The sequence below is a fragment of the Pollicipes pollicipes genome, unplaced genomic scaffold, assembly GCF_011947565.3.
Source record: "Pollicipes pollicipes isolate AB1234 unplaced genomic scaffold, Ppol_2.1 Scaffold_4881;HRSCAF=5763_pilon_pilon_pilon, whole genome shotgun sequence".
In the NCBI taxonomy this organism is placed as follows: Eukaryota; Metazoa; Arthropoda; class Thecostraca; order Pollicipedomorpha; family Pollicipedidae; genus Pollicipes; species Pollicipes pollicipes.
The window spans coordinates 11,637,891-11,709,979 of record NW_023596576.1 but is presented as its reverse complement, the minus strand read 5'-3'; the positions used below and the strand labels follow the sequence as shown (position 1 = coordinate 11,709,979).

Genomic DNA, 72,089 nt, shown 5'->3' with positions numbered 1-72,089 from the left:
CAGATGGCTGCCGATGGACAAACACCACCTGCCGCAGACTGCTGGGCGCCCAAGTCGACATTCTCCCATCACGGTACAACCCAAGCCAGTCTATAGCGCAACCGGCTGACCCGGGCCTCCCACTCTGACCTCTCGTTGTAGCACGGCATCCAAGACGTTGGGCAGTTCAGCAAGGAGCACTGCCGTATTGTGGGAAATCCAAATCCTGGAGATTTTCCAGCTGTGGATCCGTCGTGCGCTCACACTGGGGGTGGTCACGTTGAGCTTCGGACCACACCTCCAGCACTACGATGTGATCTCTGTTGCCAGCTGTGCCGAGAAGGCTAACTGCCAGCTGGACACGACGAGACGACAGCCGCGGACCACTTCCTTTAGTGTTATGGAGTGACAGATTTTCACGCTTGCCGTGGATCGCGATTTTCTTCAATACATGCTTACAACAAAGCGATATCTGCGCCCCAGGATCCAACAGTGTCACGCTCCACACTTCATTTGACGCTCCATTGTCTAGTTGGTGTCTCCTACTCTGCAGCCGGTCTGGGTGGGTGTATCTCACTCTGCAGCCGGTCTGGGTCGGTGTCTCCCAATCTGCAAGTGGCCTGGGTGGGCGTCTCCCACTCTGCAGCCGGTCTGGGTCGGTGTCTCCCAATCTGCAAGTGGCCTGGGTGGGCGTCTCTCACTCTGCAGCCGGTCTGGGTCGGTGTCTCCCACTCTGCAGCCGGTCTGGGTCGGTGTCTCCCACTCTGCAGCCGGTCTGGATCGGTGCCTCCCACTCTGCAAGTGGTCTGGGTGGGTGTCTCCCACTCTGCAGCCGGTCTGGGTTGGTGTCCCCCACTCTGCAGCCTGTCTGGGTGGGTGTTTCTCACTCTGCAGCCGGTCTGGGTCGGTGTCTCCCATTCTGCATCCGGTCTGGGTGGGTGTCTCTCACTCTACAGCCGGTCTGGTTTGGCATCTCAAACTCTGCAGCCGGTCTGGTTCGGTGTCTCCCACTCTGCAGCCGGTCTGGGTCGGTGTCTCCCACTCTGCAGCCGGTCTGGGTGAGTGTCTCTCACTCTACAGCCGGTCTGGGTCGGTGTCTCCCACTCTGCAGACGGTCTCGCCTATGGTCGCCGCTGCTCTCACCCAGCCTGCGCAATGACGCGGGCAGCTTCTGGTCAGCATCATCCAGGTCGACGGCCGTCGTTCTGCATCGAGCTGAAGAGACAAGGCGGGCTCGCCTTCTTATTCCCTCCTCCTCTTATATTCCACCCCTTCGTACAAATTGAGGTCGTATCTAATGGTTGTCATCTTTGTTTAACGATAGAGCCGTATAATGGACAGCTACGCGGCGGGGGGGGGGGGGGGGGGGGGACGTAACGGACGCCACCTACTGTGAGACTGTGCCCGAGCGCGACGCGAGCGCCACCTGCAAAGTGAAGAGCGCCTGCATGCCAGCATTACCAGCAGAAGGCTGCTTACCGAACTGTTTTAATATCGTAAGACCAAAGACGTGGGAACCGTTGGACGGTGGGGTCAGCTCAGCTATATATATATAAATATATAACTATATAACTATATATATACATATATATATATATATATATATATATACTATTTATGTGTGGGTGTGCTTCGGCCACTGCCTGTTTGCGTTGATAAATTCACCTTTCAGAAGGACAAGAGTAGCAAGCTCAGCTTAAACCTCGGTTGTACGCAAATAGTTAGCGTATGTTGGTCATCATGCACTGGTCTCTACGACCGTGAACCTTTCACTATCCGACGCCTCTCAGTTAAGGACACCGCGTCAGTGTTATATATATATATATATATACATATACTTTTATATATACACACATATATGTATGCATGTAGATGTACATTTGATTAAAAATTACTGTGGACTGAGCATTGACGGACTTTTTATGGAGCGGTCTAATTTCCGAGCGTTTGACTTAACATTATCGCTTAGATTAAAGATAGCTCGCACAAAATCACTTCTATATTCGTCGCTCTTTACATTCTTACGTTTCGAGATTTTGTCTCATCGTCAGAGAAGACTGAGTGACACAACAAATAAGTTTGAGCTTTAAAGGATGAAAATTGTGCACTATTATTAGAAAAGATCTTTGGTAACCAGTGTTCTCCGCACCAAAATATATTTTCCCGATAGCATGCATATGTATATATATATATATATATATATATATATATATATATTTATACATATATATCCTGTTTTTTTTGCTTTGGTATATATAAAATACACTCATGAAGGGAGAACTACAAAAGCACAAGCAAATTGCGCAATCATATTAATAGTGTCACCACCCACCACCTAATAATTCAAGGGCTGTACAATAATTTCTTTGTCTGCTTAGGGGTAGAGAGAGCTTGTTTATGAATAGTCTTTTGCAAATTTGAAGGCGTTCTCTGTCATTGCACGTCCGTAAAATATCAGTGTTGTCTGTGAGTTGTTGCCGTGTCAATGTCATGTCGTCTTCGCGTCGCATGTGGTCCAGAGGTGTCCCGCCCTGTAAGTGCATTGTCAGACGTCGTGGGAGTGTCGTTGTCACACCATTGTAGTCTATGGAGCAAAGTTGACAGTCTTGGACGTTGCATTTGAATTGATGCACTGCATTGGTGCATTTTAGTTTGTCGGGTTTGTCTGGGCTGTTTCCTATAAGAAAGTTAAAAGCTTTCTTATCGCGACGATAAGTGACAATGTCGATTTTGTGTTTGTTCTTGCCCTTTACGTGCCGAGGGCGTTCTTGCTTTTGCCATTTCTCCTAGAGCTTTTTCGTCTTGTTTGCGGGCAGATGCCATTTGATTTTGATAATACAGTTTGACGGTTGTTTGGTTGTTTTGTCTTGGTTTGCTTTCAAAGTGTCTTGTCGTATGACGTTTTATTTCGTTTTCAACGTCAGAATTTGAAACACCACTGTTCACCAAGATCTGTTTGATTCTTACCAATTTCGAATGCGGTCCCGTCCAATCAGAGCAGTGTGAGTTGTCTGTGAGTTGTCTGTCTGTCTGTGTGAGACACGTCTTATGAATGACCTTATGACGCTGATTTTGTAGCGTTGAGGACGCTCACTGTCAACATTTAAGCACCGTCCGTTGTAAGTCTGCTTTCGGTATGCAGTCGTTTTGAAACGCTGTCCTTGTCCATCAACAGTCACGTCAAGAAAGGGTATTATGTTTTGCACACTTAGTTCTTTTGTGAATTTTAAACCAGACTGCTCTTCGAATGTGTTTTTGAGACGTTCTAGTTTGCTAATGTCCTTAGTTTCCGCAAAGATATCATCTACCTAGCGGCAGGAAATGTCCGGTCTTATATCATCATTTTGTAGTGTGTCGGCTTCTACATGTCCCATAAATAAATTAGAGAATAAAGATCCTAAAGGTGAGCACAACGCAACACCCTTAATTTGGCAATGCATTCGCTCATCGGGCCCGCGGAAAGGAATTTCCAGCGTGCAGGCTTTAAGTAATTGTTTAAGAAGGCGCTTTTATATTTTGAGATGAGAAATTTCAAGACGATTATAAACACGGCCAAGAATGATGCGTATGGTTCTCTCAATGGGCTCGTCTGTAAATGTATTTTAAACATCTAGAGAGGCTAGTGAACCCTTAGGTTGACGAGATCGCACTATATCAATAAACTCATCCGTTGATGATAAACTGTAGGACATCGGAAGATATGGGGGCAAAAGACCAGTAAGACGTTGTACAATTCTATAGATTGGTGAAGGGATGTGTGAAATTATTGGACGAAGGGGATTGCTATTTTTGTGAACTTTTACAGGCCCATGAACGTAACCAGGCGCAAATTCAGCCGTTGTCTTAGAAAAGTGTATGCTTGAATGCTCCATGGTGGACACATGGCATTACCTGAAACTGCAGACGGTTACATCAATTTATCTCACCATGATCTTACTGAACAACAATAAGAGGCGATCAATCTTGGACTCGATTGCCATATTTTGTTGAAATATGATGAACTGAAGAACCGGCGAATGCGACTGCCGGCGGCCGGAGTGCAGGACACCGGCGAATGCTTGAGCCGGATCGCTGCCGTTGGCGGGGTGGACGTCCCCCGACGAGTTAGACATATCCTGCAAAACTGGGATTCGCCTCACGACATCCCCCGACATGCCCCAGATGCCAGACGAACACACAGAACACCAGAACACCAGAACACCAACAGAACAACAGCTTGAAGAGATTCATTGATCCAACGAGTCTCGGTCGTTGTCCGAGCCTTACGCACCTCACGAGACCAAGAAGCGCGGCACGACCCAAAGCCGCGGGTGCGAAGAACCCTGGTGCTGTTGTCAGTAGAACCAGCGTCTTCATGTACACTTGAAGGGCAGTATCTTATCGACATTTTGAGGTGGAGCTTGCATTTTACCTACGTTGACTTTGTTTGTTTGTTTTAATTTGTCTTCGTATTGCATCCCTCTCCCTGTCAGTAACCCCGTGCTCGATTGCAACAAGAACGTTGCCTGCAAGCCAGAACAGCCAGTGATGCTGCAACATGCTGAGCAAGGCGTCTGCGCGCACACCCTGGTGCACAGGAACCCCTCGGAGCATAATATCCCGTCGGGGGCGTCAGGTAACATTCCCAAACAAAATCATCCGGTGGAACAAGAATCCCCGAGCAAAGCTTGAAGCGGGACATCAAAGTGAAGCAGCGTTCAACGCCGCTCACGCTCCCACGCCGCTCGTGGGCAGGGGACGGCCAGCGGGCGGATCAGGAAACGAAGCCAGCCCAGGCCAAGGTAGGTCAAGAGCGGAGGAAAGAATATCTGCGCGGGACATGCCGTTGAAGTGGAAGCCTGGACGGTGTCTGCACACGTTAGAGCCCGGATTAATCAGCAGTAGCAAGAGCCGCCACGTGGCAAAACCCCATGCCGAGCTTCGCCCCAGGGTACGTAAAACGATTCCACAGTTCACGTGACCCTGGAAAGGCCACCGATTGATCCGTGCTAGCAGGACTGCCGAGACAACGGGTTCGAGGACTGGAGCCGTCGGAAGAGGCAGACACTTCTTGAGCACAGGGAGAAACTGCTGGGGGACAGACAGGGAAGCCGGCGCTCGAGGGAGGCTGCCTCCCGATGCTCTGGAGGAAGGCCGCCTCCCGACACGGGCGGAAGGCCTGGCTCAGGAGCTCAGCTCCGGATGAGGGGCCCTCGGTGGCCGTCTCCGGTCGGATTCTGTCTCCCAGCACTTGGACTTTGGTGCTCTCAGTGGTCGGAGACACGACTGCCAGCATGCACTCGACAACCGAAGTAGGTTGTGGAACCGAACCCGACAAACTAGGTGTGGAAACGGTGTCATGTAATTATCCGCTTTAAGGCGTCTAACCAGGTGGGGCGAATTAGCCACGACTGGATGGGGTTGAGCAAACGCGCCGGGGTCGCGCATCAGGCCACGCGCTTGGAAGGCCACTTTACAGAGGGGAAACAAGGTCAGGTGTTGTGTGTGTGATAGTTAAATGTCTATGTGATTTAAACGCATAGGAGAATGGCCCACATAATAAAGGCAACGAACAATTTAACTCGTGATAGGGCGCCGCAAGCAACAAAGAAACTGACAGGCATGACTTCTCCTTTTGGAGAACATAGCTGTGAAATATATCATATTTGCTTGACGTCATCGATACAAATATTCCTAACTGATACGTCACGTCTCCGCAGCTTTATTCAGCAAGAGTACGGCAGTTTCCAAGGCGCCTGATTGCTATATCAGGCCAGGCATGCATCCGTAGATCGCCAGCTTCCTGTCGAGGTTGGTAACGTCAAGCGGCTGCTTAACGCATCAGCTGCCCGCTGTCGTGGCACAACTGACTGTCACTGGGTTCGGGTGTGCACTGGATCCAGAGGACGGAGATCCAGGAGAAAGAGGGGGCATTGCGCCCCCTCAAGCGAAAAAAAAACTATTTGGTAGTCACTCCTTACTGTCAGCAGCAATGCCAGTGTTTCTTATGATAAAGAAAGACACTACTTTACATTATTACGGTTGAAAGATTCTTCGGAAACGTGGTTCATGTTCATGTCACAGCATGTTCGTAAGCCTTCAAAAGGACGTCATTGCGATTGCTGGGATTTGTGTTCATTGCGTCGGGGGAAGGGGGGAGGGGTCGTAATTGGCACCCAAATGCGCGCCACGTGACGCGTGTATGCACCCGTGACGTAAAAGACAGCACAAATGCTTCTTAAGTTAGCACAGTCCAACTGGAAGATTTCGGGATGCCTGGAAATGTTAATGCAAAGTGTTATACCACAATGCATGGAAACGAAGCCGATCGTCACGTGTCGAAGCAGAGCCCAAACCTCAAACAACGACAAAGGAGAAGCCGAAGCCAAAGCCGAAGCCAGTGGGTTTGAATGCTGGAAACTGTAAAGCTGAAGCCCGAGCCAGCGGCTTCAAATGCTTTGAATGTGGGGTTGAATCCGAAGCCCATAGCTTCGAACATGACACACAGGAAGCCGAAACCAAAGACAGCGGCTTTGAACTCAGGAAGTGGGAAGGCAAAATGAACTCATCTTAAAATCAAAAGGCCGGAGCTGAAGTCAAACCTGCTGTAAAAGGTTGCTGTGCGAAACTTTAACTACCTTGGGAATGTTGTTGCCAGGCGATTGAGACGAGGTGGTGATTACGGCTGCAATATTTTTTTCGAACTATCGTCCCCGTCTTTTGTGTTGGAACGTGCACGACCATTCATACATTCAGTGTCCCGGCCTTCGTCAAGGATAATTACTCAACAGATCGGCCGGTTAGTTTCCAGCATTCGGCCATGCATGCGTTGCAAGCTTGAAAAGCTGCTTTAAAATTAATTGGAGTGACAGCACGGGCAGGGCGCTTTTGTGAAGTAAAATAGAGACTAAAAATATGCCGTGGCAAAGTTGAAGCTAGTAGCACATCGCCATATGGCGCAGACGACCGACTCTTAGTTCAAAAACTGTTGGACGTCTAAAGAGAAGTGAAGTGAGTTTTGAACCTGACACAAACCGACAGCTGGAGACAGAGTCAGCCATTTAAAAAATCACCAAGCCTGAGCAGAAGTCAACCGCGAAAATGGCCCAAAGTTGAAGCCGAGTCGGAATCCATTGCAGAAAAACAGCGGCTTCGCGATGCCGAGGATGTATCCTAACCCTGCTGTGTCTCCGTGCCTTCATGCCGTACAAGTATAAATGAGATTAGTTATGAACCCTTTGTCTGCTAATTGCGACCTCCCAGCGGATTTGCCCTCAGCGCAGATCAAATTGTATACCTGTGCACAACAGCGCGGAAGTCGTCCACATCTTTTTGATCTTTGCGAACAGTTTGCGTGAATATGGCAAACAGAAGTATTTTTTCAAAAATGTGTACCTAGAACCCCGTGTATGTGACTCAACCTTATTGCCAGCAAGGTTAAGAGGGCTTAAGCAATTAAGGGAACGTTTGCTGTTTAAGGACATGTCGGGAATAACTTATGTTTAAGAAAATGGAACGTTCAGCCTACGTTCATTCTTGCCGTGCGGGCACCGCACAAGAATGACACTTTTGGTTGCAATTCGGTTTTCAAACAGATACCCCGAAAATATGTGGTTAGGTTGCAAAAATGGATGTGGACCAAATTAGTCAGTAGGGCGCCAGACACCCACGTCCCCCCAACCTTCCGCAGATTCAGCACTAACAAGAGGCGCACCAGGATTTCCTTCAGGACAGGGGGCGGAACTCGGTGAGAACACATCTCGCCGATCTTGAACTGGCTGTCGGGAGCCATCTATAGAGAAAAAACTAGACAAAAATCCGGGCCTGTGTAAGATGGGTGCCCCCTCCCCCCCCCTCCCCCCTTGCTGCCTCCCTGGCGCTGAGCATAGTAGGTGGTGCGCTTGTGTTCACATGCGCATGTGTGTTTAGTTGAATGGGATATAAAAAACGTGTGATCCACGATATGTGGTCTTCTCAGGGGCAAATTTAGAGGGGGACCACGGGGTCATGGCCCTCTTAGGCTCTAAAGTGGTCCATACTCGGCCGGAAATAGTTTTTAAAACCAAAACGGAACAAATTAGTCGTCTTTGGGCTTCTGGGAGACCAGGAACAGTCGCAAGTGAAAGTGAAGGTTTCGCGAGAAGAAACAAATGACCCTTCATTTACCGCGAGGTTGGTTGTTTGGAGACTTTAAGGCTCATTACGCTGTGTACGAGTGCCCCATATGTCCAGTTGCTGGGTCAATCCCATTGCGAGTGGGTCCGCCCCGATGGCTCAGTCGTTTGGAGCGCCGGGGGCGCGACCCCATCTGTTACGCTGTTCGAGCACACGGACCATTCCAGGGCCTTCCACAATGTGTATCTGGTGTTTATTATCTGAATAGATGGCCCTGCGCTCTTATCGGGGCCCGTTTGCTTAGCTGTTCGGGCCAGTGGCGGATCCAGGGAGCATCCAGTCATGCTCCAACGGATCCAGTCATGTCTCTCTTCTGCGTCCCGAAATAACCCATTTACTCCTTTAAGGTATTAATTAGTAAACTTAAAGGTCGTTTTGCCATGTTTTTCCGATATATTAAGCCTCAAAATGGCAGGATCCACCATGATCTGAAGAAAATGAGCACGCTCCATGCATGTGTATACGTAGTACGCCCACTGTTCTGGGGCTGCGTGCGATAAGATAGGTTCCCACACTAAAAAAGTATGTAATATACGAATATTAAAAGTTTATGACTGGAATAGGAGGATTTTTGGGGGCACAAACTCTGGGGGCCCACAATGCTGCGTACTCCCCTTTGAAAAAAATCCCGGGTACGCTCTGGGCCTTTGAACTTCAGTTTTGTTTTTCTTCAATGTGACTGGAAAATCATGTCTAGCACTGATGCATTGCTACGTTTCATCGGAAAACTTTCTTAGCGTGCCACAGGAAAGGAACAACATGCCTCGCGGCTGGCAGACCGGAAGCGCGCCGTTTCCGGTCCGGCCGGCGCTGACCCCACCTTAGCGCCCCGCTGCTCCCGGCGACCGGCTGCCGTTGTCGACCAGCTCGACTGCGGCCGCTGCATATGGTGGTGATCGGTAGACCCCAAGAGATGGCGATGGAGGGATGTGAGCTAGGGGCGCTGGCAAGCTGTGCTTTTATTTCATGCGTTTGGGTATCGTTTCTGGAGCACAGGTCGGCTTTGTGTGAATAGGATCAAATGCATGCAAACCATGTTTCTCTCACCTTTCCCAGGACCTAGCGAGAGATCTTTTACGTTGGATGGGTCTGCTACATGTTATCTGGCTCTAGTAAGTCTCCCTATCAATCTCAATAAAAGATTTGTTTTGACAAATACCTGAGACGGCGTCAATGTGATGTCAAATTCCGTGGCTTTCGCATGAAGTCATCAGTAACACGCTTTACTTAATGCAGCAACCTGTGCACATGCATTCACAATATCATGCAACTGCTACTTTGTTCACGCGTGTTGGAGAAGCATGGTTGCAGTTTCGCAGGGTGACTTTGGGGCAGGTTGAATAATGTTTTAATGTTTATCATAATATAATGTAATAACATGAGCTTGGAAGCTGGAGCCCTTATTGTGGGGGAGGCTGGAGCCCTCTCAACTAATTAGGAATCTGCACCCTTGTGGAGCAGGCTGGCTAGCGGCCTGCTTCTGCAGCATCTGTTGTCCGACTCATTTGTCCTCCAACCACTCGATGCCACCTATCGGCAAAATCAAAAGTTGAACTTACGTGAAGCACGCACGGCCCCTGAATGGCAATTGAACAGGACTTCGGAGCCCTAGCGGCTAAATAATGAACTAGTAGTGATAACGAGGCCACTAGACGCCGTCAGGAGGTTCAGCACAAAAGGCTAGAGCGGGCTAAACACCGAATATTCCGCTGTGCTCCGAATATCCGGCCAACACTGCATAGCGATTCGTCTCTGTGCCCCCTGACATTTTGAAAGAATGCGCATGCACTACGCTGCTGCATTAATGCTCGCGCTTTTCCGAGAAAGAAAACTGAATCAGCAGCAATCGGCAGTACGCGCCGCACGGACAGTCATCACTAAATGTCCGCTTTGTGGCTTTTGTTGGATCTATTTGATGGCTGTAGATCCAAATGATGTCAGTTCAACTCTGGTGGTACCTGGAGGATGTGGGATGGAAAAATATCAGGCTCTTTAGCATGGAGGATGAGCCAAAAAATAGTGGGCATCGAAACACCGCCATTTCACTATTGGCAGTTAATACCTACCCTACGAAGAAATGCGTCTGAAAAGGAGTTTGCGTCTACTCTGTCGCATCGGGATACGGCTCTCTGTATAGACAAATGAGTCAGTACCAGATGAGGTATGGGGGGGGGGGGGGCGTTCAAAATAAGTCAGTTAACTGACCGATCCAGTCCGGGTTCGGCCCCTGAATCACGCCCAATGCCATACCCCTCATGATAAAGCAATGCTGACCTCAACAGATAAACCTCGAATATACCTAGAATTTATTACTTCACAGTGAAACAAACAAGAACTAAACACAAAGATGCTCATACAAAGCCGCATGTTCTTGCCGCTTACACCAACCGCTCGCCGATTGCACTGAACACCTCATATTCTTAAGCTCACAAAATATCACTTAATCAGTTTTGCTCAAGCCAGCTCAGATTCGGGTTCAAAAGCCAGTCGAGGTTTACCTACCACAAATCTGAACGTGACAGAGCTGACGCTTGATCGTGAATGCTCAGACGGCCATGCCACAGTTCTGGGCATTGGCTGTTTGTCCAACAGAAGCTGGACGCTACGGGAGCATCCAGCGTTGGTTGTTTTTCCAGGGGGAGTTGTGCCTGAACTTACTGGGAACTTACATGACTTACCTTAGTTTTCGATTTCACCTCTTGGCTTGCTCCTGAACCTTAAAATGTCAGAAAATCGAACGATATGCATCAACACGTAGCCATGCTTCATTATATATATATATATATATATATATATATATATATATATATCAAAAATAGCCGTTGATTCCGCAATAACAAGCTTTTTCATGCGTCGTCCGAGGTACCGTACCTACTACTCACCACCTAACAGCTTCAAGAATTGTGCAAGAATTTGCGTGTTTAGGTCTGGAGGGAGTTCGTCAATAAATATGCTTTCCCCAAGTTTAAGGCGTTTTCTGTCATTGCACTTCTAAGGAACGCTACTTTTGTTCTACAGTTACTATCGTGTCAATGTCCCGCCATGTTCGTGTCGCATGTGCTACAGAGGTGCCACGTCGCGTAAATACCGGACACCCCCTCCTCTCTCTCTCTCTCTCTCTCTCTCTCTCTCTCTCTCTCTCTCTCTCTCTCTCTCTCTCTCTCTGTCTCTGTCTCTCTCTCTCTCTCTCTTATATATATATATATATATATATATATATATATATATATATATATATATATATATTGAGAACACCTCATATAGAAAGGAAGAGAGAGAAAGAGGGAGAGAAAGGGAGAGGGTGGAGAGGGGGGGAGGGAGGGGGAGTCATCCAGCTCTACCCAGTTATCTAAATACCGGTATTCTGCAGCAACACATTTCAGTTTTATTTGGACCAGCATCAGTCTAAACAAGCAATTCATTCCAATTCCCAACATAAAATATGATGATCAACACATAATAATTGGTTGTAATGCAAATACCCGCCTACGACATTGGTTTAACACATATTGTACGCTAGATTTTAGTTTTACGTTGAATTATCTTCGAAGGTGCGATGTTCTTAGCATGTTAATCCACCTCCTCGCTTTGATTTTCCTATACATCATATTTATAGATGAATATGTATATTTATTTAGACCTATTGTATCTGATTTTTGGGTTGATTTGTATTATATAATTAAACCGCTCTATTTTTGAGCTACACGCCTGTGAAGATTTCCAGATTTTTTCTGGGAAACTTTTAGTTCAAGGCTACCCTGACATCCATGATGCCATAATAACATCATTCAAATCCAAACATTCCATTGGTCAGGCAGGAATCAAAGCCAAGACAAAATATGATTGTCGAGTCGTTAATACCTGGCATTTGTGAGCAAGAGTTCCATACATAACGGCCATCAATTGGCTGTAAATCAATGTCGTGCAAGGTACGATGACGTAATCAAACAATGGCGTATTGTGGAGCATATTCGCGTAACAGATAACTAAGCTAAACAGTGCTGTCTAGAGCAGCCTTTTCGACTTAGAAGTATATCAATAGCTGTGAGTGATCTTATTTTATCACATCTGATGCTTCCTTCATTTTCTTCAAATATGGGACATACCCTTAACTTTGCATGTGCCTGTTTCAATAACATGCAACAGACAACGCGTGATTAATTATACGTTAAACACGTGTGTAATCACTTAAGCTCCCGTCGAATCTATTATCGAGACCGAACGGTCAAAACAGTATGTTTATGCATCCCAAATGCACGGCTCGAATGCGTGCGCATGCACTTTTCCACAGCTCCCCCCCCCCCCTCCCTCCTCCCTTACCCCAACCCTCCCAATGGGCCTACCGCAATGTCAGCCTCCGAATCCTTGTAACAAGCCGGTTGTCGCGTGTGCACACGCACAAACGTTGCCGCGAATGGCTCACATATTTTCCCTGTCGTAAAAGGGTTGCTAGCAGCAGGATGTTTACTGGGATTACTGTCCGCGGGGCCAAGGTAATAACATGTAGCAACTGCCTCATACGTTTTGCAAAATACCTTTGTATAAATATTCATTTTGTGGATCACGTTGATTTATCACTTACGGCATCATTCACGTCCATGGCAAACCACTCAGAACGGGGAGCTTGGTGGGTGTTAAAATAAAAACAAAGGTGTTAAAATAAATTGCAATAGATGTGCCCACTCGGCCTCCGGGTCAACGGTGGAAGTCTACGGCGAAAGATTAACGTTCCACAACGCCTTGCACTGCACGTCCTGCCCTGATGGCAGAGCCCTCTGAAGTCACAGTGATCTTGACCGCAGCCGCTGCTCCCGACCGCAGCCCATGACCAAATAATGAGCGCATAAAACGAGTCACACCGCAACCGCAACCAGTGGCTAAATCGGCATGCAGGCGCTTGAAGTAATTGAGCTATTGCGACGAACTACGGAAGGGAGGGAAACGGGTATGAGAAAAATCGGTTGTTATTTTTGCGGACAACCTACAGCATTTGAACTAAAAAAAAAACATCGGAATATCCGGAATAACAGCATGACATATCAAGAATGAATAACAAGATATTATAACAGGACATTCACAGTTTTATGTTTATAACTGCCTTTGACTTATATTCGGAAAGGACGATCAAGCCACTCCACTGATATTTTGAACAGAGTGGACTAAGTTTGCAAAGAGCGACATCTTGGCAGGATCCATGTGTTCTTAGTCAAAGCAAACAAAAACAACACTGGCGTGCTCAGGAGTCTAAGACGTGATATGCATAGCACTTTTTGGATCCAGTCAACTAAGATACATGATTGGCAATGCCAGTAAAGCATTTCGGTGCTTTTGACATTTTTATACAAAAACGATACGTTCAAAGATCTCATAAAAGTGGTGTAATCACTCTTTCCACATAGAAGTCAAACGCAATTATGACCATGAAAATAATAACCTGGTGTTGTCATGCCTGCTTGTTATTCATTCTAATTATATCGTTTCATTATACCGGAGGTGCCGATGTTTTTTCCCCAAGCAAACCCGTGAAAATAACAGACATTTCTCAATAATGCTCTTTGCTGAATGACTGCCTCAATAAAGCATTCCATGTACCACTTTGTGATTATTTCAGTTTGTTTGGTTTCCATTTCGTTTAACCCGTGAGGGCTGGCAATTTAGAAAGCCAGTCCGGTTCTAATGCGCGTTTTGTTGGTAATTCCTGATCCGGTTCGGTCCGATCGTGGATGAATCCAAAATAACACACTGGTATAATCTGTCAAGTGTTCTACGAAAGTATTATATTCAAAGCCGTTTGCATCAAAATTTTCATTTTCTAAGCCGTCTCTTTTCATTTTGGGGGCAGAACCAGACTAACTGGCTCAGACTAGTGATGGTGCGCCCCCAAATTGGCTGACAGCATTTTATTGCAGCACCTTTTTAACCCTGTGATTTATGATATCTCAAAATGCAGTTATTGACGTGATTTTATCATTATAAAGCTAAAAACCAGTGTAAGGTGCGTTGCCTTCCATAATTAGCCGACTTATGGTGTGGGGTAACAAACCTGCAGAATAACATCCTCAATAGCCTATACAAGCTCTTCTTTGACTGATATATCAGTCCTTACAGTTCTGGCGCTCCGGGGACAAAAGTAGCAGCATTCCGTGACTTGAGCTTTTCGCTCCGTCCAAGGGGCGTCGTTCAACCCAAATATTTGAAATTAGGTGCCTGTCTGAAGCTTATGTATCTATTTGGACTGAAGTGCGTTGGAAAACAGCTAGCAAACAATCAAGAAAGCATATTCGTCGACCTACACTATTTCTGCATCAATATTTGTAAGGCAGTATCTAGTAAGGCAAGTTAGACGTACATGGAAAACAACTTTTAGCTTTCTTCCAGCGCCAAGGGTATATGTGCGCCTCCCCATTCTGATTCAACATGATTGAAACACTGTGTGATTTTATCAGCATTTGTTTCTCCCAAAAACACCCATGTCGGGGTCAAACAAGCCTATATCAGATCGATTTACGACACAATTGCACGTTACCTGATATGATATCCATTTACCTCGGTACACCGAATCCACGAGGGATGGGACGATTCCAAGTACATCGGATCGGCATCAATACCTGCTCTGCTGCTGAATAATGCATACGTTCCAATAAGCAGTGAAGTTCCCCTGCCAGGTGATTAAGCGAAGCCGGCCGAAGTTGCCAGACGCGGGGTGCCGGTTGCGCTTTAATTGACGATCGTCTGCCAGGGTCTCACACAACTGAAAGTGAAAATAGAAAGCTTCTGTCAGGCATAAAAGTCGCGTCTGCGTCTCTTCAAGCGGTCAATAAAAACACCGCCGCAATGCCTTCATGCCATTGTCTCTGCGCTCGACGTTTACGCAGCAAAAAGCGGGGTGGAGTTGAGGAGGTGTTGAGGTATTTATGATCGGCCCGGCATCCGATGCCTTCGGTGCGCCATTTCGGCCGCCGCCGCCGGCCAGCCGAGATATGCCGCCGGCCGGCTACCTAATGAGCGGCACGGCTAACCGGGCGGCTATTCACAGCTGGGGCGAGCCAGCTGAACCCAGCCAGCGCCGGCGGGGCTCGGCGCTGGCTGGGCTCCGCTGCCCGGCTGGCAAGCCGGCGGGGCCAGGCGCTGACTGGGCTCCACTGCCCGGCGGGCGAGCCGGCGGGGCCAGGCGCTGACTGGGCTCCATTGCCCGGCGGGCGAGCCGGCGGGGCTCGGCGCTGGCTGGGCTCCACTGCCCGGCGTGCGGCGAGCCGAATGGTCGGCGCAGCAGGAGCTGTCGTTGCCCGTGGACGGTGATCAACAGCCGGAAGGCGGGACCAGCAGTTCGAGGCCTGGACGAGCAGCCAGGAAGAGGGACCAGCAGTCCGGAGCCTGGACCAGTAGCCAAGAAGAGGGGGCAGCAGTCCGGCGCTTGGACCGGCAGCCAAGGCTGCGGCGAGTGGTCGGCGATGTTATGGAATCGAAAGCTGCAGGTTAAGTCGAGCCGACGTCATCAGCAGACACCTGAAAAGATATTTTGTCGGGGTACTGCCGTCGACCTGCCGTTTTCGCAGGATGACAACCAAGGTGTGCGGTTTGGGATTTAGAGAGCAAAGCGTGACCAAAGGATGACAAACAAGGTGTGGGGTTTGGCATTTGGAAAACAAAGCGTGACCAGCTGTGCAATAAGAGATTTTGTAACTAATATGAAATTGTTAGCTTTTGATCGGCATGGGTTGTGTCGGAATCTGTCAATAAGATTTCCCAATTTATGCGATCAAATACACGTTAACGATTTGGGTTCTCCTGCCCCCCCCCCCCCCCCCCCCCTGATGGTCGTCTATGGAAGTTCATGACATTTTTGGCTATTGGATCACGTCGATAAAAATAAGACCCTTTTAATTTTATCATAATCGACACAGTGGTTTTTAATAGTTAAAGGGGGCGCGGAATCCAAACCCTCGTCCGTAAAATTATTAATGGCGAGCTTGCCGGGAAGAGAGTTGAACGAGTCACGTATTTAATGGTGTACACGCAGGACATTAACTCAGGGGAGGAGCCAAAAAGGAAGCACTTCTATTCAACTTCCAGATGGCTGTACTCGACATTCTATAAGCAAAAAAGGCTTCGGTCTCCTGGTTTCGCTCCTGGTCGGGAGACAGTTTTGCTCATGGCCTCCAGTCTCTAGCGGCCATTAGCACAGTTTCCAACGTCGATAATTGACAACATAACCACCATTGTTTGTCCTTGACGACATTTGGCCATTAGGTGCCTCCTGGTAAATTGAAGGTCAATAACTGTCAACATAAAATTTTTTAGTTCATAGTGACTCAGAACTGTTGATAAACGTCATCAACAGCTCTCAGCGCTCAGGCTGAGGCAGATCCACTCGTCTAGGCGATGAGGGCCAGATGTAAATCCGGAGTCATCACGCCGCCAATGATGTATGTCGGTTACTGCAGGTTCAGTGGTGCGGCATGGACTCCGCTTGTCCATGCCTCTCACGCCGGACAAGCTCGTCAGTTCTGTTCGCTCCCGGCCTTCCACGCCGCGCATCCCGAACTTCCTGAAGCGGAGGCAGTTCAAACCGTCCCCTGCGCGAGCAGTGTCGGCGTTGGGCCCAACAGGCCGCTTGGTCACTTAGCAACATACGCCAGTCGAAGGTCAGCGGCCTCCCAATCTGGCTCCCTGGGTGCGCCGCTGCTCCGAACCGGACGACGACGGCGACGGCGGCGGCGGCGGAGTCGTAGGTGGCGTTCTCGTCGGCCGCGCCATAAATCAATAGGGCTGCCGCCCAGACGAGAACCGACGCGGCCGGCGGGAGCGGGCCCGACGACACCGGACACCGCCGGCGGCGGTCACGCGCCGCCGGCAGCGTCGGGGGCCAGCGCTCCAGCCCCGGTCACCTGCGCCGCGGCGGCAGACGGTAACAGCACCGCCGCCACCGGGAGCAGGGCGCGCCACGCTCTCAGTCGCAACATGGCGAGGTTGCGCTGTTCAAAGCAATGTGTACCTGTGCTGTAGTGCCATTAAGAGATAAGAGTTTGCGAAGCTGCAGGCATTCTTCAGTAACAGTGCTTTTAGAACGACGATTCTCGGCGTGCCATACGTTTCTCGCGACATTATTTTACATGTCTAGTCGTGTAAGCCTGATATTAGGCGCATAATGACAAGGCATTCGGCATAGTCAGGCGTTTCTCAAGTTGCGACGTTCATGAAATCTCAACAGTCCTTGAAATATTCTGTGGCGCTATTTCTGGGATATCCAGTAGCTCCCACTGCTGAAATATCTAGCGATGGAGCAGTCTGCCAATAAATTTGCTCTCCGCGCTGTTGGATACATAACAATGCAGGACGTACTCCCTAATCGAACATATATCTTGAATGTTTTTAAACGAATACAGGAGCTGACACATGTTTATGTGTGATGCTTTCATTCAGTTTCAGCGCCTGCGATATCACCGTGACGTTTTAAAATGCAACTAAAACGCCCGCAATGCTGGTACAACCTGGTCGATCAAATACTAATGTGCCTCTTTAAGAAGCCCGGCGAAGTGGTGACCACCCGGTCAAGTCCTTCCACATCTGGACTCATCTCTCCCACACCTGGTTCAGCCGCTGCACATCCGGTCCGGGCGTGACCTGGCGGTGACCCCTCGACGGCAGCGGAGGCCCACATCCGCCGCGCCTGGCCGGGTCATCAGCCCTCCCAGACACCGGAGGGGGGCGGGGCGGCGCGGCGCTCGTCGCCGGGGAGCAGCAGGCGTCCACCGGCTGGGAGCGTGGTCAGAGGCGAGGGCAGCGGTGAGGGTGTGTTGTCAAATTCAGTGTTCAAACAACGATATCTCCCGCTAAATGTTTGTGAAAATGGATTCAGCTCCCCTTTATGCTGCTGTTGCCACAAGCATGTTCGATCGAATGTGCATCTTGCCCGAAAAAAGAGAGGTGAATTGTGGTTGCAGATAGTTGGTATTGGCACCATACCAAAACCAGCCTACATGTAACGGCCTATGGCCGGTAAAGTTTGTCTGGAACGCGACGTCAATGACGTCAGCCATTTATATTGCAGCGCAGAACGACATATTCTGATAACGGTAGAGCTTCCACACCGCTAGCTCAGGCTCCACTTCAGCTCCCGGTAAAGAATGAACGCCGACTAACGCCACAGTGCCGTCGGAATCTTGCATCTCTAATCAGACGGCCGCCGTCCTTCTGCGCCTGAAATCATCCAGTTACACCGGCCCGGCGCGCACCCGTGTGCAGCGGCGCAGCATTCCGCCCGGGGCTAGGCTGCCGGGCTTTGTCACCTGTGCGTGAGACTGCAGAGACCCGGCCTCGACCTCGCGCGCAGTTTGCGACTGCTGCCGAGGGCAAGTCTTGGTATGTTCCAGGCAGTTCTGCAATGGACGACAAACACGCGAGCCAGCAAGAGTTGAGGCCGTGTCCGTTGGAGTCCTTCGCGGATAAAATGTGCTTTACCCAATCCTTCCGCTGCCCATGGAGCAATGCGGCGTGCCTCTACCCACCCTCTTGCCGCTCCTATTCAGTTGTTTCCAACCGTTACGCAACCGTTTGCATTTTCCAGCACTTTAGTTCAAAACCATGTGAACATTTCAGGCAAGTTTAACCCGAAAACACACTTTGGTCTTTATAACGTTGCATCTATTAATGTGGATGAAACTGAAAGTGGCTAAAAAAGTGCAAGTAGTAGCGATGGGTCGTATCTTTTGAAGCACGTACGCTAATTTTTTTCAACGTCCTACCCGTACCCACATTCGTAGCCTTTCAATACCTGTATTCAACCAAACCTGTTATCCATTCCTTCCGGGTAGCCATACACTCAATCCGTCAGGTCTTCAAATGTCCGTGACACGCACTGCTACGTGAACTTTGACGGGCACGAGCGCTTACTTTTTGTTTGATTTGGAGTGGAGGCGATGTGAATCATGCATTCGAAGATAGTGTACGGCACAGAGATAACTCATAGATACTTAACCCCACTCAAATACCTTATGTTTCAAGAATCTATGGTTCTGCCGATGGTGAGCCGGTTTAACATCATCTCAGCATCCACAGGCTCCACTGTGCGGATTCTCGTTCAGTCGTTCCTTTGCTCCAAAGCGGCGTAGCAGTGGGTCTGGCCGCCCGGCAGCAGGCCGTCCATGCATCCAGATGTCTCTCGTCTTTGCTCTATAGCGGCGTAGCAGTCGGTCTGGCCGCCCGGCAGCAGGCCGTCCATCCATCCAGGGGTCTCTCACTGAAAGCCTTCCCAGCCGTTCAACCGTCCAGAGTTGTTACACTGGTGAGCTAGACTGACTGAGACTGGATGAGTGAGTGAGTGAGCCCGGCTAACCAGAAGCTTCCAGTGACATCGACAAGTCTATCAGCGGCTCTGGTGGAGACAATGGGGAGGGTGGGAATGGGGGGGGGGGCATGACCCCTCCCAAACGGGGGATCAACATGTCTTTTGTCGCCCAAGCTACCCGAGAAAACGCAACAGATGTTTTGTTCTCTCAAAGCTTTCGAAGTGCCCCTTTTGGAGAGAGGGCGAGCAGTTAGACTGAGTGAGTCTGCTTATCCATTGGCTCCGCTGTCTGATTGGCCGTTTGTTGTTGGAGAGGGACCAGGAACTCAGGATCAGGCCCAGAACATATATCCGCGCTGAAAAAATTTGTGAGAGACCGGAGGTTCCGGACATGACAGCCTGGGGGCAGGTGTGTTCCTGATCGCGTGTTCCGGACATAGCTCCAGCTGGAAACGAAGGTGTGCCCTGATCAGAGGCCCTGGACATGACTTCAGGCTGGATACAGGTGTGTCCCGGATCACATGTTCTGGACACGACTCCAGCTCAAGATGCGGGTGTGTCCGGCTTCAGGGGTTCCGGACATGACTCCGGGCTGGAGACAGGTGTGTGCCGGATCACATGCTTCGGACATAACTCCAGCTGGAGGTCCAGGTGTGTCCGGCGTTAGCCTCTACTGAAGTGTCTCCAGCCCGATCCACCCTGTTTGTCCGAGATCGTAGGTTCCGGATATGTCGGCAGTGGTGGACAGGAGCGCACGCCATCAGAGGCGGCGCGCCTTGATTAATGGGGCGCATTCCTATCGGCTGAGACACCGGCCGCCTGATCAAAGGCTTCCGTGATATCGGCAGGTCTATCAGCGACTCTGGTGGATCCGATGGGGAGATGGGGATGGGGGGAGAGCGCTGAGCACGGCCCTTCCCAAACGGTGAATCAACATGTCTTAAGCCACCCAAGCTGCCCGAGAAGACGTAATAGATGAGTTGTTCTCTCAGTGCTTTCTTGACGCCACTTCTGGGGAGAGGACGACCAGCATTTTATTCCGCGATGGCTGCATTGATAACTCCATTCTTCCGATGCCTCAGAAATGGCAGCCTACAGCACACTGGCTTTCAGCTCATCTACGCATTGCACTCGTGGAAGTGCTCTTAGACGCTCGCCAAAGCGGTAAATGATGCCGTTTTTCTGTAATAAAGGACGTATGCGCATCCATGTCACACGTATCCGCCGCTCAGTCATATTTTGCCATGGAGTTGGTGACAACGACGTGCAGGTTCGTGCCAGAGCACGTTCAGCGCGCACCAATGACCGAAGTTCTATGGAGGATTGATTGCGCCATTTGAGCAACCATTCTGGTTAAGAAGAGGCTCAACGTCTGTCTTGACCCAAAATCCCCAAAGACACGTTATCAATCGGCCGTTCTGCCGAAACTTTCATGTCTTGCTGAGCACGTCGGGCCTATAAAGCGCGTCGTTTACCCACGCGGTCTGCATCCATAGTTCACTCCGGTCCGTGGGTGTGGGTGTGCACGTGTGTCTGGGTGCGTATTGTCCAAGGTTTCAGAAACGGTGCAGTGCAACGGTACAAACGGTGCAAACGGTGCACACGGTGCGGTGCAACGGTACAAACGGTGCAAAGTACAGCGCACTGCCGTTCGCCACGCTTACTCATTGTACTTGAAGTCCGCTCGGACTACCACCGCCCTATAAACGGCACAGCGTTCTGCGATGAGTGATGAGTGAGCACCAATAGCACTCCTCTACATACACAAACACCCACGCTTACCTTGCAAAGGGAGCCGGCAACAGTGGCGTGCGCAAAATTGTACAAATGCACGTGGCGTGTGAGCTGATGTCTCGGGTGTTCAGTGCCACGTCACCGGTATATTGAATAAGGGAATTTTCAGCGACGACCACTCGGAAATGTCCTGCAATGTGGCCAGCATGACTTTTGTCCACCAAATTTCCGAGGAAATGTAATGAATAGGCGTCCTCTGGTGACTTTGTGACCAGCAAGGGGTGTGGAGAATGGTTTCCTAGCGCATCATGCTCATCATCAATTTGTTGTTCCTGAGTGTCGTTGAGGGTTTGTGTGCGTGGCAACGAATTTTTTTATCGGAAGCCCAGCGTGCGGCTCAACGTGGGCGGTTAGCTCCACCGATGCCGTGACTCCCAAAAGCCTTCCGTAGACTGTCCCTCAGACTGTCAGCTGCAGTATCGTCCACCCCACATCACTCCGCTACGTCCGCTACGTCCCTTTCCGTAGACTGTCCCTCAGACTGTCAGCTGCAGTATCGTCCACCCCACATCACTCCGCTACGTCCGCTACGTCCCTTTCCGTAGACTGTCCCTCAGACTGTCAGCTGCAGTATCGTCCACCTCACATCACTCCCCTTCGCCCGCTGCGCCCATCCTTACGTTACCGCAACGTCTGCCGCAACGTCACCCGTCAGGCCTGGTGAAAACTGCTGTGGCGGCAAACGGAGACGCGGTGTTGCGCTCGTGTAAAGCTCTCAAACGACGGACAGACGGTCTCGTGATCGCGTTAAGTTTTCAAACGACGGATACACGGATATAAATGTTGCGCTCGTACAGAGCTCTCAAAACAACGGGTACAAGGTGTTGCGCTCGTGTAGAACTCTCAAACGACGGATACACGGTGTTGAGCTTGTGTAGAGCTCTCAAACGGTACGGTGCCAAAGCGGGACAGGGCGAAGTGAGGCGACGTGGGCCAGGAGGTGAGCCAGTGCGTGGCTGCCTGCCGAGAGGAGCCCTTCGTGCGGTAGCGAAGGTAGCCCCGCGAGGACGAGCCCTGTGGATGTAGCGAAGGACCACTGACGCTGTGGCTCCGTCTCGTCAAGCTACAGAGTGGACAGGTTTTTAAAAAATGTTCAACTGGTCACTTACGTCCAGGAAAAGTGTGCAGAGCCTCAGGGTGCCATGGAACGATAATTAAACCTCGTTCCAGTCAAACTTACATTTCGAAAATTGTGCATTATTTTTTCTGATGCTATGTTTCCTACGAACTGAAATCACTCGCCTTCATCGACATTTGCAAGTCTACTCTGTCATAAAACAGATATGTAAGAACATTGTCTGTTTTAAAGATTTGTTCCGAACATTTTTAGATGTCGTAATTGTGCATAATTCCCCTGATGTTTTGTTTCCTACGAACTAAAATCCCTCGCCCTCATCGATATTTGCAAGTCTGTATGTGAAATAAGATATGAGATATGTAAAAATGTTGTCTATTTTACAAATCTGTCACGTTTTTCAGAATAACAAGTTACAATCAACCACTTGAAAGCAGGTCAGTCAGTAAGGGTAATTTGTTAGAATGGAAGCAGTCTCAGAAAAAGTTGCCCATAGTCAGCAAACGGGTCCTTTCTGTGCCAAGAAGAGGCCCTGGACTGTTGATCCGTGATGTACATGCAGTAAGCTGGCTTGAGAACGCTGCAGCTACCGCTGAAGCAGGCGTGCGCAGGCAGTAATCTGCATGGTCTGTCATTCCGCAATGAAATAGGATGATGAGACGGTCCGTGTCAAATGCACGACTCTCATCCTCCGAGAAATGTTCACTTCGTTCAGATTTTTTCCGAATGGATCGCTTTACTTCAAGCTACTTTATTATGGGGTACAAGACATTGCAGTATATAACTGCATCACCAGCAGTCATACAGCATGTGAAACATCAATGGGAGCTGCTGTGTTCGGGACCCATGACCACCGCACAGTGCCTAAACGCGAATAAAATGTGGCCAAAGCCAGGCCTAAGCCAAAATGACATGTGCCCAAGAGGTGCCTACAGAAGTCGGCTAAGAGAGGCCAAATGTTTAGTTTTCAGCACAAAGAGTAACCAATCAAAGACAGCCAAACATTGTCATATGTTTCAAACAATCACCCAGAGCTTAAAGCACACCGTTCTCATTTGCATACAAAGTTATCCCGTTTTGCATGCAACAGGATCTGAAAATAACCGCACCGTTGGTCAAGATAGAGGAAAGCCAGGCTAAAACTACCCTCTCCCTGAGCATCCAACGACAGCAAGAGCTGAGGTCTTGACTTACATTTGATATATACATGCATGATATAAATGCACTGCGCAGCTGATATGTCCTATATCATGGGTGTAATCAACACGAAAGGAAGCTTTGTCTATGCCCACGGAAGAGTGAAAGATTGTTGAAAGCTATTATTTATGGTTTGACACCATGATAATGCGACTAGCAAATTAAGATTGACCCGTGCGATGGGAATCGTAACCACGATTGTGTTCCGTACTGAGCCGTAAATAAGCTACACTGATAAAGCATTGACACTGCTTTGTGTCAGTAAGTTCCATTTCTAGAAACAAGAGATTCGGCAAGAGTAATCCGACTCTAACCTAGGGATCATTTGCCAACTCGTGTTTTTGTTCAGTTCACTTGTGTCAGCTTGTTGACACCAGACAAAGTTGACAACACGCTAATAAAAGCAGATCATATTATTTTGAAAAAAACTGATTCTGATTGCCATGGTTAGCCTCTGTCAAGGGCAGTAGTGGGTACTGCTCCACAAAACAATGTCTCTTCTCCAAACGCAACATAACTTGCAGATGGTCACACTAGTTTTGCTGCTTGCCCTTTTAGCTGCAGCAAAGGCATTAACTTAGGTTTGTTTACATATATTTAATGACAAAGTCTGACATGTTCGATTCACATTTTAATTTGGATGGTCTGACGCCTTGAAAATATATTGCATATTTACAGCTCAGTTCTTTGCCAGTCAGCAAACCATGGCTTCTATTGACAATATCTGGTTAAAGCAGACATGAGGGACCACTTCAACAAAACTGAGGCGATTAATAACAGTATGGAACACACTAGTTCAATTACATGTCTTGTGGCATCATAATTTGTGTCATGAAAAAACTCGATGGATTCAAACAGAAAATGGCTAAATCTGGTTACCAATCACGTGTTGAAAGCAGGTGAGGTAAACAACTACTTTCTCCACCGGAGATTTACTGTTTTTCTTAAGGGCAGACTTATTTCTGCTCCCCCCACACAAAAAGTCAGCATCCTTCGCATGGTTTGCTGAAAGAGGGGGTCATCCAACCCACCCACAAAATATAAACATCAATCATGCCCACCAACCTAAAGGATCAAAACTAGCGTTCGCATGATAAACAGTTGCAGAGGACGCAATTTCGCCATCAAACACTTCTGTATTAGCTGCGCCAGGTCTGGCCCAAAGTCATGTACGGCAGGATAGTATAACGTGGTGAGGTAAGCGAAACTGGAATAGCTTAGATATATCATTATCGGGCACCGCCATGATAAAAAAAGAACAGTTTACTTAGGGTTTAACAGAGCAAAAATGGCGGTAAAAATAAGTTGTGTTTCAAATTTTATCCGTCATTCGCTGTGAATTGTTTACTCTTGAATGCATATCAAACATGTTCGGACGGCTGGCGAATTAATGCAAATTATGTCTAAAATATGCAAGTTTGCAGTTGGAGAATTTTGCAGAGAGATTGGTCAACATCTTAAGTCATAGACGGTATTTTTAAGCGCCATTGGAAAGGAAGGAAAAGCGAAGTTGTATTACACTTGTATGATACCAAAAAGCAATAGCGATTAAATAAATAAAAATACTAGTAGATTTTGGTGCAATTTTGTAATCAGCTTATCTGACTTAAAATCTGTAAAAATAGGTTCTCTAACGGTGATAATCAGCTTTGAAATTTCATTTACAAGATATTTCATGAATTTTTCACCCCTGCATTTCGGAAGTGGGGGAATTTAATGGTCAACTTTCTTGGGTTGAAGGAAATACGCGGAATAAAATTGCCTTCTAGGCTTTTCTGGTGTTTATACCGCGATTTGCTTTGATGGTGTGGTGCTTGCGTGGTGCGACCAAAAACATTTGGGATGCGTGAAAAACTTCCATTTGGTACACCGCCGTAAATCGCGATGCATTTTGTAAACAAACCAAACTTGATGCATGCGAGCGGCTGAAGGCGCTGGGGCTCTCGGGCTTGAAGGTACTTGGTGTCCTTGCTGTGTGCATACAAAGACATGATTCAGATGTAGGTGAAGCAGGATACATCCATAGGTGTCTTGGTTCTGTTGATCCTTGTTTATGCTTGATGGTTTCAAGGTTTTGGTTGACATCTTAAAACCTCTGAAAGGAAAATATGACTTTGGTATGTGTGGTTGGAAAAAATCAGGTCGGAGTTAAAAATTCACATAAAATATGGGAAAAGGAGTGAAGAATTGCACTTCATAGGGTGTTGCCTTACACCTAATGTTGGCAGTTCTAGGGCACTGACAGAATATGTTCTTTCCCTGACAAATCTTACTTTGTAAGTGCGGGATTCCGTCACTTTCCCCCGTCACTTTCCCTCCCACTTTCGCGTGCCAACTCGCACATAACGCATACTTAGTTCAATGTTCTGCACAGTTATGGTGGCGCAACGAGCAGCCACCGGCAAAAAAAGAAAAACAGATGAATCACGACGAAACGCTGCTTCTTTGGGCTTATCTAGGTAATGAACGATTCTCTCGACGGCAACTTCTTGCGAGTCCAGTCTCTTTAAGTTTTGGGCTTGATCCTCCACGTTTTGAAGGTCGGTTGACACCCACTTAAATCTGCTAATGGTCGACCGAATGCCTGATTGTTTTGACGAAATGAGTGATCAACTGCCAAGCAAATGCAATTACCATGACGTTTTTGTTTTGCCTGAAGTAATGTTGATATTACCGGTCACTCTAGACCCACACTTTTCTTCATCCAATACCGTGTTCATTTTTATGGGATAACTGGTAAGGAGGAGTACAAACGCATATGCATCTGATAGCAAAACCAATTATCTCAAATGTTCCGTAGCTGGGGGGTTCAGTTCAGAGCCCTGCCGTTGTTAGAACCTAAAACCTGGAAGAGACCTGGAAGAATATTATCGTACAGCCGTTTAGATCTCGAGCCAGTTGTGGAAGCTTCAGTCTTGGAGCGCGTTTGGTGCTACATAATATAATCAGTTTGACATGTTCTCGTTATCTGCTAGTTAATGCAGGAATCAAAGTTGTAAGCGAAAAACTTAAGAAGAACACCATAGCCGAATGAATGAATGCAAGTAAGTACCTTGAGGTCACGGATATATATATATATATATATATATATATATATATATATATATATATAATAAAGCCACTAAGAACAAGGACCAACGCATAAGCACATAAAGATACTACCGTAAGATTTAACACATGCATAACACTTTCAGCCTGTGCTGCCATCTCTACGAATTTAAAGCATTGTAAGAAGCAATTTTGCACGGCTAATTTGACAGTACCTAGGCGTTATACAAATGTTCCATCCAGAAAGATAATTTTTCCTGTCTAGAGCAGTCTTTTGCACTTAACGTATACCAATAGTTGTATGTGAATTTAGTTCGTTATAGCTGATCCCTACTTTAATGCCTTCAGGTGTGGAACATTCCCCTTGAATGAAATGCTCCATATTTGTATGGGATCTTGACCTAAAATTGTGGCTTGCAGATCACTCTGTGCAGTCACAGCCCTGCCCTTCTTAAGAACTAAGTGTATATTCGCAGCAACCCGGACGGCGCGGAATCTATGCTGTCGACGTCACCCATGACGTCAAATCCCATAGATTCCACGTTGTTTGATGTTTGCAGGGGCCCGGAAACAAAGATTTTTTGTGACGTCGCGGAAAATCTTTGCCGACCAACTGAAATTGTTTTCTCTCATTCGATCGGGGTGAGACAGAAATGGCGCAACAGGCTCAAGTATCGAAAGGTCAATTTGTGTGCCCAGGACCGATCACGAGTGATGAAAAGGTGCTTTATTCCTTACGTAGGACATAACTTGCAGTTTCAGTTCTTAGGACCACTCAAATTACCTGCAAACGAAAATCTTGTGTCTTCGCAAGCACAATTATTGTCACGACCGTAACAGAGATGTAAACAAAAAAACAAGTCGCGTTACGAACACGCCCGACAAAGATTCTACGTAACGTCACGTAGAATATAATATTTTTGATGCGCTGCGGATACACCCCAAGCCCCCCAGTTTCTGAACCACACTCCCGCGAAGATATGAGAGTTATTCGTGCAGACTATTTCAAGTTTACTCATGCATCCATGAGGTCATACTAACGCCATTCAACTATTCTATTCAACTGGCCATGCGGCGTTCAAGGTCAATAAAAACCATACGAATTCCCTTACATCTGGCGTTCATCAGCACGAATGTCAGATATAACGGCCACCGAATGGCTCTTGGTCAATATTTTCCCAGGTATGCAAGATACCAACACGAGTTACGTTTTGTGCCTCGTAGTCAAAAATTAACATTCTGCATAGTTATCACGGAAACAAGCCCGCCAATGCAAATGCCCAAGAATAGCGCCGTAACCAACATGTGAAGACAGCTAAACATCCTAAACTCATGGATATATATATATATATATATATATATATATATATATATATATATATATATATATATATGCAAGAACACCGGGAGAAACGGTCAAAACGCGAGCACATAACCATATGTGGCTCAGCGAACACTTCCAGCCAGTGCTGCCATCTATGGGAAAAATTGGAGACCTACAGGTGAGTGCTGTCATGCAAACGTTCCATGACGCAATCGAACAATGACGTATTGAAGAGCATGCTCACCAAATAGAAAATTGTGTTGCCTACAGTAGTCTTGCACTTGAACGTTAACCATAGTTTGAAATGAGAATATTTCATGCTGTCTGATGCTCGTTTCATATTTTTCCAATGTGGAACATTCCATTCAACGCTCGTCCAGATAAGTGGGTCAATGCAACCTCCCCCCTTCTAAGCTTTCTTGAGGGTTTTCCCCCGGATTACGACCCCATTTTCAGTAGCCTCCGAGGCAAAAGTTGCACGTGCTTTGGCAACAAAAACGAGTCTCTAGCATTCATGGTTTTTGACTATCGACAGCTCTTTGGGAATACTGCGCGGCGATCTACGGCCAGCGCAGGCGACAACAGGCAAATTCTGCGATGGCGTTCGGCGGGGACGACACTGTATAGGAGAGGAGTCCTGCCAGCGCTATAGTTTCTTGTCCAGTTCGAGGGGCTTCAGCCTTCCTTCTCCACCCCCCTCCCCTCCATTTTGGACTCCAGCCCCCACCCCACCCAACTTGGGCTCCAGATCGCCATATTGAAATCAAGGTGGTTTTATTTGTGGAGAAACCCATTTGTTGGCGTATTTTTTGGAGTGCTTTTCATCATTTTCCGCTCTTCAGCCCGACCACTCGTTTTTCAGAGAGCCTCTGACGTACTGATTGCACGTGCTTAGGCGCTAACACGCTTCTCTCTTTCTCACCCCCTCTCTCTCTTTGCTTCCTTCTCTCACTCTCCCTCCTCCCTTTCTCTCTCTCTCTCTCTCTCTCTCTCTCTCTCTCTCTCTCTCTCTCTCTCTCTCTCTCTCTCTCTCTCTCTCTCTCTCTCTCTCTCTCTCTCTCTCTCTCTCTCTCTCTCTCTCTCTCTCTCTCTCTCTCTCTCTCTCTCTCTCTCTCTCTCTCTCTCCTCTCTCTCTCTCTCTCTCTCTCTCTCTCTCTCTCTCTCTCTCTCTCTCTCTCTCTCTCTCTCTCTCTCTCACTCTCGCTCTCTGCATCCACGGGCCGAACGGTTTCCGGCTGCGGACATGTTATTTGTCCGTGGCCGGGGGACGTATTTTCACTGTTCCGCCAGAGCGTCCCTGGTAATAGGCACTCCCATTCGACTGGCAATTTCAATCAAGTATGACACCCCGCTGCTATTTCCGACCGCGCGTCCCGTCCCTAATGACCGGAGGCGGCTCGGCGCCCGCCGCCAGGGACCGCTCCATTTCGGGCCGCGGTGCGTTTCCCGCTCCCGCGGTGCCGGAGCGCCGGGCGAGTCGCCACCGGCTGCCGGCCCCGCCGCCGTCGCTACGCTAACCAAGCCGCTTTAGTGGTCGTTCCTAGCAGACGCTCTTTTAACTTTTACGCAGAAACGAACGTAAACGTCGGTGCGTTGAGCGGCGCTGCCCGCGGAGATCACCCAGACGTCGACGCCAAAAAAGGTCGCTCTCACCCAGCGCTCGTGAAAATTGGCCCGGCTGCAAAAACGTGCCGCCGAGCTCTGCTCAATTTGACGCGCGGAACCTGCTCCTGCGCGTGAGTTGGTATAGCAACACTCCAGAGGGAGCCCACTTAACCCTGGTTTGGTAGCGTTTTAGGTGCTTTGCAACAGAGAGCATTAAGTGTAGGTTTGCACCAGGTTTGCACTTACTCTGATCAACTGAGCTAGTGTAGGAATTGCTGGGGAAGTCGCACATGTTGGGCCAGGATTGTAGTTTCCTATTTAGTTGGGAGGGAATTTCAGCCTTCCAACTTGGGCTCCAGCCCCCCTCCCCCCCTTCTCCGCCCAGCATTGAGAGAAGGAAACCATGTTGGTGGCGAATTTTCTGAGGTAGAGTTCATAATTTGCTACGGTTCAGACCACGTTTACCAAACTCGCTTTACGAAACTATGTCCTTACGTAAGACAAATTATTTGCGGAAGCAGCTATCATAGACCGCTGCTGTAAAGGTTGCAGTGCTGCTTCAGCAGTGGCTACAAACACGTGACCCATATTTCTTGTGACCATCCCCAACATCCCCAAAGAGTTTCCGAAGCGGTCCGACATATTTTTGCTCGTGTGAATGAATCTCCCAAAAACGTCAAATATTTATTACACGACTCTGTCAGAATGCGTACGGACGCCTGTAAAATCGAGCTGGAATCTCGCCGCCGGTGAGCAGTGGCTTCTATCACTGACGTGTGTGGGAGCCTGCAGCCGCTCCTGTACTTCGACCCACTTCGGACCGCTGCGGGTACAGCGTTGTCCGAGACAGTCGACCATCCCAGGTCCCGCCACATGTCAGCCGCTGTCCAGCAGCAGCTCCTCCCGGACCCAAGTGCCTGTCCCACAGTCAGCGCCTGCTCAGCGCCCGATGCTGTCTGGTTTCAGCTGCGAGCGCTGGTGTCTAACGTCAGCTTTTGAGCTGTATGGTGTCTAGGTGTGACGATGTAGCGGCGCAAGAACGTGGCAAGAGGCGCTCAGGTGTCGGCTAGGTATCGTCGGGTCAAGGTCAGGTCACGTGACCAGAGAGCCGGGGACCCGTGGCTTGCTGTGAGACAACTTTTGTCTCGATGATGTGGTCCTACTATCCAAGGGTGTAGTTTATTACGGATAAAGCATGTGTTTCTGTCGGGTATGAATTTGCATTTAGTACCAGACAACAAATGCTGGATTAGCGTAACCTTGGGCGCGTTCCATGGCTTACCACCGCACAACACTCGTCTCCGCTGCGGCTCCCCGTTTATCCGTCTGTAGATGCACCAGCCATTGCCGGGTTTAAAGGAAATGTTCCACATTTGAAGGCATTAAAGGAAGCACCAGATACGATGAAATAAGCTCACCTCTAGCCATTGGCACACTTTTAGGTGGAAATAAATGTTCTAGACGGCCGATATTTCTCTTTTTACTGAATATGGTCCTCAATGCGTCATTGTTTGCGTCATGGAACGTTTGTACGACAGCGTTCACCTGTAGCTCTTCAGTCTCTAAAGATTTGGCCTGCGTTGGTGCTGGATGGACGCTGAATCAAATAGAGATTTGGCCTGCGTTGGTGCTGGATGGGCGCTGAATCAAATGTCGTCAGGCGCTCGTGTTTTGGCTATTTCTTATGTTGTTCTTGCATGTCTATTCCAGAGTTTGAAGTGCTTATTTGTATTCACATATTCGGTTACAACGCTTTTCTTAAATTATTCGACTGCAGGTCTTATTTCCCTAAAACTAGGAGGAATGCACAAATTCGTGTAGTATGTGGTACGGAGCATAACTCGGTCAGTATCTTGCATAGCTAGCACAGCATTAGTTGAGAACCAAAGCGCGACCGATATGTCTGAAAATAGTGCTCCTGAACGCCAGATATGAATGACTCGACTTTTATTCTTAAGTGACCTTGATTGCCGCATGGTTTGTGGAATGACAAGATTTGAGTGACGTTATCATGACGTCATGAATGCCAAGGTGCCTGTGAAGTACTCTCCCGGTAACTTCCCCCACTTTCGCGGGCGTGCAGCTCAGGAACAAGAGGGGCTTGGGCCTTAAAGATGACAGGATTATGGGCAGAACCGAACCGTCTTCAAGGTGGCTTTTTCGCTTCAAAACTTCAGATCAAGGTTGAACACTCACTTCAACACCTTAACCCCTCTAGTTTCTGAGTTACACGCCCGCGGAGATATGGGGACTGCTTCGGGGGGTGTTTCAAGGTTACCTTAGCAGTTATCACGTCATAATAACGTCATTCAAATTTTGCTATTCCATGCGGAGATCCAGGCCAAGAAAAATATAACGGCTAGGTAGTTCATACCTGCCGTTCGTGGTTCCAGATACAACGACCGCCAATTTCTCTCGATCAATGTCATAGAATGTACGATGACATAATCAAACAATGGCGAAATTGTGTTGTCTAGTGCAGCGTTTTCCACTTGAAGCATACCGATAGTTATAAGTGGGCTTGGTTCATCATAGTTGATGCTTGCTGTAATGTCTTCAAACGGGAAACAATCCACTCAAGTGCCCTCTAGTGGGGGCCTCGTCCGAGCGTCTAGCGCATACCCCGTAGAGGGACCCCTGTGACCGCCAAGGTCTCGTCGGATGGACATCCAGGTGCGTGTAGTTTTGTTCTACCATCCGCTCGTTCTACCATTTGTTATCCGCTGTCCTTCATTCCTTGCTTCTGAACTGGTAATTAGTATCCGAAAGGGCTCTGATTCAAACCAAACCTAATCAAGAAACAACATGATCCAGGTCAGCGTAGCGTAACTTATGCTGCCGCCCCTTGCTGTGTACCTGACAGCAAAGCCTGCTTAACGTAGCCTTGGCCTTCAGCAAGAAGTAAGTTCCCTCGCCTTGGATGCGACTTTAGGTTCATCGGGGCCAACAAATTTCTGGTGGTCGTCGTAACATCCAGGCGACAGGCTGATGTCAGTTGGGTGGCGGTCGGGTAACGGTCGGGTGAAGGTCAGTTGGCGGTCGGGTGGTGGTCGGGTGGCGGTCAGGAGACGTCGAGTGAAGGTCAGGTGACGGTCGGGTGAAGATTAGAAGACGGTCGGGCGATGGTCTGGTAACGGTCAGGAGGCGGTTAGGTGATGGTCAGGTAACCATTGGTTGACGTTTGGTTGACGGTCAGGTGACGGTCGGGTGGCGGTCGGGTGACGATCGGGTGACGGTCGGGTGACGGTCGGGCGATGGTCTGGTAACGGTCAGGAGACGGTTAGGTGATGGCCAGGTAACGATTGGTTGACGTTTGGTTGACGGTCAGGTGACGGTCAGGAGGCGGTCGGGTGACGATCGGGTGACGATCGGGTAACGGTCGGGTGACGGTCGGCTGACGGTCAGGAGGCGGTCGGGTGACGATCGGGTAACGGTCGGGTGACGGTCGGCTGACGGTCAGGAGACGGTCGGGTGGCGGTCCGGTAGCTGTCAGGAGACCGTTAGATGATGGTCACGTCACGGTTGGTTGACGTTTGGTTGACGGTCAGATGACAGTCAGGAGAGAGCCAGACGACAGACGTCTGATGATCACGTGACGGCAGTGTGACGGTCGTGCCGTGACGCTTCCTCGCCGATCCCGGCGTCACCCCGCGCGCCAGCCAGCGCTGCGCATTCCGGCGCGCCGTGCATACCTGCCGCCGCCGGCCGATACAGCCGCTGATAGAGTCAAAGGGCTGGGCGCGTCCTCAGCTGACGAGCCGGTCCGCTCACCGGGCGACCCCAAACAACAGGTGCGTCGTCCGGCCGGCCGGCGGCGGCGGGCCCGCGCGACGCACGGGCGCCGTCCACACCTGGGCTCAGGCGCTCAGCGGGGATTAGTGAGCCGTGCCGCGGTGCTGTGGGTCCATGTTAGGGCTGTTGAGTAACGGACGCAAAGATTCGGAGGGGAGTTTGTTGCAGGTAGATAGCACCATGTAGTGCCGTTGATGTTAAATTCCGCGAAGCATCTCAGGTGTCATTAAAGCAAGGGCGAAGATGCGATTTATCTCCATGGCTTCTAGCGGGCACTCTGTCCCGCTAGACGAGGAATTGTCGACCTAAATAAACGCTGCTGCCGGATGATTTCTTGCATATTGCGCCCGGTAACTTTGAATTTTAATGTGCATTATCCGAATGACAGCCATCTGGGTACCGCATTCGAGCAATAGAGAATATGACCAAATCAGGGAACTGTGCACACTTGTGGTACGACATTCTGGGACACGCTGTACAGCACGCCAGGCTGAGTACACATCGCGTGCGGTGGCGTAAGCTAAGCTTCCTGCATGACCACTGAAGCGGCACAGATCTCACAGACAGCGCAGCAATGAGTTGCAATTCAGGCACACCAGCCTTCCAAGGTTTAGCGTGCAAAACAACGGCGTATACAGCAGCCGGGTTGCCCCCCCCCCCCCCCCCTACAACCTCTGGGCGCGTACAGTCAGCACAGCGGATGGGGTTCTCCGCCGACGCACGCTGCTGTCCCTGTCCGGTACATCATAGGCGAGTACGGCGGGCGCCTGTCGAGACAATGGCGCTCCGTTATGGGGCACGGTCGGAATTCCGCGGGCGCGTTTGTCGTTTGTCGGGCGCCGCCGCTGGGCCAACGCTGACGGTCGTACTGCAGCCATCCGCCGACGGCTCTCCGTGTCGACCGACGGCAGGCGCACGGAAGGTGGGTGCCAGGCGGATGGCAGGTGTACGGCAGGGGTACGGCAGGCGCAGGGCAGGCGGACGGCAGGCGGACGGCAGACGCGGGGGTGGCAGGTGCACGGCAGGCACAGGGCAGGCGCAGGGCAGGCGCAGGGCAGGCAGGACGGCAGACTTGGGGGTGGCAGGCGGACGGACTGGTGGGTGGCAGGGGTACGGCAGGCGCAGAGCAGGCGCAGGGCGGGCGGACGGCAGACGCGGGGCGGGCGAACGGCAGGCGGACGGCGTCGTCGCTGGTCGGTCTGCGGCCAAGACGCGTCCTCAGGCGTCATGACACCGGTGTTTGCCGTCCGCCGCCAGTCTTGCCCCTGCCCACCATGCTTGCCGCCGCCGTCGCTAGCCGGGCCCCTGCCCGCCACATTTACCACCACAAATTTGACGGGGAAACGGGATTCCCACCGGAGAATCTGATTACTGACGTTTGCAAGAGGCTACCACCTGCTTAAGGATAGTAGGATAATAGGATAATAAGACAATAGGATTATTAAGACATCGCCTACTGGCCGGTCCAATTTATACTAAGAGCTCCTGTAACCAGTCCTTTAGCACTCTCAAGAAAACGGCGTCGTATTGGTTTAAAGACCACCATCATTTGGTAGGGTCTTACTGTGGAATATTTTAAATTTATTTTATCCAACGCTGTGACGTATTTACGACCCCCTCTTAAGTGGAAGCATCTAATTTTATTTTTTCTGGGAGCCTATTCGATAGGCACAGCAAAGGTCGCTTGAAAGGTAACTTTCCATTTCCGCTGCTACCTAAACTGCAGAACCTGCGTTTTTCTTGGTAAGGTCATTAGCTTTGCAGCCTGTCATAGCAACCTAAGCAGGAAAGCTTAAAACATCCTTAATCCCTACCAGTCATATCTATTTGCGGAGCAGCTATACATAGCTCAATGCTTCATCATTTGAGCTCAGATAAAAAGCTCCATAGGCCGCCATACTTCACGGGCTATAGCACCGCTGCAGTCTACACGCAGGTTTCGGCAGTAAAGCTATGGCCGCTGTCCAAAGCACGCCTTGGACCGACACTTTTGCTTCGTTGACAGAAACTGCTCTCAGACGTTGAACGCAGCCTTTTCCTCTTGCTGATAGTCCGTGAGTGAAAATTGATAAGATCACAGATAAATCATCGTCTGGTATGTCCATTTTTGACTAAGTCACAGTTTCAGACAACCTGCACCCACTTCCTGTGTTTCTCAGAGTCTGTATTTGCGGCGTGTTACAGGATGGCAAAGTCATAGCTCTGGACGTGATGGGTCAGGACTGGAGGACAGACAGCATCCTCACATAGCTCTCCGAATCATCTGCCTAGCCACACCCACTCTGAAGTCTCGTGTGGTATTTGGCCGCGTCCCTCTACGTCTACTGGGGTCGCAGGGTCCGATAACCATACCGGTCATAGAGAGGGCGCAGTGACGTCACATATGTGAACGAGGCGCAGGCCTTGTGTCAAAGAGCAGCTCCGAGACAATGATCGCGGCGTGCACCACGCACCATCTCAGTTGTTCAGGATTTAAGATTCAGGATGCCTGAGACCGAGGTTTCAGTCGTGCCTCCAGGCCGACATTTGAGTCAATATCCAAAGACGAGAGATCTGAAACGGGCCTGTCTCGGAGCTGGGATGTCGACCGCAGCTGCACGTCCCAGGCCCCGGGGGGAAGGCCGCAAGGACGGTGCGTCACGCGTCCTCACAAGAACCGGACCGAGACCGCACCACGCAGCCGACCCACGCCGCGGCGATTTCCGCCTTGTCGCCGCGCCTCGGACGCCGGCGAAAACACGGCTCCACTGCGGGGCTCGGCTCTGGGAACCGCCGGACACCACGGCCAGAGGACGGCGCGTAGGATCCGGCCGTGCGTCAGTGTCAAGCCGCTGACCGGTACAGCGCCGCCTGCTGCGTAGGCGAAGGATGAGCGCGTAGCAGTGGGGGCACCAGCAAGCTCGGATAGAGAGGCATGTCCGTCAGGCCAGGGGACTGCTCAGTCTTTGGTTGGGATCATTGTGGGAACATGGTGCAGTTTAAACCTTCTGTTAATAGATTTCAGCTTAAGTTTCACTAAAAGTACATAAATGATTAAAAGTCACGCTTAATGTCATAACACATGAAGTTCGAAAACATTTCCATGCTCTGAAATGGAGGTTCATTTGTTGTGATATATTAAAATATGCAGAGGGACTCCAGTCAATTAGATGCACGAAACTAGTTAATGCCTCGATTATTGAGCGCGTTGCTGCTTTAATCGTATCAGATGTATTATCAGCTTGCAGTAAGATAAAATTTTCGCGTTTGAGGCAGATTGCTGCATACATTGCTGCATACATTGCAGGGATTATTTCTTGCAAACGTGCTGTGCATTAACGATTTGCAAAAAAAAATCCTCTCATTCTAGGCCAGTGTTCTTAAAAGCCTGGGCACAGGCTTGGCTGCCTGTGCAGCCTAAAGGAAATGCTTCATATTTGGAGATATTGAAGCAAGCATCTGATACGATGAAACAAGCTTACTTATAGCTATTGGTGCATTTTTCAATCGGAAAAACTGTTTTAGACAGCACAATTCTCTGTTTAATGAATATACTGCTCTATGTGTCATGGTTTAATTACGTCACCGTACCCTGCATAACATTGATTGGGAGCCAATTAACGGTCGTTGTGGCCTTGATTGCCGCATGACCTATGGAATGGCAGAATTTCAATGACGTTATTTTGACGTCATGAAGCCAAGGTGAGTTTGAAATACTTTCTCCGACATACTTTTCCCTATTTTCGTGGGCGTTTATCTCAGACACTGTCGGGCTTATGTCTTAAGAAGGGCAGGATTGTGAACAGCACCGAAAGGTCTTCAAGACGACTATTTCAATTAAAAACCTTATATAAATGTATGGCTCTCTTTAACATGGCGTGATGCGGGACTCAGTGTTAAACTTTGAGCGCATCGCAACAATCAGCACACCCTTACTCCGCCTCTGCTTTTGGCGTGCGGGACGGCCGACAAATGGGGAGAACCCCTTTAATTTGTAGGTGCCTGCTTACAGATATCCGTAAGTTGTCGTCTCAGGCTCCGGCTACAGCCGTTCTGGACGCAGATCACACAAACGCCAAATGACACCCAGCAGCCTCAGTGTGTGTGCGTACGACTTGCTGTCCTTGCACGGGCATGAGCACTAGCCATTTCGTACGATTACTTCCGCATTAAATGTGTTAAAAATCAGACGTTATTTTAGTAAATACGAGCTTCGTGCTAATCATTTCATACTTTCATATTCAGCTGAGTGATCCTCTCAGCCCCCCCCCCCCACACACACATACTTAGGCTCTGGCCCCCCAATTTTGGGAAGAGAGTGGGGCAAATCTGTGGGGAAAGCCTTTAATGGCATATTTCTGGGGGGAGTGGCTCATTTTCATCGTTTACCCCAAACTCATTTTGTGAAACTGCGCCCGTAACACGAGATATATTCTTCGCACCATCCACGCCCATTAACGGATATCGTGCGACCAACTGAAAGAGAATTGCATCGCGTCATGGGTATTTTACTGGTGTGCGCGGTACCGTGACGAAGCGCTCCTAAAGCATGCGAACGAGTGATAATAGATACTTCGTGCACTGCGTCAGTTCCAATTTAAGCAGTGACGAGTACATTCCCTGGTGGTTCAGTTTTTTTTCTCAAAAATGCCTGCACCACTGCCAGTCAGAGTATGCGACATTCTATTTATTACGCGTCCATTTATCTTACCAGTGCTTAACGCCGCCCGGTCTGGCCGGCCGGTAAGTACGCGGTTCCCACGCCGAGTAGGCCGGCATTCAGTGCGCACGTAGCGCTGCCGCTGCCGCGATCGCACGCGAAGGCGGACGGAGCTGGGTCACCTCTGAAAGCCGGCACCTGTTCAGATGCACGTCAGCTCTCGGAATCATTGATCCGTCGGAAGATTAAAGGCGGCCGACAGTACGTGCCGGCGGCCGGCAAACACTCGCTTTATAGTCGGCCGGCCGACCGGGAGCCGGCGGCTGGAGCGGTGCGTCTCGCTGTGCCCGAGGCGCGCCGCCTGTGTAGGTTCAGGCGGGAACGCCGTGCTTTCGCGGGGGTGGTGTCAGAACAGGTACCGCTCGAGCCATTTAAACCTGTTAAGAGCCTGTTGTCTCACTTCATTCATCTGTCCCCCGCAGTTTGAAGCTAAAATAATCAGAATGTCTCTTAAAAGGAACCAAAGTTTGCAGGAAGTCTAAGCGTTTTTTTTCTCTCAAAATATGTCTCCTTTTGCAAGGCTCTAAGGCTCTCCATTTTTGGAAATCACCGCCGGGGTGGGACTTACCCGAGCGTCAAAGCTCGCTGTAGGCACGTAGGGCTAAGGTAGGGTCGTAGACGTCATGGGATGGGAGGAGTCTCTGTGGGGTCAGAAGTGCACTTCAGGGTCGGGGCTGGTAGATGTGCGGTTGGAGATGTTTTAGGGCCTGATGAGTCCTTGTAGAGTCCTGTGGCAGGGCCACTGTTTTCTGCAGTGATCTCTCCGACCTGAGCGTCGCTGTGGGGTCACAGAGGTCACCGTTACCAGCTGCCGCTCCAGTGCAGGGCCGGAGCTGGAGGCGGGCCATGGCCGGGTCGCCGCCCGTCCGCCGCCGCCCGCCGCCGCCGGCTGGACGGCTGACCAGACCAACACCCCGACCGCCGTGACCTGTCGAGACATGCCTCCCCGAGCCATCGCGCCCTAGCGGCGGCTGACTGTCGGCTGGGGTCGGCGCTGCCGCGGTACCCACAAACCACACACAGCATATGCAAAGCGCCGCGCCGCGTCGACCGGACCGGTAAGGCGGAATGTCGCGTCCGCTCAGGTAGCTGGGTCCGCTGAGTCGGCTGAGTCGTCTGCACGGGGCGGTCGTGGGGCATTCCTCCAGTTCCGGCGAGGGCCGGCTGCGACGCCGTGTCCCGCCGGACAGGGGACTAGCAGCGTCGTGGAAGCGTGACGCTCGCCCTGTCGCACAGCATGCTACAGTGGGTCAAACACGGCGCCCAGAATTTCTGACACTTTGGCGACATTCCGAACGGCGAAAAAGACGCGAAAGTGCAGTTTTCGCATTTTCCGCCGGCTGACACATTACGCGAGGTCACAAAAATAGACTTACAACCCCCGTTACCGGCTTGCTGACTTGGCTGTCACCATGTGCGTGTCATAACGCGGTTCTCTCTGCAAACGGGCTCGATAACCAGCGCTACTCCCAGCCAACTGAACCGCACCGGCCGGGCACGTATCAGGAAACCCTGCCATGAGGGGCGCATTCCTGTCGGTTTCCGTGTGTGCAGTCTCGTTCTCCGGCCCACGACGAGCGACCAGAGCACTCATGGGTCCCACGGGGCAGAAGCGACCCGCCCGCACCGCCGTCGCATTCTGGAATACTTCATTACTTGCCATTGTCTTTTGCTTGTCTCCCATCACTCGATGTCGGCGCCGCCTTTGAGGCGTCCATTCCTGACGTGCCGCCCGGTTATAAATATGATTTATGTCTCGCTACGGGGCCGTCCGGCCGCGCGCCGCCGCCGGGCCGGACGGGCGGCCGCCGCGCGCGCGCGCCGCCGCCGCTGCAAGCTGCAGCGACGGCGCCCCCCCCCCCCTCCCCCACTGACGTCACCGGTGTGTCCCCCGCCGTCCCGCCCTCGGGGCAGGGGAGGGCTGGCCCGAGGTCGGCGCGCACCAGACAGAGGGGCGTGGCGTGGTGGGATGGCGGGGGAAGAAGTCAAGAACCGGAGGGTTGCAGGGATCAGACGGAGACGCTGGTTGTCAGCATCATATCACATGTTTTTTTGCAGTTTGGTAGTGCAGGTTGCAGACCGTTACGTCACGAGGTAAGTGCAGCGGATCGCGGCTCCTGTAACGAAAGCAAGTTTTGTAAAACATCCTTTCAAATTGTAGCCAGGCATGCAACGAGTTATCTGCTCTGACTGATTGATTGTTTTCGTTTGCCGATTTGATGGCAGCGATAATTAATGACTATAGTACAGCGTAAGGTCCAATCAATCAGCAGTGGACATGAATTGGACCGCGCTCCCCCTAAGCCAGCGCCTCCGTCAGCTGCTGTAGCGTGGTTGGGTGGCGGTCAGTGACTCTGAGGACGCCGGTAGGAGTGGGTCACGCCTGCTGAATCGACCGGTATTTGGGAGCGGCAAGAGAAGGCCGCCTGGCTGGCATAGTCGTTTCTGTGCTCCCTCGAGTCCTTTTCCTAGGTTGTCGCGATCAGTTAGATGCAATCGGTGTGTGGCAGGAAATTTCTGACATGATCACATGAACTCGTAAAGGTATCGAGAAACCCTACTTCTATGCTTTTTCACCCAAATCATCGGACGCATAATTTCATTCAACGAAACGTCCCAACCAGTATCGCCTTAAGCAGCTGCGCGTCGAAGCTGTCGGTGTGAGAGCTGAACGGCCCAGTGCACGCTGTCCCCAGTGGCCACAGGCGAGGCGGTGTGAGTGTGGGACAATCGAGCGCGTCCCAGCCCCGCTGTGACGAGAGCAGGGCCTGCGCTCGGTCCGGTCTCAGCCGCGCGCTCCTGTCAGCTGACGGCTCCAGTGGCCGCTGCCGCCCGCTGACGCTGATTGACGGGCCCCCATCACGCGCCATCAGCCCGCCGACCAGCCCCAGGAGGGTCCTCACCGGCGACCGTCTGGCCAGCGGCCCGGCACGCACGCACGAGTATGCCTGCGAACGCACGGGCTCGGCATACCAGCCGGGTACGATGGGGTCCTTGCGTAAGCAGTGAAGGGTAGTCAGAAAATAACGGGTAGTGTTATTGTAAGTGAATTTGGTATTTGTGCCAGAATGCACAGTGTGAATGAAGGAGATACACCATTTACACATGATGCCTGCTACAGACGGATGCGGCGCGTGCGGGCTGAAGGCGCAGCGTTCCTCCTACCCTCGCCTCAGCGGTCAACATTATCACTCAGACCCTGTTTGCAGGCGGGAAATCAAAGCAAAAAAAGAGAGAAAAATGTCAGGCTTACACATTGGTGGCTGACTATCTTTACGCAGCCTGGCTTATCGGCCAGAGCTACCCGCTACCCGCTCCCGCTCAGCTCAGCTACCCCGCTACCCGCTCAGAGTCCCGAAGCGCTCAGTGTAGAGCTTAGGAATTTCTAACCAATCCACAGTCTTCTTCGTGGATTGAATCCTAGCATGATTTAGCCCGTGTGCGACGTATACGCCTGTGCCCGTATACGCATAAGGATTTCTGCATCAGAACGTTTTCTTTTGCCACTGTATATATATATATATATATATATATATATATATATATATATATATATATATATAATTAGGGTTATAAACTGCTCGAACCACTTGCTCTTCTATTTCCTTGGCTGGTGGAGCTCATCAACCACTCAACATTAAATTTGCACGGAAAGTTTGGCCTTTCTTGTAAGTTCACATGGTGTCGCTTAAAGAAAAAAAAACATTTAAGTTATAATTGCTCTCAATTTAATCGCTTCTGCTCATTCTTACCAGCGCTAAGTGTGCTAATCCACACTGTGTGCTAAGTGTGTGCTAATCCACTTCGCTAAACGCATCTCTCGAGCCCAGCGTCGCCCAGGGCGCGCCGGGTAGCCGCGCGCGTGCCCACCACCGGATGGAGCCAGCCGAATAATGAGCCGGAGTTGTCATGGTTACGCGTCAGGCCCCGCCCCCATTGACGCCCGGCGTGCGCAGAGGAGCGCGCTCCGATCAACGATGGCGGCCGCCAGTCAATAGCGGCGGCGCGGGCGGCCCAGCGCTGGGGAGCGGCGCGGGCGGCCCAGCGGCGCGCCAGTCGTGCAGCCCGCAGTGGCCGGTGCCATGAGCTGCGCCCAGCTGATGTACCAGCCCTACTCGGCCAGTCCGTACGTGCCCCAGGACTCGGCGTTCGGCAGGGTCGGCTCGCCGACCGACTCCGCTGCCTCGGCCGCCGCCGCCGCCGCCGCCGCCGCCGCCGCCACCGGCAAAGAACAGGTGAGACCGCATTGCTGACGTGCGAGTGCGCAGGAACGGAGTGGGGGTTGGACGGGTGGAGGGGGTGCTTGAAGATGTGGACATGTATTTTTGCTTTCCTGGTTGCGCATGGAAGACCCGTGTAACAATTATGGGTCCTCAACTGCTGTCTGGTTATCCCAAGTGTGAAGGTGCGATGCATGGGGGAGGGGGTGGGGGAGTGGGGAGACCATGGCACCGCTCTTGTAATCGCTCTTTTCGAATGGGGACACCATGATGTTCCTCGGATTCTGGACCTTTCCCTCTCATCCGCACTGGGCTTCGCGTGCAAATCTCCCACACGTTATTCGAACCACACACTTGGCATGTTGTGACACTGCAACCGTTGGCTTCAAACACGGTCCCATATTCGGCACTGCGAGACCGTAAGCGTCTCTGGTCGGGCATGGGGCCAGTGCCGGCCTGCACGTGCTGGTACTGTCCGGGTGCTGGAGGGCGGCTCGGTGCGGTAGCGCTGCCAGCGGCGGGCTGTGCTGCCGTCCGTTACCTGAGCGCCGCTCCAGGCCACGGCCAGGAGTCCGAACCTCAAAGGAAACCGGCCCGTTTCTGATAACGACCTCGCCTCGAGCCGGCCGTTTCCGAAAAGTAAAACCTGTTCTCTGCCCGTGGAAGATAGCATTAAATGGACTTCAAGCAAATGACCGTGCCCAACACTCGGTCCCATTACTGAGTTCGTTACTGGGCTGGAAATGTGGCCACTACAAGGCACAAGACGTATCACGGAGGCCAAAAATAGCCCTAGGGGAATTGTAACTGAGGAGACCTTTCCATTACTTAAAAAATATTGGCATATGATTCCAACCACGCCAGCAGCTACATTATTTGCGCCCGGATTCGTAGCCATATCTGATTTTGCCAGCCGGTCGCCCCTTGTGGTGCGGTAGTTCTACGAAACCCTGGTCGACACGTTGAGAGGCTTGTGCACTCGAGTGACTCAACTTATGGCCATAGTTCAGACCGTAATGGAACAGCGGCTGCAAAACAAAACAACGGCTGCAAAAGTGGCGACATGTTTTTTCCGTATTTCATGGAGCTGAAAGGGAACCTTTCGAAACATAACTCTTCTGCGTTCCAGCAGAATTGAGTTGGATTTTTGGCGCGTCACCATCCAACAAAGATTTTAAATATGCCGTCTGTTAGTCAGTTTCCAAATACATGGACGGAGTTTATCGCTATTCGTCTCACCTACACTTGAACACATAAGCCACGCATTTTTTTCATTGGCAACTGCAAACGCCTTCTTTGCGTTAGCCTAGATTAGGCTAAATGCAAAGGCTTTACGGATGGCTCTGCCCGTACTTCGTATCGACCTTGCTTTCGGAGTTCAATACAGCAGCGAAGTCATTGTCTGCAACTAAGATAATTATTTTGCAATGCATGCATCGCCAAAATTTAAAAATCAACGAACAAAAATATCTTACGTTTGTAAGGCAACTGTTCATAACCAGTTCTTGATAGCTTTGTTCTTCTCTTGGAGACGAAACCAGTTGCAAACGATCTTAAGACAGCTTCTGTCTGAACAATTTCAAGACCGAACATTAGCTGAAAAGCAAAATGATTACAGAATGTCAATGGTCCAAGGAACTTTGTGATATTTACGATGGGGTTTTCTTTGTTAAGTGTTTTTTTCCGAAAACTTTCGTGGAAGTAAAGCTGAACAGCGTCCAGCTTCAGTTGTTGGAAAAAGTCCGCCACGTCAGTTAATATCACTGTCAGAAATTCTGCAATAGAGGCATTCTCTCCAAAAATGCTATTGGGCTACCCAAAATAGCGAATTCGTTTCTTGTTTTTGTTTTTGTTTTTGCTCTCAACTAAGTCAGATGAGTGTATCTGGGTAAATGTAGACACAGTCTCGAGCCCCGATTCGCGTCTTCTTAGCTCCTTCTGCCATGCAAGGGATCCACAAGAAGGCCTGGAAGTTTGCAGCGAGAAAAAGTGCTTTTTTATTGTGCGCTCACCTATTTCGTTTTGCGGGGACTTCATTTGGCCTAATTTTGGAGATCTGAATGCACGGAATACGCCCCAAGATACGCTTGCAACTCTCCTGGGTGCAGACAAAGTTGCTGACCGGCCGGCTTCAGTCATTTTCAAAATTATTGTAACGATTAGAAAGCATCAGACCTTTTGTCAGATGGCACGGAACCATGCAATCTGATGTTGCAGTGACAGAATTCGACGTCCCAGCTACTTTACTTGACGTCACAGCTCCAACAACAGAAGACGAGATTCAGCTGCACCCTCTTGCTGTGGTTCATCTTTGCAAGCCGAGAGTCTTCGGTGTTTCCTGACTTTGGTCCCAGCAGCAGAAACCAGCGGTTGGCAACTTTCTCCCATTGCTCTCCACTCAGCGGAGGCTGCGGTTCAGGCGCAAAATGGCCTCGACGCCGACGCAGCCTTAAACTCCAGACCACCACTGGAAGCCAGGGATTGCGCGCAAAGTAGCTTCGACACCGACGCACCCTTAATGCCCAAACTTCCACCGGAAGCCGAGGGTTGTCTGAGGATCGGCTGGGCTAAGGACCAAGCAGCAGAAATAGAGCGCATGCCGCACTCCCTTGGTATGGCCCTAGCAGAGATGTAGGGTCTGCTGTGTCTCCTGACTGGGGCTTCAGCAGCAGGATCGGATAGCCTGCTTCGTATCTGACTCCAGCGGTGATCCCAGCAGCGGAAGCGGCTACCCAGGTACCCTCTTAGCTGGGTCCCAGCCACAGTAGCCACCGGTCAGCGTTGTCCTTTCGGCTACCATCTCAGCAGCACAGTTCGTCAGCCAGCTACATTCTCTGGCCATGGTCCCAGTCGGGTATCTTTTACCGCGCAGGCGGATCACTGCGTTTCCGTCAGCTGCCGCCGTGCTACGGCCCTCTTCATCTCACGCCGCTGATGGAGTCTCGGTGCGTCACGAGCGAGTCACCCCTGCCCACCTGTCCTCCGCGCTGCAGGCGTCCGGCCGAGAACAATGCGCCGTCGCCGCGCGCCCCGCTCCAGCCGGCAGGTCGGCGCGGCGGCGGGTGGCGCTGCGCGGGAAAGGGCGGAATGTTATCGGCCACCAATCGGCCGGGATGAAACACGGAAACGGCCCGAGGAATTCTTACGCAAAGTGATGACAAATTAGCCGGTCGGGTGGCGGCGGGTCGCGCCGAGATGCTGCGCCGCTGATACCGTCGCGCTGTGCCCCGTTGTTTGCGCCTGTCACATTCCGGCCGTTCACGGCCGCGCCGATAGCGGTCTCAGATCTGCACACGGACACACGGACACAGACAGGCGGACACACGGGCACACAGACAGACGGACGGGCGGACACACAGACGGACGTACGCACCAACACACACGGACACATGGGCACACGGGCAGACGTACATACGGATACACACGGACACACAGACAGACGGACACACAGACACACGGACTCACAAACAGACGCACACGCGGACACACACGGACACACACACACAGACACACACAGACACACGGACAGGACACACGGACGCACTGGCGGTGGGCGCGGTCGACACGTCGCGTGTGGCGCTGCTGCGCTGTGCGGCGGTCGCCGCCGGGCAGGTCTGATCGCGTTGTCGTCGGCCCGCACTGAGTACACCGGGCCGGTGATGCCGCGGGATGTGCTGCAGACGGACCTCTGCACGTCATACGTGAGTGCGGATTTGGTGCCAGCGACGACGGCAGGAGCAGTGTCCGGGCATTCCTCCCAGTCCTCGTCCATTTCCGACAACTTTTACTTTAAACTTTGGCGTTACGGCGTTGCTTGTTGAGAATTTAACTGGACTGCGCGCTTGCCGTCATTCGTGGTATCTCACAGCCTGGCCTGCGCCGGCCGGGACGGCGCCGGCTGACTCAGCAAGAGTGTGGCGCAGCCGGCCCTCTTGATGCAGCGGGCTGGTGACACTCCGTTCTAACCTCCATTATCACCATCGCACAGCAAGTCGGCTTTCGTGTTGCCCTGTCCTTAACATACCCCGCTTCACGCCAATGCTGTTGGCATAACGAGCAGGGGGCTCGGGTTAACAGCGTCCGCTCAAGACATACCGCCCCGTCTTCCATTTCGTCACACCGCGCAAGGACAAGGCCTATCTTATCTCAGGCGAACAGATACGAATTCGTCGTGTTTTGACCGGACGCGGCCGGCGGTCCGTGTGTGGCTGACAGGATACTGTGACGTTGGAGGACATCCGCAGCGCTCGAGACATCGGCCCCGGAGTGTGGGGGAGGGGCCACGGACCCTGGCGGTCCCGCGGGCAGGGGACACGTCACGCCGGATCTGGTGTCGACGACGAGGAGGGACCACCCAAGGCCGTGCGTTTGTAGTGGCCGGACTGGAAGGCAGGCGCGGCCCCCTGTTTATCACGTGAGACGCAGTTGTTGGCGTGGTGAGATATGATGGTAGCTGAGTGACCTCGAACGCGAGAGAACGGAATCCGTTCTTTCAAAGGACTCTGTCCACGTATCGCCATGTAATCCAACCTAAGCGGTCACTTAAAATGGGTGGACAGGGGACGATCCACCTCCACATTTCTACGCCCATCGATGGGTCGAAGAAAATATATATTGTTAGAGCTTGCGGGGAAACATCTGCCCTCCGCTCAAAAGACCTCGCGCTTTTGAGCTAGGAGAACCTCACCCTCAACGTGGAGGGCAACATGTACTTATGAGCCCTTTCACATCAGCATTATTAAACAGGGATATCTAGTGTCAGATTTAAAATGCACAACAGCTAGGACGGAGATGAGCAAAGTCCATCCTTTCTCGTCAGATCAGGGAGTCACTGCACACATTGATGTGTGGCTTGCTAGTGATGGCGAGGCGTTATTGCGTCAAGCCACTCGGAAGTCGCAGCGCTTGCTAGGTTCGCTGCCGCCACTGGTTTACTAAGAATTTCTAGAGGCTAAGCGATTTTGCTCAGTAATGACTCTAAGCTGAAATGCCCAGCAGCAGACACCAGCGGTTGGCGACTTTGCTCTCCACTCAGCGGAGGCCGAGGATTGGGCGCAAAATGGCCTCGACACCGACGCAACCTCAAGCCCCAAACCTCCACTGGAGTCAGAGGATTGAGTGCAAAATGGCCTCAAAGCCGACGCACCTTCAAGCCCCAAACCACCACTGGAAGCAAATGATTGGGCGTAAAATGGCCTCGACGCTGACGCACCCTCAAGCCCCAAACCTCCACTGGAAGCAAAGGATTGGGCGTAAAATGGCCTCGACGCCGACGCAACCTCAAGCCCCAAACCCCCACTGGAAGCAGAGGATTAGGTGCAAAATGGCCTCGACGCCGACGCACCCCTCCCCCACCCCCCCCCCCCCCGGAAGCCAAGAACTGGGCGCAAAATAGCCTCGACGGCGACGCACCCTTAATGCCCAAAGCTCCAACGGAAGCCGCGGGTCGACTGAGGGGCGGCCGAGGCTAAGCACCACGCAGCAGAAATTGAGCGCTTGCTGCACTCCCTGGTGCTTCAGCAGCAGGATCGCATAGCCAGCTGCGTCTCTGACTCCAGCGGCGGTCCCAGCAGCGGAAGAGGATAACCAGACACTCTCTTAGCTGGGCACCAGCCACAGAAGCCATCGGTAAGGGTGAAAGGCTGGCCAGTGGTTTCGTTCCTTTTCTCTGCAGTCGCATTTACTATATTTATATATATATATATATATATATATATATATATATATGCATAAGTTTGCTTGCTACTAGACTGCAGACCATTGCAGAGCTTGAGGATATGACTTTGGCTCTCGCGCGCTCAACAATGGATGCTGTTCCCGATCAAGGTAGTGATGGTCGGTTATATTTCTTATTCCTAAGGCTAAACGAGGGGAGTATCGGTTAGAATAATGTTACATAACCAGAAAATCAGATGCACCACTCCTATCGGCTTCACCCACCGGCCCACCGGCTGCGGGACTATGCTGCTGTTACCCGTGCTGCGGCACGGGTAAATGACGGCTTATTGTACCCTAATACGTGATCGAGGCGAACGTACGTGTTTTTTATTTGCCAGGCTATGTACGTTTTTGAGATGCGCCAGTAAAGATGATTCAAGCAACAAGGGATTACATGCAAGCCACTCGCTGACAGCCAAAACAAATGTTTGCTGCTTAGAATGCTTGGCGCAACTGAAATGTATAAAAACTCCGCAGTCAGCACCAGCACCGTACGATTTTGCTACCCATGTGATTACGAGTGGCATATAAACGGAGACGCAAGACTGAGTTGAGGGTTGGATATGCCCACATGGGCATGTAGCACATAGGCGAGACATACAAGGTAAAGAATGACAACGTTTTATGAAATGAAAATTATGCATTTTCTTAACCAGCAAGGTACTTCAAGTAATTAAGATATTTGCCTGTCTCACCGCGAGTCAAAGATTGTTTCAACCTCGTTACTTTTCCGGGTTTTTTTTTTGTCATTTGTTACTTCACAATTGTTTTGCTTTGTCATGTAACGGCGGAGTGGCCTCGATGAGCAATGGTCTTATCATTGAGACCACTACGTGAATGTGAAGTGGTGATTGGACTTATTTGTTGCGCGACCTGGTATCTGCACAAATACCGTCCACTGAGTAAAGCCAAGGTTGTGATGACTTTATAAAACGATGAAGGAGACACATATAACCCGCTGGGATTTTCTTTGAAATTCTCCGAGTGTCTTCGCCCAACAACATTTCAATGAAATCAGCCTCCCGAGTCCTTCAGGAATGTGTTCCTAAGATTTAACTCAGACGCGAACCGAGGATTTAAACCCCCAAATCCCAGGCATACTCCCCGCCACCATTCTATGCCACAATTCTATTTGACATGTCTGATCACAAACGGTGCGCCTGTGGGTGCGCTTCAGCTGACTGCCGTACCATCACTACAGCTGACCTCGCTGCCCCGCGGCGTCCGTTACAGAAGTACAAAGTGTGCGCCAGTCCGGGCGGCGAGGCGCCGCTGACGCCCCCGGGCGGCGCCGAGGAGGACCAGCGCGCGCAGCACAACGTCAAGTTCCTCGCCTCCAACTGCGTGCTGGTCACGAACTACTGCGGCGACGTGGCCAGCGTGGTGGACGAGCACTTCGCGCGCGCGCTCAGTCAGAACCCGGGCTTCGACGTCAAGCTGGGCTCAGTCACATCCAAAGGTGAGCGGACCGACAGGCGGTGGGCGGGCTCGACCCGGCCCTGGAAACAGCTGACGCTGACGGCAGCTGTGTCCGCCTTTTCACCTCTGCCTCGCCTTATCCTGCATTCTTGCGGCGTTCCGTTTGTCCGGGGCAGGCTGCATGCGCCAGCCATCAGTGGGCTAACGTGCTCCCTGGGGCGCCCGTCCGAGCGCCGAGCCCAGCCTCGCAGAAGGGCTATCTGGGCGGACAAATCCTTGACGCACGCATCCCCAGGTGCGTGTAATCTTGCCCCACCGTTGTCCATTCTCCCTCATCCTTTCATGACTAGCCGAGTGGGCGCTGATCCGAGCAACAGCCAAACGGCAGCTGAGCGAGCGGTAGTGTTTGTAGCGTTGGACTGGTACATATGTGCCGCCCTGGATTTTAATTTACGAATCTCGGCAGTGAATGCCCGTACTTTTTGCCACTTATTTCACTGCCAAATAAGACCAAGATTCCATTTATGTGTCCGTGTAACTTCACATCAGTTATAACATGAACGTTTCAAGAATGTGTCTTATGATAGCTATCAATATCCACATGTCTGCACAATGGTATACTCTGTACAAACCGGGATGGAATCACACATATACGCTTACTCCCACCATTGTCGTTCGCAGGGGCGCTGCTTAGGTGGGGGGGGGGGGGGGGAAGGCGAGGGGGGCATTAGGCCCGAATTTACTTTCGCTCCACACTTAAGATGGTTCCCGACAGAAGGCTTAAATTCGACGTGATGCGTACTCACCAAGCGTCCCTTTGCGGAAATCCTGGTTTTGTTCCTTATCGTTCTTCAGATCAATCGCTCATCAAGGTCGAAGTCACAAAAGACATAGCAAGAGCGCCCCACAGTGCTAGTCTGAAAGTCATTTTCAACTCAGAATGCGAGATGAAATTGAATACATGACTAACGCCGGCCGGTTGGGTACATCATTTCAGCATATGCAACTGAAATAAGGTAATCAGGTCTTCTTCATCGTCTGTCGACCACGTAAAAACAAAATGAGACACGAAAGAAGTTCGATAAAGTTTTGCCAATGCCGCTTTGCGCGTCACAGGTGAAAGAGCGACGGAATGTGTACGTCTTCAGTTATATGTGGAACGGAAAGCCGCGTGGTTTCAGCTGCGCCAGGATTGTATACAGAAGGTGGTATAACAATTGCACTTCGTGATATCCGCTGCGCCAGGATTGCATTCAGCGAATGGTATGACACCCTTCTACCGTGTGGTTTCTACTGCGCCAGGATTGTATACAGCAGGCGGTATAACACTTCCACTTCGTGATATCCACTGCGTCAGGAATGCATTCAGCGAATGGTATGACACCCTTCTACTGTGTGGTTTCTACTGCGCCAGGATTGTATACAGCGATCGGTATAACACCGTTCTGCCGCGTGGTATCCACTTCCGCCCCTGGTTTCACCTTTCGCGATATGGTGCTACGGTTTGGTACTCCAGCCATTGCTTTGAGATGGCCTTGTAACATCACCAGTAATAGTCATGAATACAGGTGACCCATTTGCACCGAGGCGGAACAAATCTGGTCAAACTGCTGATTAGGGGTGGCAGTGGCGCATTGGTTAAGCTGCATGTCTGAGAAACCATAAGCACGGGGCTTGATTCCCCGCGGTACCTGCCCTTCGGGAGGTAGGCGACGCCATGTAGCCTCAACTGCTGAGTGCCGTAAAACCCCAATGAGGCTAAGCTACCACTTAGCCGGAACTCACTTAGCCATAGCTCACCTTCAATTACTGTAAACCCGTTTACGGAATGTGAGGTTATTTTCAAGCCGCTGCAGAGCGTCATTACAATTCGTTGAGGTTGGGGGGAGGGGGGAGGGGTAGCGCCGATCACTGTAAAACACAGGTTTTTCTGTTTGCAATGTGTCAAAAGCTTTTCCGGTGATCTCGGCTGCAGACAGGAGGATGCGACTCGGACGCGGGAATGACGTTCACAGATATTATGCATGGCTCCAGGCGTGCTTCAGCCATTAGCATCGCGCTTACGCCCGAGTGTTTCATCTAGATCGTTTTCGCTGAGTTGCGGCTGCATTGCGCCTACCACAAAACTGCTTTGTCGCGAGACAACAGCGTCTTGTGTCTTTGTGCACGTCTTGTAAACCTCCCGCGTCCTTTAAATTTTCCGTCGAGTGAAATGCTCACACCATCTCCCTCACGACCGCTCATACTGATGAATCTTTCCCTCGTCGCCGTGCGCCTGTTTTTTTACTTACGTTGGCTGCTGTTCACTCGTTGTTATGATTTAGAAGGCGAGTTTTCATCCATAATTGCTACGAGGCTCTTATTGTGGAGCCGGGCACCGTCAGGCTCTTTAATTAGCTGAGTGATTGCCCGGCACATCTGCCGGCGTCGGCGCCGTCGCCCGGGCAGCGTCGGCGCCGACGCTGTAGCCGTGCGGTCTCGCCGCCATTGTCCACACTCCGCCGGCGTCCAGCTGGCTCACACATGGGGAGAGTCACCGCTTCGTCTGCGGCCGGGTCGTGGCGGGCGCCGACTGACCGCCGCCCGGCTTATGAGAGTTTTGTGGGATGCGGTCCGCGCCCGACGTCTTTGGGATCGATGCGGCTCCCTCTCCCTCCCCGCCTGACGTCTGTGAGTTTGGGGAGCTCGATATTGACCTGTCGTCAGCGCGGGCTCGGTACCGATCTGCCGCCAGTGTGGGCTCGGCACCGACCTGTCGCCTGTGGGAATCAGTACTGACCTGTCATCAGCGCAGGCTCGGTACCGACCCGTCGCCAGTGTGGGCTCGCCACCGACCTGTCGCCTGTGGGAATCGGTACTGACCGGTCGTCAGTGTGGGCTCGGTGCCAACCTGTCGTCAGCGTGGGTTCGGTACCGACCTGTCGTTAGCGTGGGCTCGGTACTGACCTGTTGTCAACACGGGCTCAGTACTGACCTGTTGTCTGCGGGCCTCGGCACCAACCAGTCCTAAGCACGGACTCGGTACCGACCTGTCGTCAGCTGGGGCTCGGCACCGACCTGTCGTCAGTGTGGGCTCGGTGCCCACCTGTCGTCAGCGCGGGCTCGGTACCAGCCTGCCGTCTGTGGGCCTCGGTGCCAACCTGACGTCAGCGTGGGTTCGGCGCCGACCTGTCGTCAGCGCGGGCTCGGCACCGACCTGTCGTCAGTGTGGACTCGGCACCGACCTGTCGTCAGCTGGGGCTCGGCACCGACCTGTCGTCAGTGTGGACTCGGTACCGACCTGTCGTCAGCTGGGGCTCGGTACCGACCTGTCGTCAGCGCGGGCTCGGCACCGACCTGTCGTCAGTGTGGACTCGGTACCGACCTGTCGTCAGCTGGGGCTCGGCACCGACCTGTCGTCAGTGTGGACTCGGTACCGACCTGTCGTCAGCGCAGGCTCGGTACCAGCCTGCCGTCTGTGGGCCTCGGTGCCAACCTGTCGTCAGCGCGGGCTCGGTACCGACAAGTTGTCAGCGCTACTTCGAGAGGGTATGCCCCGCCGGCGGACTCGGCTCCTGCTCGGGCCATCAACCCTCACTGAAGCGCTGCCTCTGCCGGGTTATCGTCGGGACGTGCCACGCAGCGAGCCTGGGACGGCGGCACGCCTGTTTTGCGCGCGCCGCGCGCTATCCAAATTGGCGCGCTCTGTTTTGACGGGCCTCAGCCAATGTTTTCCGGCGCGCAGCTTACTCGCGCCGACGGGAGCGCGCTTTTTGTCGCGCACCCGTTTGTCACCAGGTAAGGTGTGAACGCGGAGCTATATTTAGCAGCTGGGTCTCCTCATGCGCTGCGGTTCTGTCCATGGGCCGCGGGTGACTCTTAAAGCCGTTTTTGCCGCGAGATTCGGCCAGTCTGGTAGGTTGGAATACGTGGTTTCCAATTGTCCGTTGTGACTGATAATCGTCATGCTCCATAACGCGTGCGTTGGGCCGGATTGCTGGCATGTAAGGTGCGCTGGTGGGTTGCTGGCCTTGCACCCCATAACAAAGCAAAGTGGAAGAAGAAAACTCGCAGTACGGTGCGTTTGCTATGGGCTAATCCACACGCCTTGCTGGTGTATTCGAAATATTGCAAACGTGGCGGGTAGAAGATGCATGGCTGCGTACGATGCATATATGACGTACGATGTCACACCCGAGACCCGTTTAGACGACCCCATCCGTCTAGGGGGGAGCTGTACATCTACGGGACAGCTGTGCATGTGGGCAAGAGTGAAGCCACGTCTCAGAGACCCAAGACCCGTCTAGGGGAGAGCTGTACATGTGTACAAGAGTGAAGCCGCGTCTCTGAGACCCGAGACCCGTCCACGGGACAGCTGTGCATGTGGGCAAGAGTGAAGCCACGTCTCCGAGACCCGAGACCCGTCTAGGGGAGAGCTGTACACGTGTGCAAGAGTGTAGCCGCCTCTCTGAGACAGGGGACAGATCAGGGCTGGGAACGTCAAACTGGAATGTGTGTGCGTGGCGGGGGGGGGGGGGGGAGGGGCAAACTGCCCTGAAAATGACACCTTTGAAGGGGAAAAATGTTAAAACGTACATTGGAGGGGCAAATTCTGTGGGCAAACTCCGATTTCGCGGGAATCGGAGGGACATACCCCATGTCTTGCCCCCTTATCGTCTTAGCCCTGCGCGTGTGAGTCGTTACGTGAGGATACGGTGGCGTGATAGGCACCGTTATATTCCGAACATCCTGTCTAACTCAGCTCCATGAGATATGCAGCGGCTGGATCTGGGAAGCGAAGCGCCCAGCGTAGGCAGGGCGGGCATCTAGGCCAACGCTGTGGGAACGTCCAGAAAGAATGGCGCCGTCAGATGCGGCATGCCATTCAAGCGGCGATTGATGTAATGTGAACGAAGTAGTTCAGCAGAGCAAGGCTGGATAGGCTGGAGCGGCTAAGACGCGATGACAGACAATGGAGAGTGCGACCACACACGTTTGGTTGACTGCGTAAGTAAAATCTGCACAATCGTAAGCGTCATAAAAAATGCAATAAAGCGACCTTCAATATGATGAGAGTTCTTGGAAAATGTAACGACATTCGGAACAGCTTGACAACGCCGGTTTTTGGGCAGTGTCGGCCCACCCCTCCCCCAAACCCGCTCTTCTCCCCTTTCCTCCCTGGTCAGTGATCACGGTCGGAGGGTGGAACGCCCCTTCACTTGCCACTGCACTCGTCTTATTTGGTGACGTTCCGATTGCCTTCTGCCGCAGATGAGTTTGTGTGAAGTAATCGAAGGTCGTTTATTTTTATTTGTTCCCAGCAACGCCGAAAAACTGAAACTTTTGCCTCTTCTTCATCATACTCGATTACGCCACACATAGTCATGTCGTCATCTTTTTCCTTTATTGTGCAATGCTGTGTACATGATTTCGGCAGATCGCACGGGATAACATTTCTTAAATACATATTTGAATGGCGTGTTTATACGACATACATAAATCACTTGTAATGAAATTGTGCATGGATATGCATGCACAGTTTATAGGAGCAATATAATACAAACAGCCAACGAAAGTCGTTTCAAAGTAATGATATCGTTTTGGTAGAGCGCACCACCTTGTAAAAAGTCATCGGACCGACTGGTGCACATTTGTATCGATGATTATCCAAAGGGCATTACTCATGTCTCTCAGCCGACGCCATTTTAGCGACAGTTCGAATGAATAGCGTAGGAACGGTTCGATTAGGTCAAGGGAACTTAAGAATTATCTCCATGCGACGCCAGAGGCTTGATGTAACATTGTCACAATAGCAGTGGGGACGCGCTGTTGCGTCTGCCTGGCGGCGCCACCTCGGCCCGTACGCGACCGGCCGCGACCGCCAGTCGTTTTCTGGCAAATGCAAGTGCAAGTGAAACGTCGCAATGCAAGGGACCCACGATGATGATGATTTGGACTTCGGGCGCACCGACTACGGTGGTCACATAGCGCCAATAATGCAAGGATCCAATGTGGTGGCCTCGTCCCCTTCCCCCAACCCGGCGGAGCCGTCCCTGACCGCGTGCGTGCGCCGCAGCTCGAGCTACCAGCCAGGTCATGCCCCTGTTCCTGTCACCAGACCATCAGATTAGCCCGAGAGGCATGCGGCCGCGGGCCGGCTGCCGCCGGCCGCTCCCGTCGGCCGGCCGCAGCCGCCGCCGGCCGACAATGACTCACGTGACCGGCGTGCCGCTGCGCGCGGCGCCCTTTGATCTGCCACGTAAACCCCTTGCAGGACATGGGAGACGGCATTCTGTTTAATCTCGCCGACGCGTCGTCAAGGCACGCGGCGGCGGCCATGTCTGACGAGCGTGTCCACCACCGGACGATCGGGCAGCATCATCGGAGGAGGAGAGACCCGGCTGGCCGGTACCCGACGCACCCATCTTGCGGGTGATGGCTTCATCGGCGGAAAAGCAGTGCTCGGTGGAGGCGGGCGGTGACCGACTGAGAAACTGCACGATTGGCTGGCGCAGAGCGGAGAAGGTGCCGGACAGTTGACTACTGCTCCTTGGCGAAACCAGCGGTCGGTCGACACTCGATGCAATGTTAACTGGCGGCATACCCCCGAAGATGTTACCGAGCAAAGCGAACGGTTGGATCATGGACCGGCACTTCTCCCGGGGAATGCATAGCTATGCTACAAGAAGATCGCGTGGATAGTTACCCTATACTTGGATTCTAGGCCTTAAGTCAGATCACTCAAACTAGTCAAATACCCACGCTGTTTGCACTCTGAGCAAAATGACAGCGAAGAGTGGGCGCCAGTTCCACTGGTATACTCTGAGATAGCTTGAGACTTTTGTTAAATGAACTAATCCACATCTGCCTGGAGTTTTGAACTGAAATAGCCATTTTGAAGACCGTTCGGTGCTGCTTCACAATCTTGCCCTTCGTGAGATCTAGGCCGCTCCAGTTTCTGAGCTACACAACCGCGAAAATGGGGAAATGTATATCGGGGAGAATATTTGAAAGTCACCTTGATATTCATGACGTGATTATGCCATTCAGATTCTGTCATTTTATTAGCCATGCAGCGATGAAGGCTAAGAAAAATATGATTTTTAAGGTTTTGGTATATGGCGTCTGTGAGCGCGATTTCCAGAAGTAACGGTCGTCAATCGGCTCTCAATCAAAGTTATGCAGGGTGCGATGCCGTAATCAAACCATGACGCATCGAGGAGCATATTTACTAAACAGAGCATTATACCGTCTAGAGCAGTCTTTTTCTTTAAAAAGTATACCAATAGTTATGTGAGCTTGTTTCGTTACATATGATGCTTGCTTCCATATCTTTAAATGTGAAGCATTCGCTTTAACATGCTAACCCGTCGGACATAACCACGCGAGCATCCGAGGGGCTTTGGCCGGGCTTTGGTCCGGACGTGATGGACTCATGCGAGAAAACATTTTTAAGAAGCGAAATGATGCATTCTTGCCAGTACTTTGATTCCGAAACTTCCAAAAAAACCGGGGTTCACCGTCACACACCATACAATCATGGAGATCTCTTCTTTTGTTCTTGCAGGGCCATGAGTCGCAGATATCCTATGGCGGACAGGGCATGCTTGTTAACTAGGTCGTACAAAATGAGCGTATTTATGCGAACCTCTCACTAGGAATGTCACACATTACCACCCACCTTATCGAGACTTGGCCTGCTTCATTGCGCATTAGTCCGGTGGGGCATTTATACCAGCACAGTGGCATGCTGGGTTTGGCTGTTACTGTGAGGGCGAGGTGCACTTCAATTTCTCTGTCAAAAACGAACAGTACCTCGGAATCAAAATCACTGATAACCGACATAGCGGATGAAAAGTTGGACTTTCATTGCCCAAGCCTCACTCACTGATGGATGCAGTTCACGTGTCTTGGTAAATGACATGCGCAACATTTGTTGAAGTCTTAATAGTGGGAATGCAGCGTTGGGATATTTATACCTACGTTTTCATACACATAAGAACATGCAGCTTAGGATCGTAAGTACAGGGCCTCCTACGTACGATGCCTTTTAACGCGATTGTGAATATAGTATATTTTCAACTTAGTCTCATCCCTACTCTTGGTTCTGTTTGCTCTCCCATCTCTACCGATCCCGAGCCGGTCATCTGTGCACAGGTCTGGCTCAAACATTCCCGTTCAATATGTGACATCATTGAATAATTCTGCGTAGTTTCGAAAGGTCTAGTCTATTTGTATCGGCTATGCTGATGGCTTTGCAAGCGTCGATGTAGCAAGCTGATTGTTTATGGACCCCGGTATACGGAATGTGAGCGTGATGTCTCTGGGAAGTAAGACCGTTATTAACCAACGAGGCACTCGACATGTGAAGTAACTGCACGGCTTCATTAAAATTTAGAGCTGAGGCCCTGCATCCTGGCCCGCGCTTAGCCGAACCATAATCAATTAAAATATAGACCGATCACATAGAACCGAACCGATCCTACCTCACTGTTGACTGAGCGCAGGCGATGACTGTAGGGTAAGCGATGGCTGGCAGCGCGGCGTCCCGCCGTGCCTCGCCGGGAGGCGGAGCCCCCTCCCCCCCCTCCCCCTACCCCCGGGCGATCGGCGCCCGCCCGCCTGGCGGGGGAGACGCCCGGCCTCGGGCGCCCGGCCCACCGGCGGCAGTAGATCATGCGCGTCTGTGACTGGCGCCGCCATGTTCGGGACACATGTGGGCCGCGGGCGGGCTTGGCCATCCATCACGGCGGCCGTGGGGCGACACGGCTCCCTCCCTCGCCGGGCGACACCCCTCGGCGGCGGGACGGGCGCCGGCGTCACGGCCGGCGCCGCCGCCGGCAGGCGCCGACAGCGCGGCACGAGGTGGCTTCGAACAGAAAGCTCATCCTTTCCACGCAACATCCGTAGGCGCTCTGTTAAATACCAGGAACATCGCAAGGGGCCAGAGACTTGCCAATTATGTGGAGAGTTCAACCGATGCTGCACAGCACACACGGATAGTAAGGTAGACAGCACGCCCCTAATGCGTCGCACAACACACGCATACACGGGCACCAACGCAAGCGGGTTATCGACGCCGCACAGGCCGGGGGTCGCATCGGCGGGCAGCACGGTCCTTTGTACACGCAGACAGGGCAGATACTGGGATACAGAACAGCTGCAGGCCTGTCAGCCTGCTGCTCTGCACATTCCTGCGGATCTTTCTTTCTCTCTCTCCCTCTCTCTCTCCCTCTCTCTCTCTCTCTCTCTCTCTCTCTCTCTCTCTCTCTCCTCTCTCTCTCTCTCTCTCTCTCTCTCTCTCTCTCTCTCTCTCTCTCTCTCTCTCTCTCTCTCTCTCTCTCTCCCCTCCGTTCATTCATCCCCTCTTTCTCCTTTCCTGCATTTTATATCCATAACATTTTCATCGATGACAGTTGCTACAATGTCTGCATCCCAACCTTCCGCAGACGTGCATTAATCTTAACATGCCTTCAGCATTTATGATAACAGCTTGAACTCCAACAACGGATAGCTGGTTTTGTGTTTGCCGTTTTGGCAGGGTACTTGAACAAGGCATTGTCAAAAACGTGCCCCTGAGATTCCGGATTTACCTCGAAGATAATACGCATTTTCAGACTTTGCTTGATATCCGGTATATTCATAGCTATTTTCCACAAGAATAGAAAACCGACCTACCGACTAATACCGTGCACCTTGCCGTTCTAGTTCGATTTGCTTGTTTTTTTCTTTCTCGTATAGGTTTCTTCGGAAGATTCAGAAAAATTAAATGAGCAATAACCCGACACTTCAGAGGTTATTGGCAACGGCAACGCAATCTGGAATTCAATCACTTTTTGGAGGATAGACTGCGAACCTTAGTTCAGTTTTGAGTTTCATCCCACCGCATGTCTACTTGTTTGTCGGTGAGGTTTTCCAATTCCGCCAAAGCCGGTTTCAATCTGCCCAAGTTCAAAGTTCCAGATTTTGATTGGTGCGTAGCAGTTCTGCTCGATGAAAAATTGCAGTTTAGAAGGCCCACCCAAGAGAGCGTACCGCAATCGGAGCGAATGAAAGGCCGGGGCTCAAGTGGTTTAAAGCTCCGAGAGATTAAAGTCCGAAGAAAATGGCGCGGGCATTCGACGAGTCCGCGCTTGTTCAAGTGATCGATGTCTTCGCTGGCATGCCGGAATCTGAATAATGTCTCGTCGGGTAATGTAACGACTGGGTAATGCCGCCGTCTCATTGAGCTCACAGCTCGATGAGGCAGAGCTGGAGCTCCGGAGCTGAGCTCGAAAAACTGAGTTCTTCACTAAGTTCGCGTGTTAATTGAATGTCTGCGTATGGTGTTGCTCTAACTTTAGGGACAGTGATACGCTACTAAATGTTTTCAGCGAGATGATATCGCGCTTCTGGTAAGCATCGAAAATCGGAATTACTAGTGAAATCAACCTCTAACGTTTACAACCGATGCAGTAAGTTAAGACGGTATAATCGACAGCTAGCTATCGATAGAAGATATCGACTGAGCCAGGTGAAAATGCTGTGGAGCTAAGTAGTGAAGGATGTTGGTAGGAGCTCACGATTGGCCTGTATGACGCCTACCTGCGGAATGAAACGTTCTGGACAAGCTGCCACAGTTTAATTGCCTATATATATAAATATAAATATATATATATATATATATATATATATATATGCATATATACATATACGCATACGTATATGTATATACGCATATACATATGTGCATCTTACTTTGCTCAGATACTGCTGTTCCAACATCAGAGGCATCTAATTGTAGCCGAAGTAATTAGTGTTGTACGCTCCATCCTCCTCGCAAAACGCTAACGCGCCGTGCCGTTGAGGGTACGTCCTCGATATGAGCCTGTTTACGGCCGGACATATTCCTCCGTCTCCTCCAGGCCAGACCGGCCAGACCTGTCGCACGTCTTGGTGCTGACCTCCTACCAACACCTCGAGGTGTCCCCATGGCAAGAAGGCTGGCCGGACAGGAGGAAGGGAGCGGGCTGCCCAGGCGCGAACGGTCTCAAGGCAGATGACGCCTCCACCACACCGTTGTCTGGACTTCAGCGGGGTCCCATAGGCCGTGGGGGGGGGGGGGGACAGCACCGTCCTGCTGGGACTATCACTGGAGAAGTCAGCGCAATACCTTCCGCTGAAACTGAATCCCGAGTCCTTTTGCGAGACATTCCAGTGCCTCTCAAAGTTGAAGGGATTGTTGCGCGCGGCCTCGTACCGCGGTGGTCCGATTTCTCCGGACGGCTAGTGGCGCATAGAGCTGTGAGCTTCGCACGCTGTGGCAGCCTCTCCTGAACCCGATCAACGAGTCCGGTCGGTTGCGTTGGCCACTGACGCGATCATCCAGGTGATAGCAAGCTCCGTCCGAGAACTAGATTTTCTCCAGAATGTTTGTATTGGTGTTGCTTAATAAGCGAAGGGCAGGAGTTCGTCCGACGTTCCACGCCTGCAGCTGAGCGACTGAGCTTGATTCGCCTTTTGTTGGGACGCACTGTGACTTCTCGGTTCAGGCTCCGGCTGGCAGCGCTGATACCGAAGTCGATCTCTTGTGGGAGGCGATGGCGTGACTTCAGAGTTTTGCCTGATGAACGGGGGGGAGGGGGGGGACGGGCTTTTCGATCACTTTGGAGATTGTGATGGTTATTGTTCGGCCTGAATGCGTCTGGAGGTTGGTAACAGATTGCTCACGACTGATCTCTTTAATCTGCAATATCGTGTGCCTTGAGAGGATCGGCTATTTTCAAGTTGCGTTTGAGATACCCCGGGTAGAATGAAGATTTTTACGATGTAAAATTTCAAGATTTTGCTTTTGGGGTTGTTGTACAGTCTCATGGCAAAGGAACTGAACTACTTTGGAAGATAAAAAGTCTTACGCTTACGCACTGTCATTTCGTGCGCAAATCTAAACCTTTATGGTGTACTTTGGCTAATGGAGAAGGATCAAATGTAACCACTTATAAAGAACATCTCTGTATATTTTTCAGATAACATTGGCCGCGGCGATCGATCAGCTCACATCACCTTTCCAGTGTGACGTAGATGACCTGGATAGTGTGAGTCTGAGCGCGCGTTTTGCAGGTGTTTTCGTTCCTTTTCCGGCCACACTGTGCTGCTCCTACCGCTAAGACCGTGCGTTTCTTTTCAGACAGCCTACCGATGACACAGCGAAACCTGCCCGCCTCGTTCTGGAACAGCGGCTACCACAGTCGGGCAACAGTGACGTCAGTGGGGCACAGCGGCGCCGGACATGAGCTGTACACGGACCCCTACCACTCATCATCGCTCCACGGGCTGCATCAGTCAGGTGAGATATCGGAGAGCCGACCGAATGCGACTTCTCTCTTAGAATTGTACTCAAATTCGCGATTTTGATATGAACTTTCCTAGGTCATGTTGATTACATGATCACTCTGCGGCATCACTTTTATTTAGGATGCGTTCAAGGGTATAACATTAAAAAGGGGCCAACTTTGTTTCGGTTGTAGCAGCCGATTTTTAAGTCCGCAATTAAACTCGAGTCACGAAAATTCACTGTTATCGCCATTTTTCATCTCCTTTCCGGCGTCTGCAGCGCGACAACCGAGCTCAGAGAAGTTCTGCCCCTGGCGTCTGGACGCTATGCCATCTATCCTCTTCGTGCAGAGAGAGCCCCGTCGTGCCCTCCGTGCAGGGAGAGCCCCGCTGTGCCCTGCGTGCAGAGCCTCGTCGCCCCTGCGTGCCCGGCGGGCGCGCGCCGTCGCCGCACGCGAGAGCGGCGCCCCCGCCGACGGAGCCGCCGCTGACACCGCCCGTCCGTCCACAGACCCGTGGCACTACGCGCTGGCCTCGCAGGCGTACCCGGGCCGCGAGCTGAGCGGCTACGGAGGCGCCACGGCCGGCGTGGCCGCGGCGCGCTTCAACGGCTACGGGCCGCTGCTGTTCCCGCCGCCGGCGCGGCTGCCGGCCGGCCAGGCGACCAAGGGCGACTGGGCGCCGCGGGGCTACCCGGACGTGTCGCCCGAGCTGGGCGCGCACTCGCACCCGCACCCGCACCCGCACCCGCACCCGCTCGACCCCGGCTTCGGCGCCGGCGCGGTCGGCTACGGCAACGTCGTTAGCGGTGAGAGGCGTGTGGATTGAGATGCAGAGGAGTCAGATGTGAGCGTTCTCGGCTGAGATTCTTCTGCCGGAGCATGCCGTCGTACCAGCCGTCTAAATCTCAAGTAGAAAACGATAAGACAGAGTATTAGTCTTATTCCCCGGAGAAAACCAAGAGAATGGTGATAAGGCTGCGTTGATATTTCAGCAGCGTACCTTTATCAAAATTATGGCAAAAGTGAATTCAAAACTGCCTGATTTTCGGCAATGGCCAGGCAATTTTGAATTCACTTCTGCTATTGCTTCGATAAAGGCATATTGCCGAAATACCAACCCAACTATATCTCCATAACGGAATAAGGCTAATGCTTCTATCTTATCTATCTGAATAATGTTCCTTGCTTACGCACTGAACAAAATAAAAAACGACTCTGATGCTTTTTGATCATAGTCCTTTTAGTTTGCCTTATACCGTTCATTGTATTGGACTTTTAATTTTATTTACGTAACATTAATATAGCTTCACCATGAAGTCGTCCCAGCACCAACACGCTTCGCCAGTCACTTGCGTATACGCTTCAATCCTTCGGCGCATCTGACACCGTGCGTCATCGCCTACAGGTCTCGAGTCATCACTTCACGCCGCTGCCAGCGGGAAGGACTCCTACTGGCTGTAGCCGGCGCCGCAGCTGACGACAGGAGCAGCTCGCTGATCCTGCCGCCGTGTACAACAGTCCCGGAGCGAACAGTTCTGGGTCCTCTTAGCACGCAATCAAATCAAAAGGGTCCCGATTTCGGGCGGGCAGTTGCTGTCGGTCCGGGTCGGGACCGGGACCAGGGCGATCTGTTTGTGGCGTGTCGGTCATCTGCGTGTGCTGGAGACGTTGTTGATTTTGTATGTGTGCTCTTGGTGGCCTCAAGTGCCTTGGTATTATATATCATGGGGATACGATGAACGATGGCGCTTCGTTTTTCCGTATGCATGGATTTATTTGTTCACGTGCGTGGTTTGCTATTTCTGTACATGTTCAACGTTCTGAATGGCATTATCATCGTCTCCTTTGCTTCACATTTGCTCTTTCCGACTTTCTCCCGTGTTTATCTTTTTAGGTCCTACCTCGCTCCTTCCTTCCCAAGCCTGGGCTCTGTACTCATCTTTGGCTTGGGCACGCGTTCCGCAAGCTCGCGACAGTGCTCTCCACGTGACCGGCCATTTTCTGGTGTTCGCAATCTCACAGGTCCGAATAAAATCTTCGAATGTCCCAGCTGCACACATCGGTACGCATTGCTATGTCCATCAGAGTCAGGTGTGCGGGACAGTGCTTGGAAGTATGCAACCAGTGTGGCTGACTGCAGCACCGTAGCACGGCATTGACCGGGCAACACCGACAGAGCGTCCTCCTTGTATGTATCCGTTATTTAATATTTATTATTTGCGATAGATGGAGTATCGGCTTTCGCCATCTGTTTTCACATCATGACCATTTTCAAACATGTGACCACGTAGCTAGAATAAGAAGCAGTAAACGTGTGTGGCCTGTGTTTGTTTGTTTTTCTGTGTCCGGGTACGGCGATCTGAGGAGGCAGTAGCGACGACGGAACGATGAGTTAGCAGCAATCTCCAGGCAAATCTCCAGCAGGCGATCTCCGACAGAGAACTAGCAAAGTCGCAAGCGGCTGGATGTGACCTAGGCGCTTCTAACCCTCTGTGTATGCTCTGCAAGGTGATAGGCTTATAGAAGATGATAGCGGGCACAGAATCTCAAACGGAACGGCCAAGGGCCTACGAGACGTGTTTTCGTTTCGCTTCTTGGATTCCAAGTAGCCGAGAATTTCCAGAGGACGGCCCTTCGCGGTCCAAGGAAACGGCACATTTGCGTCCAAGAACATGGCAAGAATGCATTGTTCAGAATGCTCGCCTACAATGAAGCAGCCATGCACAATTTGCGTCTCGTGCCAAGGCTGCTGGCATCAGGACTTCTAGCCGCAAGACGGTTGACGGTTCGTGACGAAATGAACACGGACCATGAGAAATCCTTGGATGCTGGTCAACAATGATGATGACAAGCATGACAAGTAAATGACAAAAACAGTAATTCTATCAATCCATTTAACGATGTCGAAACTTGAATTTCCGCGGTTAAAATACATTTTGCAAATCCAACAAGTTGTACTTCAATATTTTACTTTAGCCTGACAGCGAATACACTCTTAACCATACCCCAGACGTCATGCGTGGTTCGTCGCTACCCATGCTGTCACATGACCTTGCACAGGCCCAGATGCCCGGTGGCGCCGCTCGGCTGCGCCACTGCATGCCCGGCGCCACCGACTTGAAAGGCGACAGCGCCCGACCGCGCGTCCCGGCGTATTCCTCTTCTATTTCGGGCCCTCAATTCTTTACGACCACAACTGGACGCTCTGTAAGTTACAAACCGAGTGTGAAAGAGAGCCGCCGCGCCGCTTGGCCGGACCGTTGGGCGCAACGCGAGCCTCACGGAGGCACGGAGGCGGCCCGCGGCCGGCCGGCCCCATCTGAAGCTTCCTGATGCCGAACACGATAACCAAACGGCCGGAAAACGCCGGCCGCCGCCGGCCGTGCTCCCAAATAGACGGCTCGCCCGGCGACGTGGGAAACGGCCGAATCGGGCCGGTTCTCACACACAAGAATTGTACGCATTCTGGGCAGGTAGATGGGAATTCTGGTACGTGAGATGGCGGCCGGCGAACGGGCGGCTCGTCTGCCCGGCCGCCGGCCGTGGGAAAGGCGACCAGGCATCGCCGCAATGTCGCCGGCGGCCGCCCACAAAACAGCGAGGCCGAGCGCTCTGCAATGCTGCCCGGCCGGACGGCGGGTCATGGCAGCGGCCGAGGGCGCCGTTCGCCGTCAACGGCGGGCTATGGCGGCAGCGTGCGAGGGCACCGTTGGCCATCAACGGTGGGCTATAGCACCGTCCGAGGGCACCGTTGGCCATCAACGGTGGGCTATGGCAGCGCCCGAGGGCACCGTTCGCCGTCAACGTCGCGCTATGGCAGCGTCCGAGGGCACCGTTGGCCATCAACGGTGGGCTATAGCACCGTCCGAGGGCACCGTTGGCCATCAACGGTGGGCTATGGCAGCGCCCGAGGGCACCGTTCGCCGTCAACGTCGCGCTATGGCAGTGTCCGAGGGCACCGTTCGCCGTCAACGTCGGGCTATGGCAGCGTCCGAGGGCACCGTTCGCCGCCAAGGGCGGGTCGTGGCAGCGTCCGAGGGCCCCAGCGTCGTGGCTCGTCGTCAACGGCGGGCCATGGCAGCATCCAAGCGAAAAAGTCGGATCATTTTCAAATCCTTTTCGCGAGAACGGTTTAAGGCTTTCAAGTTTTTTAACGGTCTTATTCTTCGTGCAACGCCCCTTCCGCCGTTTCAGTAGCGTGCGTTGGATTTTTCCCGTAAAAAGCTGTTTCAGCGATCAGCGATGGACTTTGAGGCACCTGACTTCAAAGGCGCAGACTAGCAACGCACTCACCAGGACAAACGCGTCGTTGTATGTTACTCTAGCCGCCGAAGAGAGGTTTTGAATATTTCAAAGGACGCTTTTGATTTCTCACTAGACAATTAACTACACCAGCCTTTTGTGATAGTTGATCGTCAGCGTACAATGAAGTGAATGCTATGACCAACAGGTAATTTTGGGGATCAAAAAAAAAATTGCCTCACGAACCAGTTACTGCTTTGAACTCAGTAAACGTCACATGGTTGCTAAAAACCACCAGGAAACTCGCGTCTTGTCAAGCGCCCGATCAAGCCTCTCTGCTTGAACAGACAGTCTATCTCCGCGACGCGGACCAACATGTGCATCTCACGCGTGAATCGAATGGAATGCACTCTTCGCGGCTGATGATTAGCCCGAGTGGCCACGTGCGCCTAATAGGCCCTCGCCCAGTATGCCGCTCGCGCCGCCTGCGCCGCCGCGGCATTCGCAACGCTCTGGACAGCCTGGGGCCGCGCCTGGCACCGCCGCTGGCGCGTAATAATCGTCTCACAGCCGGCAGCTCCTAGGCGTTCGGGTGCATTTTGTGAATAGCTGAGCGGTGTGTGTTCGCGGCGTGGGCGCGCTGCTGTCGGCGGCGGGCCATGCGCCCAACAGCAGCACGGCCGGCCGCCTGGCTGGGTGCTCAATCAGGCCGGGAAAGAACGCACGGCTGCCTGAGATGTCATCGAAATCGGCCGAAAACGCAGAATTTAGCCCATGTTGGTGTAGATCCCCACGGAAGGAGAGCCTCCTTCAAGCACCTGATAACGGCTCGCACGGTGACAAATGTCCAGTCAGCTAGGCTTGTGAACGTGGCGTTCCTCCCGGAGGCAACCCGGTGCAGGGGTTTGACTACGCGTCGCAGTGTTGACCCATGAGCAGCGGTGGAGGTAGCGGTTGATTTACCATACTTTTAAGGCGGTGACATTTGAAAGGACAGGGCCTCATCTGAGACATCATAAATTAGCCCTGTTTCGAACAATAAGCTGATTTGTTATGATACAATGGGGACTGTCGGAGACAAATGTCTTGTGCCGTTTTTCTTAGATATTCACTGATGTTTTGGTCGGTTGCATCGAACTTAAAACTTAATCACAGCAGAGGCAGCTGCGAATTCTGGAGGATTTTTCCAAATCGAGTAGCGAATGAGTGCTTTCTTCTCATCCCGTTCTCAATTTCCGTCTCGCTTTGGAACGAGGCCGTAGCGGGGTCGGATCTGAGCTTTGGCTGCTGCCGGGACCAGTACGGCCTGGCCTGCCTGGCCTGGATTCGTCAGATTACACTGAGGTCAAACGGCAAATGAAAGGGAATCTCGTTCGACGTCAAGCCGTGAATCACTATGACTTCGATCCAGTTCAGTTCGAAGGTGGCATTACGGGATTCGGAGGAAGCTTTCATGAGTTGTCCGATTTCAGCAACGTGTTTGTAAAAATCGACGCCGGCTCGGCTGGGGGTACACTTTTTAATTGAGTGCAGTTTATCGAAACTTCCTAAGTACAATGTGGCGAAGCTTCCGTGGGAATGTCTTTAGGACCACAGCACTTGCAAAACCTGGCTTGTACAAAGACCATGGACATAACAGTCCCCCAAAAATGTGGCACGATTGTTGCTGCTGCAAGCTACTGGACAATGCTTTTATGCCAATATTATTCGTTTATAAAACGCACTGCAGTGTGGTTTTGCACCGTGTGCCCAATAAGGAGAGTAAGTCCGAAAAGCAGCGGTAGTTGTCTGCACGCGTTAAAGGGCGTTGAAGAGTGTAAAAGGGCGCATGCCACCCTTTTGCACTTTTCACTTGTTCGGCTGGCTGCGTCCGATTTTGTTGGTAACGCCAGTTTTCTCAAAATCCTTCTGAAGAGCTCAGCATTTTGAGTTGGAGTAGCCGCTGGGACGATAGAAATGTTGTTGTTCCAGTTAAATATAGTCAATTAAGCATTCCGTATAGATCGAAAGTAGCAATTAGCAGGTGGAGATCCTATGAAATATGGATATAGGTCCCGGACATTCTTTTCCCAGCCTTTTTTCGTAGAAATTGTGCTGCAGCGTTTCACAATATTCCATGCATTTTGTGGCACTGTTAAATGTCAATGATGTCGCTCGAGTCGCAGAGATTCTTGAACGCAATGCTATTGCCATTCTTACGTGTAGCCAGTATCACACAAAGGGCGCGACGATTGCCGTAAGATTGAAAGCAGATGGTTGTGAGAGGGAATGTTGATCATTTCAAAGCCGTCATCAAGTGTCTATTTTCTATTGCTGCTTGATGTCTTCCACTATGGACGGAAAATACCGAATATGAGCCTGCGTTTGGTTCTTGAATGCAGGTTATGATGTTGCAGCCATTGCGACGCATTCAAATGGCGTCTGTATCCATGCGCAGTGTAGTGATCTGAGGAGACTTCCATGAGCTGAAACGTCCAGCACTTTTACTCCAATGCAAAACCTCCATTTGATACATGTAATTTTAGAAGACATGGGCTGTGGGTTGCTGAGATGAGAGACAACGGTGAAATCTCGGATACATGTTAACGACACGCCATTTTAAATTCCACACTCACCTTTTCATTTGTGGTTAGAACTGGCATCACCTTGCTTAAAATCTATTTTGATGCACTCCAAACTCCATAGCGCTCCTTGAAAAGCCGACATTTTCCTAGCGCCAAAAGAGTCAGAGGTGCTCCAAACACTTCCTGATTCTGGGCTTCCCACGCATCCTTGTGGTGTACCTGAAGCGGTTCTCGCTGCAGCTGGATCAGAACAGAAAAGATCTAGTACCGCTGTGGACTTCTCCGCCGGTCGTCTGGACATGTCGCCACACTCTACTGCACTGGGGACAGCATGCACAGCCTTTACAGCGTGTCAAACCATTCTGGCGTGGCGCACTCGGGCCTCTACACCGCCCATTGTAAATATATATTTGTGGAAGTCTGGTACGAGCATGACTCCAGAGCCCAGCCCATGCGTATGCGCCGCGCCAACAGCTACGGAGCATGCCTGATGTTGTCCGAGCTGGTCGGTCGCTGAGCTGGTGCTGACCTGAATGTCATGTCTGTCATGATGTCAAATGTCATATCTTGACGGGTTTCGAGGGGAATGATTGACGTCTAGCCCCATAAGCTGATGTTTTTGCAACGTTAATTTAAGTAGTGCTTTTGTGACCGAACAAAATATCACACCTTGCCGCCAATTTTTAGCAACGTCTCTGCTAACATTTTGGTTGAAACTTAAGTCGAACAGAATCGTGCTAAAAACCAATGGAATGATGCATACGCACAAATAATTTCTTTTCAGATCACTTATTACATGTTTTTGCAAAAGCACTTCCTTCCTTGTTAGAGCAATCTCTTGTAGGATGGGATAGTTTAACAAGAGTGGAAGTTGGCCGCTAAAGCATCACTTTTTGTCATGAAGGAAGTGCAGCTGACTACAGAAACGGAAACAATGTGAACGCCACCAATTTGCCATAAAAAGTTAAAATCATTTGCTGCTTCTTGTGCGCATGTCTAACATTGTCAGGCGTCTTCATTAGCTTGTTAGTTTCTGCCAGCGCTGGTGCCGCCAGCGTCGGGTTCATAAATTAACGCCAGCTATGCAATCCTCATTAGCTCTTAGCACTCGGTGCAAAAAAATACAGATTTATAGCGCCTATTGTGACGGAAATAGAGGACAACTGGGCAGTCAGCAAAAACGGTTGTGTGGTGGCGCTCGAAACGGTCTGCTGAGCACCCCCTATCGACGGACAAACACCGGCGCTCTGCTGACAGGCGCTGGCAAACGGACGGCGCGGCCGGCATGCCTGGCAGTGCGGGCATCCTCCCTTGCGGTGAGAACGGGCCCGCCTCGCCTTCCGCGTACAACACCAGGACACTCTTACCTGCGGTGAGAATCAGATCGGCCTCGCTTGACGCGTGCAGCACCAGGACGTGTGCGTAGTTGGTTAAAACGGCCCCTTTCAGCCACAAACTGTGACATGCGTAAACCATATATCAATGATTGCAAACGCCCCTGGTGGTGATGGGGGAGGGGGGGGGGGGCAACTGCGCCTGACAACCGGCCAAGAAGCGTTCTCGCCGCCATCGCCATCGTCATCGCCGCCCTCACATTGCAGACGGTACATGGCCGAGGTGAAGGTTCGCGAAACGCAAAACCGTGAAAGAGACAGCAACAGTTTTGTTCTATAATTTTACGCGGTAATTGAACGAAGGACAGATTACAGAGTGTGACCCTGTGAAGTGGTCCAAAAATTCATGTCCATTGAAAAATAGTCTGCAAATAAATTAAGCTCGGTCTCGGATATTTTATCCTAGTGTTCTTGTCAGCGGCGCGTAGAAAACTTATTGGCGAATGATTATGCCTGTTCAGCAAACTTTACAAACATTTTTTGATGAAAATGGGGGTGTAGGCTACGTTTCACTTCACACTAAGCAAGCGCATCTCACAGAAGCCAGGTTTTGCCCATTTCAGGCAACTCTTGCCTTGAATCGCAATGCAAACTGAATCGAACGGTTTGAGTGTTCTTAAGTCAGAAGCACGGATAATCGACGACAACATGGGGCCCGCTTACAAGACAGCTACACTAATCTCCAGTTCCAGCAGCGTCCCTGCACAGATGACGGTCCTGCCGAACATGCCGTTCGCCGGCAGTCCGGCACACCGCCCTGGGCAAGTTGCCTCCTGCATGCATGTTCCAGTTACGCCCAGCTGACACGTAGGCCATATCGGCTGAAAACCTGTGCACCAGCGACCATGAGTGATGCATCGCCTGCAAGCTCACATGGGGACGTAGGAGTGCATAAAAGGTGGGTGAGCTAACTCCCGTTTAAAGTTTACTATTTCCATGCATCACGATAGATTGCTACTGTTTTAATAGCGGGTAGGCCTTGCCAACCTTGAGCCTAGTGACATGCAGGTAAAGTAGGCAGACACAGCACTACATCAAAACACTTGCTTTCGGCAACGGATATGCGAAACCAGTGCCAAAACGCTACGGGTTCTGTGGAACGTCGGTCGAAGGTCAAGGACATGCTGTGGCTGCGGGAACCACGTCCCGTGACTGCGGAGCGTGGCGCCCGCGACATAGAAGCAGCCGGCGTCTAGGACAGCATAGGCCAGACCTGTGATGCACGGCTGCAGCCAGCCGGGCGACAGGGACGAAGTCATGGCTGAGGATTTCGGCGGGAGGTGCGCACCTCCCGTGGCGAGGTGATGAGGTGCAATCGGACGCCGAGAGAGGTGTGGTCTGGCAGGACACTCAGCCGGACACCCGGACAGCATTAGCTCAGCAGATGGGCATCAGCCGGACACCCGGACAGCGCCACCTCACCAGATGGGCATCAGCCGGACACCCCGACAGCGCCAGCTCAGCGGACGGACATCAGCCGGACACCCGGACAGCGTCAGTTCAGCAGGCGGACATCAACCGGACACCCTGACAGCGTCAGCTCAGCAGATGGGCATCAGCCGGACACCCTGACAGCGCCAGCTCAGCAGACGGACATCAGCCGGACACACGGACAGCGTCAGTTCAGCAGGCGGACATCAGCCGGCCATTTTCTGCGGCACGGAGTAACCTTGGCCGGACAGTGCAGAATTGGCTGACCGCATGTGCGGTCCCGGCCGCACTGTGCGGTTTTGGCCTGCCCCGCCACCGAGTCAGTGCGGTCCTGGCCGGACAGCGCGGTTCCGGCCGGACATCGCTGTCCTGGCCTGCCCCGCCACCGAGTCAGTGCGGTCCTGGCTGGACAGCGCAGTTCCGGCCGGACAGCGCTGTTTCGGCCTGCCCGCCACCGAGTCAGTGCGGTCCTGGCCGGACAGCGCGGTCCCGGCCGGACAGTGCGGAGTTGGCCGGCGCCGCCACTGAGTCGCCACCCGCCTGTTTACGCCGCCGGCTGACAGAGCAGGACTATTTGGGTCCTCCGTAACGGATGGGACTGGCTATGAGAAGAGATAGAGGGACGGAGGGTGTCACACAGCCGCCATCTGCACGGGAGCGTCGCCAGCGTGTCACCGGGCCGGGCTGGGCGCCGCTGCCGGCCCCGGCCCTGAGCCCGAGTCGGCTCCGAGTCGGTCGGCTCGCTAGGGGCTCGGTGGCGACGCCGCTCACCGCTCGCTCGGGCTCAGACGGCGAGGCGCGCGCCTCGGGGGCCTTGGCAAAAGGCCTTTATCGTGTACGAGCGACTGCGGGGT

General features: G+C 51.7%; 1 protein-coding gene across 1 annotated transcript; it reads left to right on the top strand.

Annotated features, from left to right (window-relative positions):
• The first annotated feature begins 41,971 nt into the window (after positions 1-41,971).
• LOC119101121 (transcription cofactor vestigial-like protein 2) lies at positions 41,972-63,930 on the top strand. The gene is made up of 5 exons (XM_037224395.1): positions 41,972-42,189; positions 49,126-49,351; positions 61,457-61,615; positions 62,114-62,410; positions 63,010-63,930. Exons 1-5 carry the CDS (start codon positions 42,037-42,039, stop codon positions 63,063-63,065), a joined length of 891 nt encoding a protein of 296 aa, XP_037080290.1. The 5' UTR covers positions 41,972-42,036; the 3' UTR covers positions 63,066-63,930.
• The last annotated feature ends 8,159 nt before the right edge of the window (positions 63,931-72,089 follow it).

Bases quoted from the DNA above. Each gene is read 5' to 3' on its own strand.
- LOC119101121 (XM_037224395.1), top strand. From the start codon at position 42,037: ATGAGCTGCGCCCAGCTGATGTACCAGCCCTACTCGGCCAGTCCGTAC. The intron at 49,352-61,456 runs GTGAGCGGACCG...GTTTCTTTTCAG, and splicing joins GGGCTCAGTCACATCCAAAG to ACAGCCTACCGATGACACAG. The intron at 62,411-63,009 runs GTGAGAGGCGTG...CATCGCCTACAG, and splicing joins CTACGGCAACGTCGTTAGCG to GTCTCGAGTCATCACTTCAC.